Genomic DNA, 65,198 nt, shown 5'->3' on the forward strand with positions numbered 1-65,198 from the left:
GCATCCCGCGTGCCTCAGTTTCCCCCCCGCCGTGACAAGGGGCACCGACACTCCCTACCCCACGGGGACCACGGGAGAGCCAACGCATCCATGTCTCTGAAGTGCTCTGAAAATGGAAAGTACCAAAGTACCGAGTCGTGGTACGCAACTGTCCACCCCGGGAGGAACAAACTGGCCCAGGGCTGCAGGCAGAGGTTTGGAAGATGACTGCGTGGCCGTGGGGCTGAGCCGTAACCCCACGGCTCGGCACCCCGGCTGCCCTCCCAGGCAGGATTCACTCCTCTTGCCGCAGCCCGCGGCCACCTTTGCTCGTGCCGGGTGGGCAGCCGGGTGGGGAGCTGGCGCGGTGTCGTGGAAGGACTTTCCATCACTAACAGAGCCTTGTCCGGTTCCCTTCGGTCTACCGCATACATTTCATTGTCAACTTGAGGTTGTTGTTGTGCAAAAGAAGTGATTATGAAAAAAAAAAAAAGAAAAAAAAAGAAATAAACTTGGTATGAAACCAGATGTGCCCGTCTCTCTCCATAAATGGATTGTTTTAGTTCCAAGGCTTCTCTTTGTATTGTGAGAATACTAATAAAATGCATTAAATGGAAAACTGACCTAGAGAGTTAACAAAGTAGACTTTAAGCCTCTGTATGCTAAATGAGTACCTTGCACCCAGCATAAAAGATGCAGAGACCCACAGTTTATCACCATTCTCAGAGGAAAAAAATAATAAAGTGCTTGAATGAGGGTACTGCTGACATCCCTTGCGGCTGGAAAGGTGAAGGTATGCAAAGTCTTTACAGAGGAAGATCGAAAAAGGTATAAGACAATTACAAATACAATAAATCCAGTTCTGGAAAACACGTGAGCTTCTGTTTTAAAAGAAATCCAGTGCTTGCTTAACGAGCTTTTCCTGAGAAATGGTCCAGCCTCCTCCCTGGGCTGCACAACGCGTGGGGGAGCGGGGCTGCAGTTCCCAAGGAGAGGGGACCTGAATGCTCCAAATCGCATCCCTGGGGCCAGATACACAAAAACGCCCCAAAAAGCTGCAATTGCAAACGCGGAGGTTTGTAATCCACGGGGACACCCGAGGGGAAGGTGCCTGGTTGCTTCTCCCCAGCTGCTGTAGAAGGGATCCCTCCCCCGCCCTGCTGTACGAGAAGCTAAACCGAGGGGAAGGCAGAAGGTGGTAAATTTTAATTCCCAGGGCAGCTCTTTGGTAAGAGCAGGGAGGATAGTGCTGGGGCCAGCGCTGCCATGGTAGGCGAGCAGCCTGCGCCCGATGCTCTTCCCATGTGTGCGCAGGATGCTGCCGCCCACGCAAACAGGAATTCTATTTTTGCAGCGTGACCTTCCTGAATTTAGAGACAAGGACCTAATGGCAAATGCAGCGTTGCTGACTTTTCTTCCAAGGTTTGCTACAGACCACTAACCCAGGCTCTTAAAAAAGTGGATGTATAAAGTAAGCCTCTGCATTTGTCTTAAGAAAATAGGCGCAGTCCTTGGTGCCACAAAATTCAAGATACATTAGAGACCAAGCGTGGTCACCCTCTAACTAGTTAATTCAAGTCAGATCCTTCATCCTCTTAGGATCTGAAGGAGAAAACCGCAGAGGAATGGGATCTGTTGGGGAGAGGGTGGGCGGGAGGAGCAGCGGGCGTTGCAGAGAGGCTCCCACTGCCCTTGAGCCTCTGCCCACACATGCAGCCCTGCGGGGCCGAGTGCTTGCAGGCAGCACCGAGAGGGCTTAAGGACACAATACTGAAGTCTTGGACCAGATTGTATCGCCCTCCAAAATGCTTCTTCCACGATCAAAACCAGGCCAACAAAGCCAAACATCCTAAGTGACTCTTGGAAGGATCCCTACAAAGTGCTCAAGCCACATCTGAGTGAGGGGAAGGGAAGAGAACAGCGACTCTGGCAAGCTAAATGCAAAAGCATACCTGGGCAGGCAAAAAAAAAAAAAAAAAGAGATTTCGCAGAGTAATTTGCTAGAGGTCTGAAAAATTACAGGACGTCCTTCCTCAGTGGCCTCACGGGCACTAAGGCTGAGAGGAGCCTGCCAGCCGATGAAGGAGCAGACCGCAACGCAGCGAGCAGAGAAGGTACCAAGAGGCAAATTCCTCCCGGCCATGGGTGCTGGGGAGGAGGAGCCCAGGGAGGTTCCCGTTGCCCGGGGTCTGACAGCAAGAGCAAGGTTTTGCTTTCCAAGAGGCCACCAGCTGCCAGGAAAACTGGAGCAGGGCAGCATCGCTGTGGGTTTGCCGCCTTCTTACCGTCTTTGTAATGCCTCTGCTGTTGGGCGCTGAAGGGAGCCGGTTACGGTGGCAGAGGGACCTTTTATCTACCCCGTCCAGCCCCACTTCGGTCCCGAGGACACAGCTGCCAGGGCAGGTCCCCAGGGAGCCACTGACAGAGATGTTGGTAGAAATACAGACAGGCTTCCATGGAAAAGGGCGTCACCGTTTCTAGTGGGTGAATTAACATTGCTGGTTACCGTCGGTTATCTTGGAGAAAGAAAAGAAATAGGACTCCTTGTGAAATATCACTTTAATGAGTATTAGCTTGGGCAAACTAGAAAGCGAAAAGGAGCATGAGGGAAATAGAGCTGGCAGCTGGTTATCGGGCAGGGTCGGTTTGGATGGGGAGGATGGAAAAAGAGAAGGAAGAGCCTTGGGAAAAACAAGCATTAAATAAACCACTACAAATCTGTCAGTCAGGTTCATTAGAAATTCATGTAAAAAAATACTGCTAACCAGACCAAACACACATGTGATGGGCCAGCCACGCCACCTGAACCCAAGGCAGAAAAAGCCACTCGCCAAGCAGATGCAAAAAGCCAACAGAACTAAGACACGTCGAGAGTGGTTCAAAAGGGGACTCACAACTTTTAGGGCCTCCGGTCTGGCTCGTCCTTTTTCAGAACGTGTTAACCACCCACTTGCAGAAAAAGTGCGATGTGGTAAGATCGCGCCAAAAGTCCTCCCTGAAAAATCACTGCACGCCTTTCAAACCCCAGACCTCTTGGGCACAGCTTGCAGGGGAAACCCCAAAATGGCAGAATTTACACCAAAACCTGTGAGAGCTCGAGGCCACCGGGGGAAACCCTGGAGAGCAGAGTGGCGGCATGATATTTAGCGCTGATACGCAGCAGCATGTCTTGGGTGCAGCAGCCCGAGGACGGCTCCTGGGCTCTGCAACGGATCAAACAGCAGCACCACAGCGTGGTACAGCACCCAAGCACATCGCACCCCCGGGCACCGTGCGAAGCCCCCTTCCTTCCAGGGACAACGGCACTTTTCAGTCACTAAACAGCCTTTGCACAGGACACCCACCAAAGAGTTTGCAGTGCTCAGGGACGGCTTGCAGACATCTGGGGTAGGAGGGAGGTGACCCCCGCAACGGAGCAAACCTGCAGAGCGTTTCTGAGCTGCATGAAAAACTGCCGCTGAATCTAAACACTTCCACGGCCACGGCCACTTTCTCCTCCAGGTACAAACCACGCCTTTCTATCTCCCCTTTTATAATTCATTGCTGATAAGGACAGTAAAAGAGTCCTCCAAGAACTTCTTTATCTCTTTAGTTTTTATTAGGCCTTTTGAATCGGAAGCAAAGCAGTGTGGTGGAGCTCTCGCAGGGCGGCAGCGTGTGCTGTAAACACAAGTGAAACACGTATTGGAAAGCAGATGCCTGAAGCTCTCCCTTGAGGCCAGTGCCAGCGCAGAGGGAAGAGGCTGGAAGGTCACTGATGACACCTTGATGCCTCCTCTAAATCCTGGCAGCTTCCAGCCCTGCCCAGGAGCGCGGGCAGGCGGCCTGCACAGCCCGGCCACTTGCTTGTGGCCAAACAAACAGAGAGTCTGGGTGAAGAGGAGCACGTGTGTCCTTGCCACCGGGCAGAAATGCCTTGGGCTGTGTGCAGGACACCCCAAAATGCTGTGGGGACTGGTACGCGCTGTGCCTCAACGGCAAAGGCAGGTGCTGAAAGTTCCCCAGCCCCCTATCAAATGTGTGCATGAGCATTGCTCTGCACCCCCAAAGAGCACGCACGCACCTCCCAGCCATACTCGTGCACCCGCAGGGTGGAAGGGAAAAAAAGATACACCCAGCACCCCTGCTGCACTTGGCTTTAGGTGCACACACAGCCTTGGGGGCGAAGGGGGGGGCACGGACGCCCAAGGTGCATACAGATCCCTAGTGCAGCCATGCCCTGGGCTGGAGCGGGGGGGGCATGCAGGAGCCCTGGGCACATTTAGGGGCACGCACAACGATGCATGCAAGGAGAAAGCATCACGCACAGCTGAGACCACGCACGAACCCCTGGAACGCATGTGGGGAGCCAAGGGGAGGGGGGGGGGGGTCCCGCAGGAGACGCGAGGGGCGTGCAGGGCCCGGGGGGGGGGGGACGACACACACGCAGGACTCGGGACACAGAGAGGCAGGTGCCGGCACAGCAACAGTAAAAAAAAAAAAAAATAAATAAAAAATAGAGGAGGAAAAGCGGCAGCGAAGCCCCGGGCGCGGGCAGCCCTCCCCGGGCCCGGCGCGCGCGCGCCCTCGCCCCTCCTCTCCCGCCCGCCCCCTAGCGCGCAGGCGCACTACCGCCGGCCCCCGGCACCTATTTCACAGCCACTTCGGGCCGCGGCGCCCCCGCGAAATAAGTCCCGGGAGCCGGGCCGGGGCCGCTGCGCCTGCGCGAAAGGCCGAGAGCCGCGCGCGGCGGAGCCCCGCTTCCCCCCCCCTCCCCCCCCGAGTTCTCTTCCCCCCCCCCCCCTCCCTCACCCCCCCCCTCCTTTACCCCTCACCCTCCCTCCCCGCACCCGCCCGCCCAAGCCGGAGCGGTCGCCGCCGCCGCCGCCGCCGAGAACCGGAGCTGGGTAGCGGGGGACCCCGGCCTGAGGTAAGCGCCGGGCCCGGCCTCGTTCCTTCCTTCGTTCCCTTCGTTCCTTCAGCTTCTCCCCGCCCGCGGGAGGAGGAGGAGGAGGAGGAGGGGGGGGGGCCCTCCGCACGCGCCGTCCGGCCGCCGGGTCCCTGCGGAGCGTCAGGACGTTACGGCGGCGGCAGGAGGCGACGACGGCGGCGGCAGCGCCCGGCCGCCCGCCCGCCCCGCGCCCCCCCCCCCCTTCCTCCTCCTCCTCCTCCTCCTCCTCCCTCCTTCCCTCCCTCCCGCGCGCCCGGCGTTGCCAGCGTGAGCGCGCCCACGCGCCCCCCCCTCTTTCTCCCCCCCCCCCCCCCCCGCCCCGCACTGTACCGCCGGCGGGAACGCGCGCGCCGCCGCGGGCGGGGTGGAACGAGGGGGGGGGGGGGTTGGCGCGCAGCTTTTGCCCGCCCGCGCGGCGCCACGCGGAGCTGCGCGAGCCGCCCCTGCAGCCCACCACCACCCCACGCGTGTCGTTCCCCCCCCCCCCGGTTTGTGCAGCCACAGCCCCCCTGCGCCCCCCCCCCGCCCTGCAACACCCCCCCCCGCTGCGCACCCCCCCCCGTGCCCCTGCTGAAGCCCCCTCCCCATGCACCCCCACTCTCCCCACGCTCGCATGCAGCCCCCCCCCGCCACACGCACCCCCTCGCTGCACACACGCCTTCAACCCCCCTCGCTTGCTGCCCCCACGCACCCAGTGTTCCCTCCCCATGCAGCCCCCCCCCAGTAGTGCCACCCCCAACCCCTCCCCTGGCAGCGCACCCCCAAAATCTCTCCCTCCTCTCCAAGTGGTGCAATGCTATTTTTTTAAATTTTTTTTTCCTTCTTTCCTTCCACCTCACCCCAAATCTTTCCTGCTTGCTCGGTGCCAGCCAAGCTGCACCACGAGGGATGACGTGCAAGCCCTGGTAGAGCTGGGGTGCTCCCCACCCCCGGCCCTCGTCCCCCTCCCACCACCCCACTGCACCCCACTGCTGATGATTATTTGTCTTTTCAGCCCAATTTTTCTCAGTCCCACACTGGTTCTTCCCCAAAGGTACACGAGCAACACGCGCTCATGCAGTTCAAGCCTTCCCACGGTGCCAGCCCTGCCAGCGCCGGTGGGATGTCTGGAGCATCCCGAAACTGGGCACCAGGGCGCAGACCATCATGGATAACACTAACGCTGCAAGAAGGGTTTTTACCCCAAAACAAAAGACGGGTGTAGGGATAAAGCAACAACAACAAAATTGCAGTAGTTAAACTGAATTCAGCCAAGCATCTGCGCTACATATTGCATCTTCGTTCACCGACGTGTAGCACCCGGGGGCTTTTATCCCGGTAAAAGGCAGCGGCTGCCGTCCCGGTGCAGGAGCAAGGGGGACGGGAAGCAGGGAGCCACTGCAACCCTGCCTGGTTCTGCCATCGTTAAAATGCTGATTTGTAGCAAACCCACCTTGCCCTCGGTCCGGCCGCCCTCCCTCGGTTTGTTCCTTGCTGCCGCAAAAAAAAAACAACCCAAAGCGCTTCTCTTGGTGGCTTTGCGCTGGGCTCCACTGGAGGGACCAGTCCACCTTTAGCTACTGGTCTCGGATAAACCTCGTGGAGGGGGGAATACCCTCCCGTGGGTCAGGCAGGTGTTTCTGCAGGGCCTGAATCGTTTTGCAAAGTCACGTCGGACACATCGGGTCGGAGGACGGCTCCAGTGGTGGCACGGGGAAGGTGGTGGGAGCCGAGCGGTTCTTCCACCGTGGTCCGTGCCGCTGCTCCGAAGGAGCCTGAGCTTGAATGGCCGGAGTTTGGCAAGGGGAGAGCTCCCACGGCTGTACCCTTGCCTGTCTGTGTAGGAGATGCATTGCAGTCCCTTACTTCTCAATACCTCGGCGTTAGTGCGTGAGTGAGCGCTGCTCGGGTGTTAAGGGGAGATGCAGCCGTGGTTCGCTCGTGGGACGGGGCTGAAGATCTCATCAGAAGCCGATTTGCAAAGTTCTGTGGCTCTAAAAAGCGTATACTAATTCTACCGCACTGTCCTCGTAGCATTAACGACCACAGGGGTGTTTGGAGGATGTTTATGCATGCCTGTGTTGGTAAAGGATATTTATTTCCCTTTCTGACCTCTCCTATTGCTTAAGTGGCTTAAAACTGCTTTTAACTCTACAGTTACCTAAAATCCCCGGGAAAGCGGGCGCAGGGCGTGAGCTGGCAGGAGAGGTGGGCCGTGCTGTCCCCAGGGGACCGGGGCTGTCCCCCGTGAGTAACGTTGTGTTCAGGGTTTGGAGGCTGGAGTGGCCGGGGATGTAGCACAACCGTGAGAGCATAAAGACACACGGCTCCTCGTGCCTTTAGTTAACTAGGGCTTGGGTTTTTCCCCCCAGGTTCCTTCTTGCGTATGAAATACTGGCTTTGCAGGGGTGGGCGCTGAAGTCGGTTGTAAACGCAGTCTTAAATCTATTGCTGATTTATTAGAAACACACACTTTGAAATAGTTTTCAGATGTCACTTTGTTTCTGCAGTCTTGAAGTGCTTTTTTTAATTTGATTTCTTGAGTGTGACTTTGGAGGAGGGGAGAGTTCCCGCCGTGGAGGAGACAGTGATGAGCTCCTCCAGCAGCATGCAGTCCTGCTGAGATAGTTTGAAATAGATCTGAAAACGCACCTTCAAACTGAGCCTCTTCATAGAGTTTTTGGTGAATGCCAGGACCATTTTTTTTTTGCTTCCCTTCTGCTCCCGTGCTGTGCCCCTCACCACCTGCATCCCTGTCCCTTCCCGTGCCCATCACCCTCGCCCAGCCTGCAGAGCGTGTCTTGGGTTACGAGCCTCCCCTTATCCCTCCTCTCGGGATGGAGCGGTTCGGGATTTGCTAATCCCCTTCTTAGGAGCATGGATTCCCTGCAGCCCCCCCTCTCCCTTCGTTGCCACCGCACCGATGGTCTTTCCGTGGCCAATTTTACAGCAGGGAGACCTTTTGACGTGGAGCTTCCCCTTGTTTCTCTGTAGGCAGCTGGTGACCGAGGGCTCTCCCGCCTGGCTGCCCGCTCCTGCCTCGGGATGGCGACTCCGGACGTCAGCGTTCACATGGAGGAGGTGGTGGTGGTGACGACGCCGGACGGCGCGGTGGACGGAGGTGGCGTGGAGGAGGTGAAGACGGTGCTGGTCACCACCAACCTGTCCCAGCACGGGTAAGAGACGGGGTCGGCGTATGCCGGGGTGATGTGCCGGAAAACCTTCCACCCGTGGTTGTAGTCAGCTGGGCTGGGAGTATTTAATCACCTACTACTTAGTCCTGTGTCACTTCTCACAGTGGGGACCTCAGCGATGTCTGGGCAATCTCTGGTTCCTCGTTAGGTCCTCACTGCCGCCCCTGGGACCGGACCCAGGGCTGTGGGCTCTGCAGCTCTGGGCTTACAGGGCAGAGCAGGCTCCCCTGTTTTTCTGTTCAAGATGAGTTACCACTGGTGGTTTTAAGCTGGTGTTACCCAGAATAAAAAGCAATGCAACAGTTTGGTTTGGATGTGTTGGAGAAAACAAGAAAAAACAAACCAAAACCAAACCAAAATATCTTTTCTGAGTGGATGTGGATTTTGGAATGGACACAAATCCGGTTGGAACAAGACACCAGTAGCTAAATCAATACTTTTCTGCTATTTATTTCACGATTGCTTCACTAAGCTGTGTACCTCTGAGAGATGAGTCTCCATCCGCAGCACGATGAGTGCGGTGCAGCCCGGCTCCTCTTCCCAAGGGAGGTTCGGGGCTGTGTTTTTTGGCAGAGCTCTGCAGGAACCTCAGCTGCCACTGCTGGCAATAGGAGTGCGAGAGGTGGCCTTGAAACCACGCAGTGTCGAATGGAGAGGCACTGCTCAGAAAACTGGAGTGAATACATCTGATTTTTAAAGCGCTGCTGCTTTGCCCGATTTCTGCCTTTCTTGTTGGCATTTCAGATCCGGGGCTGCTCTTTGTTCAGGTCCGGTCTGGTCTGTTCAGCCGGTTGGTCAAGTCTTGGATTCCACGGCCAAAGTGCCTGGCTGGTACCTTGAAGGCCCGTGTTGCGATGGGCTCTTTGCTTTATTTCTCTACAGTCTTTCGCAGGACGGTGCCCAGAGACATTTTAGTGCTTTGCTCTTGCGGTGGGCAGAAAATCCAACTTGACACCCAGAGCTGGATCCGGGCAGGTGTGTCTGATCCAGAAGTCCCTGCATTTGAAATAAGTGGGTAGCGAGCGGCTGTGTCTTGCTCTCCACAAAACACGTTTGTCTCCTTTCCTCAAATACATCCTGCTGTTTCTGCGTCAGGGGACAGCTTTTACGTTACAATGCAGGTGTCGTTCCCCTCGTTCTGCTGTAACCGGTATAAAATTTATTAACTCCTGGCAGGGGCAGGCAGCAGCGAGCCGCTGCCTTGGTGGGACTCCGTGTCCTGCTCCCCTCTCCCCACCGAGGTGGAAGGGGGTGAGAGCAGGGCAGCAGGAATGCCACAGGCAGGAGCTGCCCCTGCTGCTTCTCCGCATCCCATGTCCGTGAGTGCTTCCCAGAGCCTTTTCCATTCCTGAAAAAGAGTGTTATGGTGGGGAAGGAAGGCTCTGCTCCTCTTGCTTTTGGCCCACAGTGACTTCCTTAGCTCCCTCGGTGGAGAAGCAGCCAGATGTGAAACTTGGGATGTGGCTTTCCTTGGATGCAGAACGGTTTCTGGTTTTAATGTGGCTCCGAGTCTTTGCACACCCACGTGCAGCAGCGCAGCATTGTCCGGGAACGTGGATCGTGGCAGGGGCTGGCTCTGTCAGTTTGTTTTCCTTTTGCTCTTATTTCCCCTCCTATTTTTCTTTGGAAACCTTTTCTCATCCTCCCAGTGTCCCCTGGATGGTCAGGAGCAGGACAGCTCTACACAGCACAGAGAGGATGATTTTTATTTAGCTGCAGCTACAAGCGAAGTGTATCCTAGCAGGCTTTAAGAGATTCCCTGAGGGTTTTCCATGCAGCTCTCTAGAGAAGGGCCGGTGGGCAGGCTCCTCGCTCCCCCCCTGTGCTCTGTGATGGCAGCGGATTGACGGGAAGGACGTGGATCTTGGGCTCGTGGAGCAAAACCCACCCAACTCCTGCTGCGTGTGCTGGCTGCCGGCACTCCACTCGCCGAGCAGGGCTGTGGGGCTGGTGGTGGGTGGCAGCACGAGCCACCCACGGTCTCTCCGTAGACTTGGATGGTTGCCTCCGCCAGGCTCCGCTCCTCCTGGGAAGACGCCGTAGCGGCGCTGGCTCCCTCTCCCTCTGTTTTCCCTTTGCAGCCCCAGCTGGCGTAAGGAAAGCGGCTGCAAGCACGGGCTGGGATTCCTCGGCTTTGGCTCGGTCACCGCTCACACGGGAAGCCGGCTTTGAACTCATCTTATGTGGCACTTAGAAACCAAACTCAGCTTGGGGGTTGATGCCTTTTTCTAGTGCTCCTTTGGGTATGGTTTTGCTATTTAAAAAAGAAAATTATACAACCAATGGTTAAGAGCTTAATTCGTTCATGTGTGTTTAAGATTGAATGGAAAAGGCAGAGGGAAATGGGAAAACAGTAATAATCAGCAAGAAGCTTTGCTCTTTTATCAGCGATCAGAAGGGATCTGTGCTTGATGCTCTGATGAGGTGCTTGTGTTTCTGATCAGCATCCCCAGCGCAGGTTTCTGGTGGAGACTTTCCTCTCTCAAGTTCCGAGGCGAGGCAGGAATGGAGGAGAAAGGAGACGCAAGCCCACTGCTTTATCAGCACGCACTTTCTTCTTTCCCTCCCATCTGGTTTATGGATTCTCCCGGAGAGGAAGATGAGAGCCATCCTCCCCCAGCTTTGTCATGGCAACCAGCAAAGGCAGGACCAGCTTGGTGGGATGCACCGCTGGGGCTTGGAAGGTGTTTGAGTTTCCTCCTGCATCTGCCTCAGTTTGTTCCTCTGGAATGGAATGGGGAAAGCAGTGTGGAGAAACTCACCTTTTTTTTGTGTTTTCTCTTCCCCACCAGTTATGGTTGTTTGCTTTTCCCCGGAGGATGGGGTTTAAGATGGGGGCTGGGTTATTTCTCCCAATCCAGTCATGTTTTTCGGTCCTTTTTTGGAGCGGTGCGAATGCGATGGAGTCCTGGAGGAAGTTGTTTCAGGTGCTGACTTTCTGCTGGGGTGTTTCTTCTAGATAAGTCGGTGGAGGTTTTTGATCTGGTGGCAGGCGGAGGCAGATCAGAGTCAAGGCTGTGGCGTGCTGGGCTTTGTGCATTGGAAGTGCCTGCTGCCTCCTGCAGCCCTGGCACCCTGCTGGAGTGGTATGGCTGGCTTTTCTCCAAATGCATCTGGAGAAATGCGAGAACCGAGCAGCAAACTGGTGAAGGAAAACCAGGTTACAATTCTTCCATTTTTCTCCTGTCAAACTGCCGCTTCTGTAATACTCACCTGTGTGCAAATGCGTTAGCTCTGAGTTTACCTTTTCAAGTCCTTTTGCGTTATGCGTCACCTTTCCCTCCCAGGGGTCTGGGTTGTTGGTCACTGCGAGCTCCAGAGGCAGTGTGATATTCCATGGTGCCTTTCTTCCACAGCTGGGGCTGCCTTCAGCTCTCGCTTCTCTGAAGTAGCATCTCCCAAGTTACTCACCCGGTGAGGCTGAGCTGCCGCCCACGCCGGTTCCCTTATCTCGGTGCTGCTCCCCATCAGGTACCTGCCCTGCAGCTGGCAAGGGGAGGGATGCTTTGAAGCTGCAGTTCCGCCCCGGAGCTGTGTGTTAGGAGGCCAGGATGGAAAAACCAGTTGCTCTTGAATTTGCTTTTCTCTGTGGCACCACAGGTGGGAAATGTGGGTGCCAGTGAGTCACTAGGACCGTTCTTTTAATTCACCCGTGGTACCAAAACGGGGTAGAATTCGGCTTTGTTTTCTCCTTACAGTCTTCCTTAAAAAGTTCATATGCTGAAGTATGTGAAAAGATAACTATTTCCCCCCCCGCCCCCAAACGCACATCTTAAAACCCATTAGGAATGGTCCCTGCTGAGAGCTGGCTGTGATGCACAGGTTGGATCCGTAAGGGTACCAGCGCAGGCTTCCTTGCGTGGGTCCCTTGCAGTCGAGGGGGTGAGGAGCATGTCCTGAATCGCAGCCCTAAATGCCTTTCCCGTCTGAGTGTGCACTGAAGCTCGTTAGAGGGGCTTGGGGCTCTGTACGCCGCAGTGGGAGCTGGAACGGGTGAGCAGTGAGGGTGTGGATGCTGTGCAGGAGCAGCTGTGTGTCTCCATCGGCAGAGCACCAAGAGAAGCTGGAGATTTCTGGGATGGGGAGGATGAAAGCAGTCAGATAGCCAGCTATTAGTTAATATCATGGGTATATTGAGTTGTAAGAGGCTCAGAGATTGGATCGTGAGGGCCTATAGCTCGTGTTGTGTTATCTCTGCTCATGGATCTGCTGTTAGGGTTTGTCAAACTCCTCTATAGCATGTTTGCGGCTCCTTGAGGTCCTGCTGCTGGGAGCATCCCGCGTACCAGGGGATTCAGCCAGTCCATCGCCCAGACAGCGGCAGCATGTTTTGCACATGTTTTTCCTGGGGAAATCTCAGGCAAAGCTGCCAGAGGCTGGCAGCGACTTCTGAGCAAGGGGCCATGCTGACAGCATCCCTCCACGCCAGCTCCCCAGCACGGGCTGTGCCGGAGGCAGCTCCATGGGGCTGGGATTAAAAGGGAGGCGAGGCAGAGCCGGCCAGGCTGCTGGCAGCAGGCCTGCCTGCCTGCTGCGGGGCTCTTCATCTCCGTACAGAAAAATGGAGCCGAGCCTCTCAAAAACAGAGCTGACTTTTAGCTCTTGTGGGAAAAAGTAGTCCGAGTGACTTTTGAAGCAATGTCTCCGTGGGGCGTCGGGCGTGGGGGTGGCACATCCACGTGGCTTAACTCTGCCTCTCCGACTCTCTTACCAGCGGTGATATAAATGAAGACACGCTGGAGACCGAAAATGCAGCTGCTGCGGCTGCCGCTGCCTTTACAGCCTCCACGCATCTGAAGGAAGCGGTCCTAGGTAGGTTCAGCCCGTGCCGTAGCCCCTCGGTTGAGCCACGCCAGCTCCATCACCCCAATGTGGCACAACCCTGCGTTGGTGCTGGCCAAGAGGGTCCGGCCGCTGCTGTGCAGAGCTGCCGGCTGGCCCCGGGGATGCTCTCCCGGGGGTACCAGGGATGCTCTCCTCGGGGGTCCCCAGGGATGCTCTCCCCAGCATCCAGGTTAGCCCAGAGAGCTGCAGGGGCTGGGTGATGAGAAGGGAGCTGGTAGCTGCTGGCTGGGCTGCTGCTGCCCTCTCCTGGTGCAGGATGAGACCCTGTGTCTGGCCACCGCCAGCTTGCAATGGGGATGTCAGTTTTGCAGCGAACTTGCTGGCTTTGGTTACAAGTAAAGGTGAATTTATTTAGTGAGCAAAGACTGTGACCAGCTGAGCTGGAGTTGACTTAACAGTTTTACTCTAAAACCAAGGGTGACTTTATAGTTTCCTGAACAGCATCGTTCCTTTCATTTTTGTCAAGAATTGAATTTTTTTGGCCCTGGCCACTGAATTCTCAGATTTCACACACTTAGCTGCAGCCAGGTGGCCATAAATCTGCCTGTGCTGTTTTGCCTGAGAAATTTGGGTAGTCGGATGTTTTAGTAGCAAAGTGCAAGTGAGTGGTGGCCACAAAGCCCAACACACCCCACCATGCATCGTCTACTTTTTTTTTTTTAATCCTGAGCATCAAAACTGCTTTATCGCTGGATGTGTGCCTCGAGGTGGTGAACTGGGGCTGTGACTCATGTTTCTTTTTGATCTGTCCATTCCTCTGTTCCCTGTGAGAAGTGAAGATGGCTGAAGATGAGGACAGCTTGGAGGCAGAGATTGTCTACCCCATCACCTGTGGGGACAGCAAAGCCAACCTCATCTGGAGAAAGTTTGTGTGCCCCGGGATCAATGTAAAATGTGTGCAGGTGAGAATAAAGACCCCCAATGCTGGACTCATGCCTTCCCATGCCTGTGTTGCAGGCTCACCTGGCTTGTCCTGGTTTTGATGAGCTTTGGTAAGTGGCTTTGCATCAGAACCACTTCATGGTGGGAAAGGAGGAAATTTTCTTGGGACTGTGGTACTTTGTTGTCTTGGCCAAGCTGAGCAGTCTTGGCTGGAGATGTGCTGCCTCAATTTAGCTGCATATTTGGAGAGTTTGAGAAATTTGGGCACTTCCAGGGCTTGCTCAGTTTGAAAGTTCAGAATTTGTTGAGGAGTTTATTGGTAAGAGACCTACTGAAGAGCTTCTACTGTGTCCTGGATAACTCGTGGTTAAAATTTGCATGAACTCAGGAACATACCGTGAGTGATGCTGTCATAAGCCATTGCTGGCATTTGTACACAGACTAAACAATACCCTGCTGAGGGAGTGTCTCCTCTGGGCTCTGTTGCAAGAGAGCTTTCCAAAGGACGGTCCTTGCCCTTCGTAGGAGAGATGGTCTTTTCCATCCCTGAGGCAGAGGACAGGTACTGCTGCAGATAATGCTGCTGCTCCTGCTGCCTAAAATCAGTCCTCTTTGCACCAAAGCCCATGTACTTGTTCAGAGAAGCAGTTTGTCACACAGTGGTGGTGAGTGATGTCTATGTTGGTCAACATGGGCCTTGAAAAGAGGAGGGCTGGACTTGGGAAATCCTTTCTGAGATGGGCTATAAAGCAGTTCTTTAGAGGACTGCCTGATTCTGCAGCTTGCTTGTAGGTCAGCACATGGGTTCAGGCACAGCTGGGCGTGTAGGGCAATAAAAGAAGGGGGAAGAGCTGCCTGCTGATACGGTGTATGCCAACTCCCTAAAGCTGGTTTTCGGTAGAAGTGGGTGTGTGCTGTGAGAGAGGCCAGAGGGTTCACTGATATCGATGGTTGGGCTCGGTAGCAGGAGGTCAAAGACCAAATGGCCTTCTCCTTCCCTCATGTGCGCGGGGCACAGCGTGCCCGTGGACCCAAACGTCACCAGGAGCAGCCTGGCTTTCATTGTGAGTCTGCTCATTAGTGGGAGTGTGAGCGGCTCACTGTTGTTAATGATACTTTGCACAAGCTATGGGGTTTTTGCCTGGCCTTCCTGGCTGAGCTGGGCATTTAGCAAATTCCTCTGTGCTGCACACCCCGCCAAACCCTTGGCTTTGAGCAGCTGTTGACTAACCATCCATGAAAGCAATATTTGACTTGAATTTTTTTAACTCGGTCAATGTTCTCTAGTCTGGGGAAATGTGTGTCAGCCATCTGTTTTGATGGTGTTATTTAAACAGCACGTTGAGGCTGTGATGCAACTGCATTCCACTGCTGGGCACCGGGAAATGCCATCCAGGCAGCCTGGCTCTGCTGCCGAATCATGCTCGCAGGGCATGCTTTCAGTATTTTATGGCCTGTCTCACTGATGTTGCACTTCTGCCTTTTGCAGTTTGACGATCACCTAATCAGTCCCAAGGAGTTTGTCCACTTGGCGGGCAAGTCAACCCTGAAGGACTGGAAACGGGCGATCCGGATGAATGGGATCATGCTCCGGTTAGTACCTTCTGTATCTGTTTGTATCTGCAGAGCAACAGTGGAGACTTCTTCTTTCTAGGTGATAACGGTGGGGTGGAACAAAGCCTTTGGCACAGTTGTTTCACTGCTGAGAGAGCAAATGGGCCACTGAATGTTTGTCTTAATAACAACCTGACCCCAAATGTGGTCTATCCAATGGCTTTGCTTTATCTTTGTTCCTAGGGAGTCATTTGGGGCAAGAAATGTTTCCCCGGTCTTTTTAGGACTTGAACCACACCGAGTTCCCAGCTGGCATAAGGCCATTGAAAATTTTAATGGCCGCTGGTGGTCGGGCTGTGCTATCTACGGGTTCTCAGTGTGACCTACCAAATGGAAGTCAGTCTGGTCGTCAACTAATGCTCCCATTGCAGCATGTCTGCTTTACACCACTTTTGTTTTGCCAAGGACTTATTTAAAGCTTATTTATGCAAGCATTTCTCTTCTCTAGTCTTAACTACAGTAATTTAATTCATCTACAGTCGTCTTGAACACCAGCCTGAGACTGTGATTTAATTAAAGTCTGTCTCTGCCCATAGGCAGGATAAAAAAGCATCACCTCTTTCCCCAGGAATTGACAGTGGTTTTGTACTCTTTTAACAAGGTGACATTGCCTTTGCCTGTATTCTTCTGCTTCAGTGCAGGCATCTCCCATGTTCATTCTAAGCAGCTTTTGCTCCACATAGATTTTGCATAATAGGCTTATGCTTTGGCAAGGCAGGTCTTTCAAGGAAAAAAAAATTTCACGAGGAATGTGTGAAAGCATGCCCAGCAGCCCATGGGAGCAAATCTTGGGAAGCTCAGGTTGTTGTTGGCCAGCAAAGCCTGGGGATGCTCTGGAGAGAACGTGCTTAGACTGGGAAGATCGCATGTGCCAATGTTGCAAGCTCCTTTGCTTAAGTGGAGAGCCCTTTGTTTATAAATAGGGTTATGCCCCTTCTCTTTTTGAGGTGTAGAGTCAAAAAGGGAAGGAAGAGACTTCTGGCTGGCTGACCCTGAACTGAGACTTCAGCTGACCCTTCTGCTGGTAGCTGCAGGCGCGCACGGGGTGGGGGAAGGTGCTGGTGGGACCAGAGTGGGACCCTCCCTTCTCCCTCGATGAACCAGGAGTTCATCAGTCCCAGCAAGGGTTCCTAGTTAAAATTACAGACTGCCACGCAGCAGGGCCTGCTCAGAGAGGTGGGACCCACTCTGAACCAGCTTGTTTGGAGGCCAAGCATTGCCCTGCCGTCAGGAGGTGGGAGAGCAGCACGACAGGGCGGCTCTGCCTCTGCTGTGGGGAGCCCCACGGACACGTGGGCATGCTCGGGGTAGGTGTGTGTTGCTCGTACAAAGGCGCGAGATGTCCTTGGAGCAGGTCAGGAGACCCCAGGGAGGAGGACCCTGTTCAGCATCACAGGCTGGGGATAAAACTGCTGCGTGGGAGCACGGGCTAGGGTGACAGGGAGAAGCTCTCCCCACTTCGCTGCCGTTATAGGAATGGCAGTGTTTGGGCTCTAAACGGTATGTTTTCCCTGAAGGCTTCTAGCCAGCAGAAGATCTGCTGAGAGCAGTGTGGTTTGTCCTGATGCTTCTTAAGGTATGTTTAGTTTTACAGGGATATATCCTTAGGAGAAGCTCATGTGTCTCTTGAGCTTCTCACCCAAGTTGAGTGGTCCGGGGTGAAGAAAAGGACATTCTTTCTTGGACTAAGGAAGTTCATCCTCTCTGGATTGGACTTGGAGAGGAACCTTTTCAGAGGGCTGAAGTCCTGCTCCCCTCCTCCATCCTGCAGGAGGATGTGGGATGTGGCAGGGAAGTGGTCAGAAACTGAATCTGCTCCAGTCCTTTACCACAGCTACAGCACGAAGGGCTTTTTTCTCCCCATCCCAGCCTCCTGAAAGGCTTTACCACCGCTGGCATATTGCGTGGTTGTTGGATTTGTGCACATGGCCAGTACGGAGCAGGCTGTGGACGCTGTTTTAATTAACTCTTAGTTAATGCTGCCTCTAAGGTCAGGACGCGGGGTGACTTGTCAAGGGAAATTCAGACTGTTGCTTCTGCCTGCTCTCCTGGCTTTTGTTTTTTGTCAGGAAACTTTGAGAAGTTTGGGGGTGAAGGCTGCCAGGAGCTGTGTCTCAGAGCTCTCTGTTCCCGCTGACGTGCCTGTCCCTGTGCTTGCTCCCTGCCTTTCAGAAAGATCATGGACTCAGGAGAGCTGGATTTCTACCAGCACACAAAGGTCTGTTCCAACACCTGCCGGAGCACCAAAATCGACCTGACTGGAGCCAGGGTGTCCTTGACCAGCCAGACATCGACAGAGTACATCCCTCTCACTCCCGCTTCTGCGGATGGTACGTCCAGCCGTTCCTCACACCCTGAACAGGGGCTTTGAAGCATTAAAGCACAATGAATGTCGCATGACCAACACCCCTTACAGTTGCCTCTCTTGTTGGCTTTGCGGGTTGTTTTATCCTCTGCTTTCTCTCCCTGCTCTGTTGCAGGATTCCCCATAGCAGAGGTAGGCAGAGTCATTGTTAGACCATCTCGGGAGAGATGCAATAACTCACCTAGTTGCTCTGTAACACTGCATGACCCAAAGAGCTGCCCTTCTGGCCTCCTGCCTTACTCCAAACTGTCACTGAAGCAGAAGACTGCAATTAATCTGTAAGAAAACAGTAGTTGTTGCTCAGTGAAGTTCCCTTCTGTCCTCGCTGCCGGTAGGACACTGTGTCCATAGGGCTCATCCCAGGAGGCAAGGATCAGCCTGGCTTCTGCTCCACAGGGTGCCAGGGTAGGAGTTCCTCCTCCTCCCAGGTCTAACCTGACTTTTCTGGAATAATTTAGGGGTTTTCAATTAAGGCTCCCTGGCTGAATTATTACCAGGTTTGTCTGATGAAAGATTAAAGAGAGCTAGGGGATACAACAGATACTTTTTTTTACCTGCACTCGTGTATGTAGTTCATAAAACTGGATTTAAATGATGTTGCAGCTATATAGCTGTAGCCCAAAACTTAATTTGACTTATAATTACAGGCACCTGTTTTATTGGAAAGCTTTCAAATTTCTGAGTACTTCTCTATTTCTTAACTTCTTTTGCTTCTGAGAGTTAAGAACAGCCCCTGAAGAGCCCCACATCCTGAGCTCCTGCTGGTGTCTGTGGGAGCAGAGCAAGGACAGGGCGAGCCCCTTGGCCGGCTCTGCAGAGCATCTTCGGCACCACAGCCTGGTGTTGTGGTGGGGAAGCTGATGCTGATGCACGGTGCAGCCTGTCTCGAGCCCTCCTGTTAAACATGGACATCAGTTTGCTGACGGGGAGATGCTTCCCGTGCTGCTGGGCTGCACTGGAATAACCAGAGCCCTGAAGGCTGCGGAGTAAAGGAGCAGAGTAATTGGATTTAATGGCAGTGGTCGAGCATTACAAATGCTCTGTGCAGTGCTGCGGGTCTCTGGCCAGATTCCCCTTCATCCCGCTCCTGCGTGTGGCTCGAATGACGCTGGTTTCCCCGGCTCTATGGTAACAAAACTGTTGAGATTTGGCAGAGCTGAAGGGAGGGAGGGAGCCCCCCTGCATCCCTGCACAGCAGGGGGATGCTCTCCCCTTTGAGGCTTTAGAAACCCTCCAGACATCCCAGTCCTACAAAGTGTAAGCTGGGCAAAAAGAGGATTGCCAAAGAAATCAGACTCTAAATCTATTTGACTTTTGCCCTAGGCAGTACTAGTGTGTATGCAGGGGGGAATGGGAGGGGAATGCTGCTCTTGGGCATGTGTTCTTGTGCAAGGGTTGCAGAAGTAATCCCTGGGGTATTGCACTCCAGTGCGGAAAAATAAGTACTGCCGCACAGGAACCATGTGCAGCTTCATCATCCGCTTGGGCTTCTGTCTCCGTTCAGCTTTGAGAGCTACATTCAAGTAAAAGTGGTCCTATGCAATAAAAAGGAGAAGTGGCAGAAATGCAGCAAGGGAGTGCTTTGCTCAGAAACAGCCCATGAAAAATACAGAGGAGAAATCAGGACCTGGGGTTTTTTTTCTTTTCTTTTTTGCTATTGGTTGCAGTGAACGGATCCCCGGCTACAATTACCATAGAAACGTGCGAGGATGCCAGCGATTGGAGCACCAGTGTTGGAGGTATGGCTTGGGATCCCACCGAGCGCATTCCCTGAGGGAAAGAGGGAAATGGCAGGGATGAGGAGCAGGACCCTTCTTGCTGGAGCAGCCCTGCTTGAGCCTCCACTGGGATTATTTGTTTGCTGCTTACCAGCACATAGCACTGCATTATATCCTGCCTCTGTGCGGTCTGACTGCAGCATCGTCTTGGGATGAAATTGTTTCTGAGCACTAGGATGTTAAAGCGTAGCCCGAATGCTCGGTGTGGCTCTAGGAAAAAAAAAAAATATAAAATCAGAGGGGTCCTAAAATCATTTTTGCTCCTTTGGTGTGCTCTGAGCAATGGGCTTTTCTGTAGCATCAGTGTCCTGTTTGTGTGTGACAGAGGATGGGGAAAGCGTGTCCTTTTCCAGCTACCCCTCCTTCGGGTACACGCTCTGGCTGGGCTTTGCCCCAGCACCCTGTACCTCCAGCCTAGCAGGACTTCACCCTTGGAGGGGCCAGAAGGGGAACCCAGAGTGGATCACAAAACCCGCTCTGAGGATTTTGGGGTTCTCCCTTGCTTTCTCTTTCTCCAGATGACACCTTTGCTTTCTGGCGAGGCCTGAAGGACACGGGTCTCCTGGAAGAAGTTATCCATGAGTTCCACCAGGAGCTAGTGGAGACCATGAAGGGCTTGCAGCAGCGAGCACAGGATCCCCCGCTGCAGCTCGGTGGTAAGGACCCGGGCACAGGCATTCAGAGGCATCTCAGGAGAGGGGCTTGTGGATTTTTTTTTTTATTTTTTTTTTTTCCCCTTAGGGATATCTGGATGACACTATAGGGACATAGTTTGTCATAACTCAATCCTGTTTCTGGCTGCTTCCCGAGCAGGCTCTCGGCCATGCTCGGGGATGCTTCAGGTGGCCTCAGTTCTCCAATTCCCTGTGCCTGGGGCTTCCTATCTGCTGGCTTTGGGTCTGGACAAATGCTTGGCTCGGGAACTGAGGTGGAATTTAGGTCATCTTAGGCCATCAGAATAACGATGCAGCAACCAGCTACTGTGCCAGCAGATTTCTTATCACCCCTGCTAAGCAGGAGAGGACTGTTTATACGCTAGTGACCTCTTGCACTTTCTCATGACTTCTCCTGTCTGCTCCTCCTCCCCAGCCTCTTGCGTTACCCTCGCACAGATTTTCACCCTCTCAGCTGAATATGTTGGCTGTCATATGGCTTTTTACCAAGCCACAAATAGTTTTCGTGGGGAATTTTGCTTTCCTCAAAGATCTGTGTCTTGTTTTTAAGATGCTGTTTTACTCAACAACGTAGTCCAGAACTTTGGTATGCTGGATCTGGTCAAGAAGGTCCTGGCCAGCCACAAGTGTCAGATGGATCGCTCAAGGGAGCAGTACACGCGGGATTTGGCAGGTAAGCCCCTGGGACATGCCAATGCTCCGGCACTTCTCACCACCGCCAGCGCGTTTTCTTTCTGGGTAAGAAAGTGGGAATTGTGTTAAAGCTGGTGCATGCTAAACCAGCCGCGGTAGGACTGGCTGCTGCTCCTCCAGGCATTGCCGCGGTCCCTGGGTCCAGGCTGAGCCAACCCTCTTCTCTCTGCAGCTCTGGAGCAGCAGTGTGATGAGCACCGCAAGCGAGCAAAGGAGCTGAAGCACAAATCGCAGCATCTCAACAACGTCCTGATGACCCTCACACCCGTCTCCGTCCCCGCGCCTTTAAAACGTCCCAGGCTGACCAGGGCCACCTCTGGACCAGCTGCCATCACCTCCCAAGTCCTGTCGCAGCCGGCGCAACTCGCCGTCACCCCCGGCGTGCCCGTTTCCCAGCTTGCCAACCTCCCTCTCGGCAAAGTGGTCTCAGCCCTCCCGCCCTCGGTGCTGGGGAAGACCCCGTCCCAGCCTCCCACCGCCAGCTCCCCGGCCTCCCCGTTGCTGGGAGGGTACACGGTACTGGCCTCCGCCGGCACCACCTTCCCCGGTACGGTGGAGATCCACCCGGACGCTTCCAACCTGACGGTGCTGAGCACGGCCGCGGTCCAGGACGGCAGCACTGTCGTGAAGGTGGTGAGCCCCTTCCAGCTGCTGACGCTGCCGGGACTTGGCACGACCATCCAGAACGTGACGCAAATGGCTCCCGGCGGGAGCACGGTCGTGACTGTCCCATCGGGTGCCACCGAGGCCGCCGGGGACGAGCACGCTGCCGCCTCCATCGAGGTGACTGCGGTGGCCGATGAGGCAGAGCAGAAGTGAAAGGGGGGACTTACCTGGAGGGACGCTGGCCGTGCCGCTCTGGGTGGAACTGCCTTTTCTCTGGCTGCGCTGCGGGATGAGGAGCGGTGTAACGAGGGGCGTGGGTTAACGAGGCTCAGAGCGGCTCCTCGGTAATGAGGAGTTTCAGGTCAGAGGGAAGGAGGGGGAGGAAGGATGCCCGGAGAAGGGAAAGGCAAAAATGCTCTGCCTTGTTTGGAGGAGAGAGAAAAAAAAAAAAAGAAAAAAAAAAGCTTATTTTTTTATAAAGCTCTCTTCCCCCGTTCTCTTGGAGTAGTTATTCTGTTCTAGCTTGTCAGCCCTGCCTTGTTGGCAGGCGTAGCTGGAGCAGCATCCGTTGTAGGAGCAGGCAGGAGCAGGGCAGGGAGAAGGTGGTAGCGAAAGGAAAAGCAGGTGAAGCGCTGAGCAGGCACCGATCCGGCTGCCAAGGGGTCCGGCGTGAACTGATGGGAGGTGTCAGGGAGCCGGCTGCTCCCCGTCCCTGGGGGGCTCCAGGGAGGGAGAGGGGATGCTGAGAGCAGGCTGTCCGTGGGATGCGTACGGTCATCGAAACCAGGAGGAGGCTTTATAGCAGTGTGGGCGCAAGCCCCGGGAGCTGCTTCTGCGTGTGATGCTGGCTTTGGGTGGCAGAAACAAGCGGGAGCTCTTGTGACCGTGGTCACGGTGAGTTGCCCAGGTCTCTGGGGGAAGGAGTGGGAGAGAGAAACCCAGAGGGCTTGGCGAGCTGTAACTTCTGAGGATTTAGGGTCTCTTTCTAGTTTTCTCCCCCAAAAAATCCATTCTTTGGGATTTTTTTTAAGCAAACAGCAATTTTTCAAGCAAAGCCCTTTGGTTGTGAAGATCCTGCTGCAAGGCAGAGATGCGCTGTTGAATGTGCAGAGAGATGAGCTGAACGGCCGTGCTCCAAGGAGCCTGCACTTACTAACGAGCTGTGACTCTGGTGCAGGATCAGGCCGGTTCCCGGTCCCCAGCATCTTGCCAGGCACCTCATCCCATGGGAGCCGGAGCTGTTCCCTCCCCACCGGGTTTGAGCAGCCGTTCTGTAACGGGGTGGTTGACCCCCCCAGTACCGTTTGACCATTCAACTCGCTGCGAGTCTCGTCTGGTCCTGTTCTAGGGCACACGCGTGCCGTGCGGCTGCAGCGATGTTCACACTGTCTCCAGCTGGAAGGAGTCGGGTGCTTGAAGTGTTGGGGTTTCTACAAACTTGATCTGGCAGCAGCAGCGGCGACAGGTCACTTTAATGAGCTAATAAATATTTTTTTGAAAGAGTGCTGCTGGTTTATTGTGTTTCTCTCTCTGGTTGTGGCAGCTGGGGTTGCAAAGTGGGGTTAAGTTGGGACAGGAACACACTTCTAATAAATATAAATGCACATTTATGTGTGCTCTGTGCTCGCTGCCATCCTCATGTGTGCAAAGCTGCTCCAAATCCTTTGAGGGTTGTAAGCACGTTGTGATGCTCTCTGACTATCCTGGGTATTTAAGGATTGTCTGGGATGGGATGTAGCCCTGTGTTTGGGGTGTTTATTAACCACAGGGAAGAGAAGGGGGTGTTCTGTCTGTCCGAATCTGCTAGCTGTGTTTGGGGGTGCTGGTCTGGTAAAACACCAGGAGGAGTGAAATGTGGGAAAGAACCCCTAGGGTTTGTTAAAGGAAGACAAGACCAGTTTTGCATTAGGAGAGGGTGATTCTCCTGTTGGAGGGAGGAAGAGAAACCTCTCGGTGCTGGTGCGGACCCTGGCAGACATGTGAGTTTAAGCAATTTTGGCGCAACCTCTGTTGAGTGGGAGCAATTTTATCCCAAATGTGTTCATGGAATAAAAAGATTTATTATTTTTTTTCTTTGCAGATGATGCTTTTAATTTCAGGAACGGGAAAGGCTGGTGCCACCCTGCAAACCTGGCAGAGCAGCAGCCATGGGGAAAATAATCCATCCTGGCTGCAGGATGGGGGTGTCCCGGCTGAATTAGGGGCCGTGGCTGTGTTGGCGTGTCCCGGCACTCCGGGGAGGCACTGCGGGAGCAGGGGATGGAGCGGAGAGCTTGTGTGCATGTGCTGCTCCTGGGGAAGAACCTGGCGCTGAAGCTGCAGCTCTGCTTCAAGTGGACTCTTGGCCCTTTCCCAGGGCAGCAGACAGACAGATGCTGTGTGTCTGAGGGGAGGCAGAGCCTGTTTCTGCAGAGTTCCTCTTTGTTAGCTGCAGGGTCATTATTCAGAAACCTCTAGTTCTGTGTGTCACTGCCCCAGCAAAACCATTAAGTCAACCCAGTATTGGCTAACTCTGCCTCTTCAGCCAGGCTAGCTTTGACTATCGCTTAGGTCCTCCTCGTAAGTAAATTTTAACTCCTTCCTTGTCCCGGGGAGGGGGATAGCTGGCCCTTCTACGGGGACGGAGGTGAGGTGCGTGGGGATGGGGGGCGTTGCTCTAAGGCGGTGTTTGCTCTGCAGCTGGTTCAGCCGTGGTCACTGGGGTGGGTGGGCGAGGACACGGCTCAGCGGTGCCCGGTGCTCCGGCAGCCCCCGGCCCCTGCGGTGGGCACGGAGGTCCCTGGTGCTCCTGGAGGACGGAGAGGAGGTTGCAAGGGGGTTCTTCTCCGTGATCCCGTGGTTGGGTGAAGGTTCCTGCATCCTCTCTTGAGGGCAGGAGCTGCTGTAGCTTCAGCAACTTGGTATTTTTAGGGGTATTCAGCAATTTTTGTGTGCAATGAGTTTTGTTTTCAAACCCAGTCCTGGTGAGATGGACGTGGCTGTCAGGAGGGCGGGTGTTGCAAAGGGAGCGCTTTGCTTTGAAACAGGAAGGTGTGGGGAGGCAGAATTGCCCCGAAAGGCTTTTTGAGTTTGAGAGGGTGCTGGGCTGAGGTGGGCAAAGCAGGAGAGGGGTGTCTGTCTGTCCTGCCTGGGTGCCCACCGGTGGGTGAGGGAGCCCTCAAACACTCCCCGATCTGGCCTGTGTGTCCCCAAGTCACAGTGGATGCTGTGAGCAGCGGCATCATGCTGGATGTAGTTTAGGTGTCTTAAAAAGTTGGCTTTTACAGACTCTGTGCATCTGCTCTTGTTCAGGGATGCTCGGATCACTTTGTGTTGTTTTATTTTTCCACCCTTTGCCTGGGATTTGAATGTGGGTGGATGCGGCATCATCCCAGAAAAAAAATCTCCCTGCAGCCATGCCTACGCCAAAATCTGCATCCTGAAATGGCGCAGGGAGGGTGGTGGGGCCGTCACTGGATGCCTGGGCTTTGCTCGTGGCACTCGATGCCGTCTCCATCTCCAATGTCAGCAGCAATCTCAGCACCAGGCACTGCCACGCTGTCCGTAATGTCCTGCCTGCAAAGTACCAGTTTTAACTTAGAAAAACACCTGGAGGTTATGAAGCTGAGCCAAGTGCTTTTTGGGGTGCCTTGCAGGGCTGGGCTGTCCCCAGGGTGTCCCCAGTGTGGGCAGGGTGTGCACGGGGCTGGTGAGCCCGAAATGTGGCTCCCAAGTCTGGTTGTCCGTGGTGTGGCTGGGGCTGACCCGGCTGCACCCAGCACTGATAACCACCAGTTCCTCAAGCTGTCTTTAGAAGAGTTACGACACGCAGTCAGGAGGAAAAATTATTTATTCCTCTAAGGCATTAGATCCTGTTTCGTTTTGGCTGAGCCTGAACCCGGGGCCGTGGTTGATTAGGAGGAGTCCTGCCTAATCAGAGGCTTTTCCCTCCCAGGCTTCCTGCCCTTAAGATATTACGGTCGCTTATTCCTTGCTAGCTTTGTACTTGGGACAGCATTAGTATGTCAGACTAAGGAAACACGAAGGGTTGTGATCACCATGAGCTGCCTCTTGCCTCTCCAGCGTGAGCAGCGGTGCTGAGCCTGACCCAGGGGCGCGTTTCTAGCCCAAAGCCCCCTGTTCCCATGCTGTGACAGTGAGTGAAGGTCCCTCTGTAGCCATGGGGACACCTTCTCCTGGCAGTGCCGGGGACTGGAAAGCGTTGGTGCATTTGCCCAGCCCTCGAGAGCTGCAGGCTGAGCATCCTGCACCAGCCGTCTCCGCTTGGACAAACCCATCCAGGTTATCCAGGGGCTGCAGGTTGAGAGGGGATGGCCAGGTTGAAGGGGAATGGCTGGAGGGACCTCCTGCTCATCTTTAGGGGGATGTGAGAGGTGGCATCTGAGCGTGGGATGGGGCAGGGTTTGTGGCATCTCCACGCTGATGTTAGCAGCGGTGGGGACACGGCAGTGTGGGCAGTGAGTGCCAGGGCACTTTACCTGCCCCGGAGACTATAGATGGCTTTGCTGGCAAGGCATTCCCAGTGAGGGTGTACTTTGCCCTGCAAGGCAACGCTTCCTAGGGATGCAAACAGCTCTCCAAGCAATAAAAGCTCTGCAGGCAGATTTTGGCTGGTGCAATCCTCCCCTCCCTTTGCAGCAGCTTTCAGGGCAGCCCTGTCTCCCTGGAGAGACCGGCTGGGATGCTCTGGGATGCCTCGGTGGTGTGATCAGCTTCTACAGCGGCTTAGCGTGCCGCGGTGCTTCCCCGCTCTGTGGAGAGCAGCTGGGGACTTGCAGGGCTGTCGGTAACTCGCGGTAGGGTTGGGGCTGAGGCTTGAGAAGGAAAAGCAAGGGGAAGTCATCTACAGCAAGCTGTAAACAGGGATTATCAGCTAGCATGTAGATAGCTGGCCTCGGCCTGGATGCAGCAAGGATGTGGCCACTGGGGCTGGAGCAAGGCGCCACGGGACTTTCCCCCCGGGCAGGGTGTGCGTGGTTGGTTTGGCTCCTGGTTCTTCAGCCCTGGTTTGGGCAGTGGTGGTAAAGCATCGCTCGTGGGGAGCACGTCCCACCTGCAGATCAGGGGCAGGCTCTCCCCACGGCACCAACAGCACCACCGAGACCCAGGGTTCTGCGTTGGGGACCCCCCCCCCCCGAGCCCTGCCCTCCCCAGCGATGCTGCGTCCACGGGCCGAGTGCCGCTGCGGAGCCGGGGTGGGCTCCCAGGGCTGCGGTGGGTGTCGTGCACCCCCACAACTGGAGGATCAGAGTGAATCCCAGTGGGTCAGTCCGCCACGTGAGTCTGGGGTCCCTGCAGGAGGACCGGGGCTCCCACATGCCCACCGGTGCCCACTTTGCCAGCCTGGTGCTGCTGGCAGCTGCCTTCCCAGGACCCTCGTGGGTGCTCCGCCGTGGTCCCCTTTCCTTCCCAGCACGGAGCCGGGCAGAGTCCCGTGGGGAGCCCAGGGCTGCTCCGCTCACAGCCGGGGCGTGGAGGACTCGAATCCAGAGACAAATTACATAAAGGGCTGCAGATGACTCATGCGAGTCCCTGTTTTCCTCCGGGTTTGTGTGGTAATGGAGGCACAGCCGCTTGCGTTTTCTCCTCCAGGCATCCGCGGGAGAAGCCTGCAGCATTTGGGAAAGATCCGCAGAGGCTCCTGCTGCCGGGGCATCCAAGTGGCAGCGTTGCAAGCAGAGCTGTGCCGTGGTCCTGCTGCCCACGGGCTGCCAGGGAACGGGAGGCTGTGAGAAATTGTCAGTTCCTCTGTCGCTGGTTTTCTCTGGGCTGGTTAGGGATGTTACTGGGGCAGGAGATGCTCTAGCATCTTTGCAGGGAGGCCCTCCTGGGTCCCAGCTCGTCCTCGGACCGTCGTGCAGCGCACGAACGCAGCGTACCCAGGGCTGGGGGGGGGCTGCAGCCAAGGCCCCCCCCGGAGAAGAAGCGGTGACTTTGTGGGGAAATCCCTCCGTGGCTGTCGGTCACATCACCGCAGGAATGGAAACCGAAACTCAAGGCTTTCAGCTGGGTGGTGTTTGTCTAAAATCAGCAAATACTGGGTTTCGGCTCTCCCCCACCCTGACGCTGGTGATTCGGTGACGCAGCTTTGCCTCCTCCCTGCTCCGGCTGCGGCTGCCTGGCCCGGGCAGAGGCTTCCTCCGCTCTGCCGGCCAGAGATTAAGTAACAGCAGAGCCTGGCTTCTCCCCTGGGTTTCTTCTCCGTTTCTGTTGCCTTTTTATGCGTGCCGAGCCGGGCCAGAAGCTTTATATACGATAGTGAAAGCTATTTTCTCCTGGCTCCTGGAGCTGGGGCTCTAGGGAAAATATCCCATCTTGAAAATCAGAGTGAAACCTCCAAATATTTCACCTGTAAGATCATAGTGAAGCCTTAGTGCCCAGGCTGCTCTGCCTGGGTGAGGCTGGCACTGTCCGTCCTGGCTCTGGCATCTTCTGGGGGTTGTGGGAGGGTATTTTGTTTCTGTTTTTTTACTGCTGTCTGATGATGTCTGGGCTATTACAGAGACATTTGCTGTGGTTTAGAGTCAGTGCTGTAGAAAGGACAATTTCTGCCCACAGGCAACACAACCCAGGGACAGGCTCCATCGCTGTTGCACGTCCCGGTGCCTGTGCTCGCTCTGTGGACCGGAGCCGACTCCTTCCCCATCTCTTTGGCTTCACTTGGCTGCGGGGCTGCATCTTCGCAGGGGAAGGGACCGCTCCTTTCCTGGGCAGGGATGGGCCCCCCCCGCACTGTCCCAACAGATAATGGTTCTCCTGGCAGTTGCAAGGAAGAGGCCGGGAAGCTCCTTCCCGGGCAGGAAAGCCGAGCGTGGGGGCTTTGCAGGGTCAGACAAAGGCTGACGAAAGCCAGAGAGGAGCAGAAGGCAGCCCTGCAGCCGTGGCCCTGTGGCGGGCAGCCAGCACGGCCGCCGGTCTGGCAGCAACTGGGGCTTTGGTGCATGGACCAGGCGGCTTTGCTGCCCGGGGATGGCCGGTTCTCACGACCACCCATTACTCTGGTGGGGTCCCATCCAGCACCCACAGGGCTGGGCTGCCCCGCACCCCTCCCTGGTGTGAAAGCCCCTTTCCCTCGGGGCTCCGTGGGGTGCTGCTGGATGGGAGCAGGGTAGGGGGGTTCCCTCCGAGGCAGCCGGTGGCTACAACCGCACAAAACTGAAAGGTAAAAAACCTCTTCCTCCTTGTTTCGGTGTTGACAAACATGCCAGAAACGTCCCTGCTCCTCCTTCCCCCCTGCTCCCGCTGCCGGCGTGCCCCGCGGGCTGGCTCTCGGCTCCTCGGCGTTTCCTCCTCCTGCTTGTTTTGCGGAAGAACTTTTATGTCCCTCAGCAACGCTGACTTTGTGCCGCGGCCCCTGCATGGCATCACCAAGCACGATGTGCCCATTCCTCGACGGAGGGATTTAACAATATTGCTGTCAGCAGAGAAACTTTGCCTCCGGTGCTCGCAATCTTTTAGAGTCGCTTGTAGTTGGAGGTGTGTTGGTTTTGCCTGGTTGTTTTCTAGGGCTTGCAGCTGGCTGCTGGCATTAAGATAATTTTATTTATCTTAATACTGGTACATTTCCAGGCTGGGGCCCGGCTGCACCGCTGTGTGAAGCACAGCATCCTCTCTGCAGGTCGGTACTTTCTGAAGCCGCGTGTCCGAGCTGGTGAGATGATGCGCTGCCGCAGCCCCTGCGCTGTGGTGTGGTGCTGGGGCCGGGGGGGGAGTTAGAGGAACCTCCTGGGCCTTTTGCTTGGATGCATGTGTTTTGGGGGGGGGGTTCTCAGGCTGCAGCATTAGGGGGGCTGTCCGAGCTTACCAGTTTTCCGTGCGTGCTGCCCTCAATATATGGCAGCACCAAACGGCACAGGAGGAGGACGCTGCCTTATGCCGTGCTGGACCGCTGCGGGTTTGGCTTGGCGAGCTGGGAAGGGGCAACGCTGGAGGGGGGCTGAGGACCCCCGCCCTGGGTGCTGAGTGTCAGGCGAAGGTGCTTGTGCGATGGCATGTGCCTGCAAAGTGGGGTGCGGGCTTTTGCCACCCAGGGCGTGGGTGCTGCCACCCTGCACGAAGCCCGATGCAATGGGGGCTCTGCTGCTGGGGGGGGGGGGGGTGTGCATTTGGGTTTTATTTATTTTTTTAGCCCGAGGTTGAACTTTGTGCAGCTAGGTGCACCTCGTCAGCCAGGGAAAGAAACGGAAAACGAAAGTGATGCTGATGAACAGAAAGGAAACCGGCGCGCCCGGCCCCTCCCGGGAGCCCTTTTTAAGCGGAGGCTGGCGGGGACGGGGAGGGGGGGGACCCCAGCCGGGTTGGGCACCGCTGCTCCCGCCCGTTACCGCTTCAGCTTCGCTTGATGATTCCGGTACCGCCGCTCCCGGGCGCTGGACCGAGGCTGAACGCGGGAGGACCGCGACCCTCCGCGGGTGAGCAGCGCCCGGGAGCATCCCCGCCGTGCCGGGGGGGGGCAATTATGTTGGGGGGGGTAATTATGGTCGGGGGGGGGCAATTATGTTGAGGGGGGAGGGTGCCTGTGCTGTTGGCTGGGGGAGGCGGGCAGCTCCCCGGGCCCGGTGCCGGTGCCCCCCCGTCCCCGGTGCCGGTGCCGGTGCCGGCTCCCCCCGGTGCCGGCGGGGAGGAGCGGGGCGGAGCTGCCGTGATGCAATTTCCGCGAAATCCGGCCCCGGTTTGAATGCGGGGAGGCCCCAGAAACGAAACTGCCGGCGGCGACGAGTCCCCGGGTACCCCCCCAAACCCACCCCCCTACACCCCAGCCCGGCGGCGGTGAGAGCGGTGCGGGGGGCTCCGGGTTGGGGGGGGCGGGGGGTGCAGGGTGCTTCGGTTCGTTGGGTGCTGCAGGGCTCAGGGTGGTCCCGGTTAGCCCTGCAGAGTGGTTTTGGGGTGCTGCAGGGTGTGGGATGCTCCAGGGTGTTCAGCCCCCCCCCCGCCTCTGCTCCCAATCCCGGCTCGCAGCATCCCTGCCCGGGCTGGAGCCCTTTCGGGGGTGGGGGGGGGTCAGGATGCAGGTCTTGGGGTGCAAAGCCCCCGGGGTGACAGGGGTGCACGGTTTTGCCTCCGGTGAGCGATCGCCGGCTGTTCTCCCCTCTCTGCTGCCGTTTCCGAGCTTGGGGGTTGTGGTGTGGGAGCTCCCGGTGAACTTTTTGTAGTTGGGTAAGAAGGCGAATGCTGGAACTGGGGGTGCCGGTGCCTGGGGGCTGTGCACAAACCAAGGGGGGGTTCGTGCATGCCCACCGACTCGGGCCAAAGCGTGACGGGTGTCACTTTGCGGCAGCCAGGTTGGCAGGACCGCGCCAGCTCTCTGGGTGGGACGTGGAGTGAACCTTCTTGTAAGGCTGGGGAAAGGAGGGGCCCCAAGAACTTTTGGGGGTGGTTTTGCCCAGGAGGGAAATATCAGAAGGGCTATGGGTTTGGTGCAGCCAGGAGGGTTAGCTGCAGGCGATGGGGTGGCACGGGGCGGCATCTGTGGCGCAGCTCTTCTTCCACCGGTACCAAACCCCTCCGAGCCAGCCCGGCCGCACCGTTTGCTCGCGGGGTGCTGGGGGATGCTGTGCTGGTTTCGCGCCACTGCTCCGAGCGCTCGCGGTTGAGAGAGGAAAAACTCCCTGGGTGCCCAGGTCTGGTGCTCAGCTGGGACCGATAACCGGGGTGCGGGGCTGCGGTCCCCTGAGGTGCGCGGTTGGCCTGTCCCCATCCCCGCAGGGGGCTGTCCCGGTACTCTGACCCACGTCGCTTGCTCTGATCGAGGGGCACTTGGCTTGCTCCGTTGTAGCACGTTGCCTAACCTCCTGTCAATAATTAATCAAGGCAAGACCTAATGAGAAGGCCACTTTCCTCCCAGCGGGCTGGGATGGCAGAGGGGTGTGGAGCGGCAGGACTCGGCCGCGGATGCATGATAAGCGTTTCTCTGCGAAAGGCCGTGCTTCGACTCCTCATTTCCAGGGAAATGTGATTATCCCTGGCATCAGCGCAGCCCTGCGAGGCGCTTGCCAGGGGACGATGCTTGGACATAACACGGCTTGGCCCTGACCTGAAGCGTCTTCCCCAGCGCGGAGCAAATGCTGTCAGCGAGGCGATGGCATGGTTCGGTTCGGTTTGGTTTGCAGCGAGGTTGGACCGGTGCTGGGTAGCGGGTGTGTGTGTCCCTGTCCCACCCTGGGGAGGGTACGTGTGATCAGGAGAGAGGCAGATACTCGCCCTGATGGGGCCGTGAGCCTCTGTGAGAGGATGCAGAGCTGGGCGTACAATAAACCAGCCTCTCCGTCTGCCTGAGTGACTTGTTTCACCCGTCAGCAGGATGCAAATGGCTTTAAACACCAGGCTGGGCTTTTCAGGACTACTGTTTTTCTTAAAATGTATGTAATACAGCTTGCAAATCACAGTCTGTAGCTTGCTGGTAAATATTGCTCTTGATCAGCTCCTACCTTCCTCGGGGCACTTGGCTTTTGCCCTGTTAACATCAGTTTTATTGTCGGTTGGACAGCTATCTTACGATGTGCCTCCCTAAGCTTGCTCATGCTCTGCATCTTTCCTCCACCGAGGCTTGGATTGCAAAAGTTCTGTAGCTTCTTCCTTTTTTTTTTTTTTAACTTTTTTTGCTGGTATAAGATGGTCGTAGAAAGAAAAAGGCTTTAGTTTGGCTTCGGTGCTGGTGCTGCGCAGGGTTTGCATTTCCCCTTCCTCTTCCCTCCCACCTCCAGACCCAGAGCATGTTCTGGCAGCTTACTCAAAATCAAACGCTTGCTTAAAAAAATAAACAGCAAGGGAATTGACCCTTTAAAGGTGGAATATTCCCTCTTAGCTTTCTCAGACTGGGATGCCCTGCCTAGACATGACTACCAGTAACAGCCCAGCTTTATGGGTAGTTCTTAAAGCGTTTAACCGAGCAGGTCGGTGTCGTCGCTGCTGCAGGACCGCGTCTCCTCTGGGCTCTGCGGCTGTGGACGTGCTGGGACCAGGAATCTCAGCTCCTGCTCCGTGGAGCCGAGTGCCAGCGATCAGATTTCATCCTCTCTCACGTGTATTACTGAGGTATTTTGGAGTTTTCACCAGTGACAGTGTTGCACAGATGTTGCACAAATCCTGAACACGACTGCCTTTCCCAGGAGGGCTCATCCTGAGGAGGAGACTTCCAGAGGAAGGAAGGTGAAACTCCTGTCGGAGGGAAACCGAAGCGTTCCCAAAGCCACAGATGTTAGCCTCGAAATAAGCCCCGGTTCCGCCGGGAGTGTGCTGCTCACCCCTGCCAGCTTCAAAGGAGCTGAAAAGGCTCTTGAAGGCTGACCGTGACCCGGGGTCCCTCTCCGGGCGTTCCTGCTGGCTGCGGTTCGGCAGCAGCCTGGTCCCACCGGCCCCTCGCTGCCGCCGTCTCCCCCTGCCCTCCCTCCTGCCCTGCCCGCTGCCAGCCCCCCGTCTTGCCAGCCCCTGTGCGGAGTTACCGCGGCAAACTGAGCCTGCGGGTCCGGGTTAGCTCCAGCGGATTCCTGACCTCCTGGGGAAAGAGGAGTGGGAACGCTCCCTCTTAGCATCACGCTTTGGACAAGGACAGTCTCGCCAGGCTGGCGCAGGAGGGATACCTGGCCCCCTAAAAGGTGCAGGGGTTTCCCCTCCTGCAGCTCGGCACAGGGTCCTGCAGAGCCGTGCTCGGGGAAGAGTGTGTCTCCCCAAACTGCTGCCACGGTTCCCAGCGGCTGGGGTTTTTTTTAGGCGTTCGTGACCCTGGGGGCGTTCAGTAGGAGCAGCCCCTGGGTGCAGGGTCTGCAGCCCCATGCCAGCGCTGCTTTGCCTTCGTTGTCTTGCTGGGGATCAGCGGAGCATCCCCAGGTGCCCTTGGGCAGCAGACACAGTGTCCCATTCCCCTTCCTGCCTTTTTATTGTTTATAGGTGCTCTCCTATATTTTGATTGTTTCCTGAGTTATTTCATTTCAGTGCAAAGCATTTTCTCTGCATCAGTCAGCAATCAGGCAGCACCTCTACTGTGGCCCCAACTGTTTTTGGTTTTTTTGTGGTAGAACCAGAGCAAAGAAAGAGCTCTTGACCCCTGTGCAGTGTCTGGGCTGCAGAAATGGTTTTCTTACGATGACTGTGACTTTGTTACAGGCAGAGGATGGGGATACCCTGGCTCTCTGCTGGCCCCAGCCCTGCTCCGGCTCAGGGATGCTTTTCCTTAGCACTTGTGCTGCGTTCACATCCAGCAGCTCTGCTGAGGCTTTGAGCCTGGGTACCCCCAGGAAGCAGCAAGCGGGTGATGCTGCCTGAGCAGGACCACGGTGGTCCCTGCAGATGCTGTAGGTTTGGACAATTTATAGATAAGAGCCGTGGCAGGGCCGTGCTGCCCATCCGGCTATAAGTTCACGCTGCAAGTGAGGGCTGCCAGCCTGCACGGGAGTGCTGCAAGTAAAGGCTTGGAAATGAAGGCACAGAGATGAGTCAGGGTGATTTAGTTCTTGGTGCGGAGAGCCGGCGGCGTGGCACAGTGACCCGAATCATGGCAGGGGAAGAGCCAGCCCTGCCGTGGGACTCCACCGTGGAGTCTTGCAGCTTACCGAAAGAGAAACTTAGCAGTTCTGCCCAACGCTAGGCTCGCTGCCAGACCTTGGGAGATAAATAGGGCTGGTGTTTACCCGCTGAGCACGTGTCCAACCCGACGCACGGCAGAGAAGTACGATTAGGTGATTTCTTCCTAGAGTGGCAGCGGGCGGCTGCTGTGGCACTGGGACGGGATACGAGGAGCTCGCTAACGGTGAGCTGGGAGGGTGAGTGATGCTCCGGCCGCTTTCCCCCTGCAGTTCTGGCTCCGTGTTTGCTGCCTGGAGCTTCAGCCAGAGCAGCAGCTTCAGCACCCCCCTACCTGCCTCCCCCAGCATCAAGCACCCCGTTTATCCCAGAGGTGGGGAAAGGAGTCTTAATTAAAAGTGAAAAGTATTTTTGCGGAAGCAGCGCAAAGTCTGTCCTTCTGCTCCATTGTCTGCTGGACTGCAGCCGTAAATATCGCTCTTCCCCGGTATCATAGAGGAGAGCCGGTCCTTCGTGGCTGTGGGTCAGGAGCCCGAGGCTGATGCTCGGCACAAGGCTTGGCGGCTTTCCTTGGCAGCACACCCTGCCCGCAGATCTGCCCCGGCGTGTTCCCTTTGCCTTGAGCCGCCTGGCCCAGCCACGAAACCCTGTAGCATCATTCCCAGGGATGCTCCTGGCCTCTGGTTACCCAGGAAACTGCTGGCAAATGCCGGAGCCGGTGGCCCAGGAGAGCAGGGAGCAGTGAGTCACCTTCCTTGCCACCGGAGCCAGAGCTCTCCCAGACGGATGTTTATGGAGCTGTCGGCCGGAGGAGATGCCGGCAGATCCGTGTTTCAGTATGCCCGTCTCCCGGCCTTGGGTGTTGCATCCGAGGAGCAAAGAGGGTGGTTGCTTTGTTCATTAATTCCAATTAATCTTTCGTGCCACAGAGGGAGATGGGCTGGGGGGTTGGAGCTGGGTTTCTCCCGCTTGGCGTGGGGCTGTCCCGCCAGACCCAGGGGAGAAAGCAGGAAAAAGAAAAAGTTGGCAGGAGCGAACCGAGGCGGGGGAGGCACTGGCAGTGGGAAGAGGAAGTCAGATCATCCGGCCACGGTCCGGGAGGAGGTCGGTGGCCGCCGTGGGGACCATGCCGGGTCCTCCAGGGCAGCCGCTGCCGCCGGCTCTCCCGTGTTGGGCGGTAAATGCCGACGGTGTGCAGGCTGTGGGACGCTGGAGACCGAGCTGAGCCCTGCCAGGAGCCCTCGCCGCTCGGCAGCCTGGTCCCTGCGGGACGCTGTCCCCTTGGATCCGGGCTGGCGGATGAACAGAGCTGGGGGAGCAGGGGCTTGGGTGCCGAGGGCAAGGGTATCCGGTGGGTTTGGGCGCTGGGTGAGGTTCCCGGCTGCTCGCTGGTAAGCGAGGCCAGGCTGTGCCGGTGCCTCGGCACGCATCCAGCCAGGGACCGGCTGATGTTTCCTGCTAAGTCGCTTGTTCCTCGTTTCTTTGTCAGGCTTTGTGAACTCGCACCAATGGCCGGCAGGTACGTAGCGAGCTAGGACGCGGGCGCTCCATGGCACCTCCTCCTCCCAGCGTTGCCTCGTAGGAACTTCCCGCCGTTAATTTTGCTCCGCTCCAGCCACCGCTGAGGATGCCGACGGCGAACGGCCCGGCGGTGCCGCTGGGCAAACTCCAGCAGCAGCTGGAGCTGCTCCTGGTCTGCTCCAAGTGCAGCGTGAAGGAGAACGAGATCACTTACCAACTGCGAAAGGTGGAGCACAAGTGCATGTACGAGATCCTCCTGGCTCGCTGCCGCAGCCGCCGGAGCACAGCCTGGAGGAAGGTGTCCAGGCGGCCGGGCTTCCCCAACCCGGCCCGCTACGCCGTCTGCAGGTACTTTGCGGTGGGGCTGGGCTGCAGAAAGCACAAGAGCCAGTGCACCTTTGCCTGGAGCCCGGAGGAGGCCGTGGTCTGGAACTTTGAGCGGGAGCAGCAGCTGGAGCGGCGCCAGCTGAAGGCAGCGGTGCTGCAGGCGCAGCTGGGGGGTCACCCCGCCGACACCCCCCAGTCGCCGGCCGGCGGCACCGCCGCCGCCGCCGAGATCGCCAGCGAGTTCGGGGGGCGATTCCAGGAGATCTGCAAGCGTTGCTTCTTCGGCTGCCCCCAGCGCATCTCGGTGGGCGGCCAGGGGCGGCTCTGCGAGTCCCACTGGACCTGGGACCCCCTCCTGGTGCACGTGGTGTCGGACAGCCGGAGGAAGCAGCAGTACACCGCCGTCCGGCCCTGCCCGGAGTTCATGCCGACCCTCAGCTACTGCAGGTTCGTCTCCAGGGGCCAGCCCTGCAAGCACAGCCCGCAGCGCTGCCAGTACGCCCACAGCGACGTGGAGATGGCCGTCTGGGAAGCCGAGCGGGAGCACGGCTTGGTTCGCTCCGACCTGCTGCCGGCCGCGGGGAACTGCGGCGTCAACGGCGAGCCGGCGGCACCCGCGCCGGTGCACTTCTACTGCCGGCTCTGCCTGGTGACCTTCAGCTCGCAGGAGAGTTTCGAGAGCCACTGCTCCTCGGTCGAGCATATGCAGATGCTCTCGGTTGACGCCTCCGTCCAGTGGGTCCACCGTGCGCCGCCGCTCGGGCTGACCAAGTTCTCGCTGTGTAGCAGGTAAGGCATCCACCCGGTGCAGCGGGGGAAGAGGGCAGGGGCAGCGGGCAGCTGCCGGCTCGCTGCGGACACCCCGTGCCGCCGGCCACGGGTGGCACCTGGGACGCCTCTCTCCCGACAGAGCGGAGGTGTGCGAAATGGGCAACAGCTGCACCAAGGCTCATTCCGCCGAGGAGCTGCAGGAGTGGATCCAGAGGGTGAAGGTCGCCGTGAAGAAAAAGAAGCAAGCGCTGAAGGAAGGGCTCTTGTCTTACCAGGACCGGCTCATCGCCGAGTATCGGACGTGCTCCAACGAGGTGTTGATTGTGAGTCACGGGCGGCAGGGTGGGAACGCGTTGCTCTGGCGCATGGCGAGAAGCCTCTTGTGTAAGAGTTTGGGAACGGAGCCCGCTGCTCACCTTCCTAACGGGGATGCAGAAAGGGGTGTCGCATCCTCCTTCCTTCATCCCTTCCGAGACGGCAACCCAAGAGCCTGCTCGGGGTACCCGACTGCACCGCTATGCCGCGGGTCCCTCCGTTTGCCAAGGCTGCTGCGTGGGGACGCTGAGCAGCAGTGGGTGAGGACTGAGCGTGAGGATTTACTGACGGTCCCCTCTCGGGAGGACGTAGCGTAAAAGCGAAGGACGAAGATGGCCCCGCAGAGGGTTCTGCAGCGTGTCCCCGGGATGTTGCCTTCAGTCCCGCTCCTCTCCTGCCTCCCCCACAGATGGCTGAGCATGTCGAGGGCGTCAGAGTTGTGTGTGAGCAGCCCCTGCACCTGCAGCTGGAGGACAGGAGGATGAAATACCAGTGGAAATTCAGGGTACACTCCCAGGTAAGCCCAGCTCTGCGCAGCAAGAGGCTGTGAGCCGCTGGCAGCGCCTGCTGCTGTGCACAGTCCTTGTCCTTCTGGGTTCTTTGGTTTTTTTAATTATTGTTTCTGCAAGAGGCAGGAGGATAGGGGTTTTGGGATGCCTGGATGAGGATGTGCGTTGGGTACTCAGGAGCAGCTCGGGCCCACGTGGTGCCTGAGCTGGGGCCGTGCATGAGGGGTGCAGCCACCGTGTCTCCTGTCTCGTCTCATGCAGTGGGGCTGGGGCGGCCCCAGCTGCTCTCAGCACCTCCCACGTATCATCAGAAATAACAAGATTCAGCTGCTTCCCTGCCCAGGATTTCATGGGCGCTGGGGGCAAGAGCCTGCGTCTAATTGCCCTCTCCAACATAGGACATTTCCCATTTACAGCAGACCAGCTCAATTGCTATAGAACTGAAACCTGAGGTTCTTTAAGACCTTAAAAAATTGCTGTGGGGTTGCATGAGGAATAAGCTCCTTCGAGGAGAATTTCTGGTTTGCTGTAGGTCCGGCATGGCGTTCGGTTCTTGCAGCAGCTTTCGGTAGGAAATGCTGCTGGGAGGACCTCATCAGCCGCCGGGCTCTTCCCATGGGCTGCCCTCACCGTGTCCCTGTCTTCTCCTCACCCGGCAGATGCCTCTGCAGCACGTGGCGCTACTCAAGCGGGAACCCGGAGTCAACTTCTACTTCTCGGGAAACGGACTTTCCCGGGGCCTCCACTACATTCGGGGGGAGCACGTGGCCACCCTGCCTTCCTCCCCAGCCACCGCGCTGGTGGAGGTCTGCATGGAGTGCTGCACGCTGGGCGTCTTCGAGCAGTGGGTGGTGTTTGATTTCGGCAAACGCCCCGTCCTCATGCAGAAGATCAAGGTGAAGGTGGGCCGGCGGGATAACCCCCAGCACGTCCCCAGCAGCAGGGAGAGCAGCCGCCCCGTCAACTTCGTGCGATGGCATAGAGGTAACCGGATCATCGTTCCCAGCGTGCCGAGGACCAGCGAAGATGTGGATCTGCTGGCCAAGTACAAACCTCCCGCTCTCGCGCTGGACTACCAGCGCGAGGGTGGTACGACCGTTCCCATCACCCGTCTCAACTATCGTGAGAGGATGCACAGCTTCCTCTTCCGCGAGGAAGAAGCTGAACAGGCTCTGATTGCCAAGTAAGTGCCAGGCGTGGATCCTCCTTGCTGTGGACCACGGGTCCATTGCTAACCCTTGGGGCCACGCTGTTACCGAAGTCTCTGTCCCTTCTGGGTTGGGGCCTGGAACGCCTGCCCAGAAAAATGGAAACCTGCCGAGAAAGGTGGCTTGCTGGGTAGCGATAGAAGGGGACGGGCTGGGTCTTGTCCTGCGGCCGTGGAGTAGCTACAAGCACGGTTTCTGCCTCTGTGTTCGCAGGGGGCTGGCAGAGCCTCTGTGGGTGTAGGTGGCAATCCCCGCTCTGCAGCGGGGAGGGCAGTTGCGGATGAACCGATGGGCCAGTTCTCTGCTGTTCATTCGGGTGTTTCTTCCTTTCAGACTCAACCTGCGGGTCCTTATCTTGCTGACCCCCATGCTGCAAAGCCTCTCCATGGGGATGAAGTTTGCCCTCTCTGGTGAGCTGTTCGCTGAAGTGCCTACCCCTTATAACCTCTCGCCGGACACAGACGAGGGGTATCTGCTGAGCAGGTCTGTGCCCACTGCTTTCCTGGCGCTTGACCCACCTGTGGACAATCGGGTTTACGAGGTTAGCGTGGAGCATAAAGCCACCACGGAGAAGACCATCTGGCTACAGATACCAAAGAGATGCTGCTCGGAGCTGAACTTTGCACCAAACACGTCCCACAAGGTGGAGATCCAGTTCCAAATCGACCAGCTGCTGTTCCGGCAGTGGCACCAGGCTGTGGACCGCCTGTTGGATGAGAAGCTGGTCCTACCAGATGTCGCCAGTTGCTCTGTCCCCTACTCTCTTGGGTCACCACAGAAAGGGAATAGCAAGCAGAAACTAGCCATCTCCTTCATCACCGGCCAGGCAACCAGCAGCCGGCAGGTCCCACCTCTTCTCATCTATGGGCCTTTCGGCACAGGCAAGACGTTCACGTTGGCCATGGCCACCATGGAGATCCTCAGGCAGCCCAACACACGGGTGCTGATCTGCACTCACACTAACAGGTTAGCAGGGCGTGAGGGAAGAGGCACCCAGAGTTGTGGGGCTGGATCCAAGCAAGCTAGTCCATTGCTTGCCTGGTGGGTTGAGAGGGAGCCGGGGTGTGTGAGATTGAGCTGAGCTGCCCTTTTCTTAGTACGCATTTCAATTACTTGCTTAAATAAACTAATTTTTATTTAATATGTCTTTAACTGCTCTAGCACTTCCTGCTGGGAAGAAGCCCGGCATGGCTGGAAGTGTTTGCGGAAGAGGCAGCATATTCCTGCCCTGTTATAAAATGGGGATGGGGTTGGAGAGACAGTTAGTTCTTTCTAGCCTTTACTGTGTACTGGAAGAAGTAGAAAACTGTTGCCTGACCTTGCTGGGATAATTTTGTGCTCTACTTGCCCTTGAAGACTATTGTGCTCTGTGCACATTGCCAGTTTTTTTTACTTTTCCAGGAAGAGTTTGGGGAAGAGGAAATGCAGATCTGGTCTGACTGCCATCGTATCTGCCTTCAGAGAAACCAGGCCAAGATTGTTAAAATTAGAGCAGTTATGCTGAAAAGAGTGTCCACATCCGATCCTGCAGGCTGTTACTGCCTTAGTTTTTAATGTATAATAGATGGATGACTGCTAATCTTAGCCTGAAACAGGCTGTCTGCTTGCACTGAAGCTTCTTCTGCAGATCTCGTATCACCCGCCTGGGCTGGGGATGGTTAGCTGTCGGAGGAGAGGTCTGTGTGACTTGTCCCTAGAGAGCAGCAGGGCTACAGATTTTGTTGGGCACATCATTGCATTTTTCCCTATGAGCATCGAGAGATGCCCTAGTCTCGAGTATCAACTCCTATTTTAAACCATACTCTCAAAATAGGCTTGGAATTGGTGGCTGAGTAAGCATCGGCTTCTTTGCACATATGTGAATATCTCCTGTGACAAGTGGGTTGTCAGCCAAAGCTGGGGGAGAGTTTGGGTGCGTGTTGTTGAATAATCAGATAGTGCGTTGGGATGCATTGGGAACAGCACTTACAATTCCTTGTGGTTCCCCCCTTTTTTCCCCCCCCAGTGCTGCTGACATCTACATCCGGGAGTACTTCCATAACTACGTGACCAACGGGCACCCGTGGGCTGTTCCCTTGAGGATTATATCCACTGACCGTCCCATCAACCTGACAGACCCCATCACTCAAATGTACTGCTGCCTCTCGCCAGACCAGCGCTCCTTCCGACACCCCACGCGGGAGGAGATCGACAGGCACCACATCATTATTACCACCTCCATGTTATCCAAGAACTTGAAGGTTGCCCCAGGCTATTTCACGCACATCATGATCGACGAGGCTGCTCAGATGCTGGAGTGCGAAGCTTTGGTTCCACTCTCCTACGCCACTTTTGAGACCCGCATCGTCCTCGCTGGGGATCACATGCAGATAACCCCAAAGCTGTTCTGTGTTGGGGATGAACAATCTGCTGATCACACCCTGTTAAACCGTCTCTTTCAGTTTTACCAGAAAGAGAGGCATGAAGTGGCTGTGAAGAGCAGGATCATCTTCAATGAGAATTACCGTTCCACTGCAGGCATCATTGAGTTTGTCTCCAAGCACTTCTACGTTGGCAAAGGCAATGCTATCCAAGCCAGTGGGAACATCCCAGCCCATCCCGAAATCTACCCACTCGTGTTCTGCCACGTGTGTGGCGTGGCTGAAAGGGACATGTCCATGATTTCTTGGCACAACGCCTCCGAGATAATGCAAGTGATTGAGAAAGTGAAGGAGATCTATCAGAGATGGCCGGATGAGTGGGGTGTCCGAGACCTGAAGAGGATCTGTGTGGTCTCCCATGGGATGCAGGTGTGTAGGAGAACCATGTGTTCCCCACCTGAAGGGGCTACGCATGCGCTGCTGACTGCTCCCTAAACGCTCCCTAATAAATGCTGGACTCTATTCATGGTAAACCTGTCCTTTGGGCTTGCAAAAATAGGGAATCTGGGGTCTTGCGTGGCATCAGTGTTTTTTCGAGGCGCTCTCCATTTGGGGAGTGTGTCATGGGTGGTCGGAGCAGAGGTGCCCCATGGTGGGATGGTTTAGCTGAAGATTTCTTTCAGCAGCTTCTAGGCAGGTTAACTCCAGGGGGGACCGGGAGCACTGACTGAAGTCAGCCCAGGCTGCGTAGCTGCTGTCGAGTAACTTTCTGGGGAACCCGCAGCTGAGAAGGGTGAGGGACCTTGGTGCTGGGTGGGGGGCCGTTTCTGAGCTGAAACTGTATTCAGTTGCGCCTACTGCTTTCTTACCAGGTTTCTGCAACAAGACAAGAGCTGAGGAAGAAGCAGCTACAAGATGTGGTGGTAGAAAACTATGAAAACTTGCCAGGTTTGTGTCTTGTGCAATAGTTAGTCATGCCTGGCTGCGTTTTGAGATCTTCTGTGTGCTAGGGAGAACTTTCGCACTCATGCTGGTGGACAGGAGAGTCTACTGCAGCTACAGCCACTGTGTAATGAGCAGGGGGAAGAGATACTGGGTCGTTAGCAGAGGTGTTTCTGGCATCTCAACGTTGTCCTGCTTGCTAAAATGCAAAATACTGGCTGATCTCATGGCAAAACACCTCTCTGGGAGGGTGCATGCGGTGCTGTTGGGCAGAGCTCCCCTGCCCTTCCCCGTGGCTCTGCCACTGCTGCGGCCGCCACAGCTCACGTAGTGCTGATTAGGAGAGGGAGTGCCTGGAAATCCTTTGGCTGATTTCCATCCCCTTCTGGTTGCTAATTCTTTGATTTCATTTTTTCCTTAGTGAATAAGATTTCACACTGAATTAAATCTGCACCCAACTGTCAACTCATTTCAAATATATGGACGTTGCTTTGTAGGAGGGTGAAAACCCTGTAAGTGTGATCCCGGGGACTTGAGTGTGTGTGAATCGTGTGAAGCCCTAAGTACCAGCGGGGGAGGCTAGTAATAGAAGGGAATTGAAACCAGGATGGCCTGTGGGTACCAGTTGCAGCAAAAATCACAGAACAGCTCACTAAAAGAGGAGTCCGCTGCTCTAGATGATGATAGAGGGATAGGGCTGGTTTTGTCCTGAAGGATTTAGTTTATGACTCATCCATGTTTTTTTTTTTGTTTTTTTTTTTTATTGTGCAGCTGGGACTCCTCATGGTGAGAATAACTGACCCCTGGGGTGTGTTTCTGATCTCCACACCCTTTCTTTGCAGTCTCTTCCCAGCTCTGAAATCACCAGGGTGCCTCTTGCTGTTTGTTATTTGTTGTGCGATCAGCAGAGCTGTCCTTGAGGGGACAGGGATTCTTGTGAACGGTCACCGCTCTCGTTCCTGCCAGGCCCTGGGTTCCCCCAGGAATTTGGGATTCACAGAAAACTCTACCCGCGTTTGCGAGGAGTGGCTGGCGGGGGCTGCCGGTGGCACAGAGCACGCGGGGCTGATCCACGGGTGCTCGTGGCTGCGCCGGTTCAGTGCCTTGCCTTCCTCCCCTCTCCACGCTGCCCTTCCCTCCCTGGTGCGTGGGTGGTGGTGGCCTCATGGTGTCCACCCTGGTTCGTGCCCGGAGGCCCTCACGATCCCCAAGAGCTGCTTTATTCGCATCAGGAGACTGCCGTGACTCGGCCGAGCGAGGTTACGTCAACCCACGGCCACGTAACACAGCGTGGATGGGCAGAGCGCCGGGTGGCAGCCAGGCAGGGTCTTCCCCGTTGGGTTCCTGTGAATGAGATCTCCCTTGTCTCCTCTGGTGCAGGGCGGGAGTTCCGAGTCATCATCATCAGCACGGTCCACACCAGCGAGAGCCTCCGCGTCTCGGCCTCCCACCACCTCGAGTTCTTCAACGAAGCCAGAGTGCTCAACACAATCATGACCCGGGCTCAGTCCCAGGTTGTTGCGGTGGGGGATGCCGTGGCCTTGTGCTCCCACGGCCAGTGCAGCAAGGTGTGGAAGCGTTTCATCCAGCAGTGCATCGAGAAGGGAAGCGTCTTCCCGGAGAACCTGACGATGGCCCAGATCAAACAGGCTGCGTGCGACAAGGAGAGCTGGAGCAGGAGGAGCCCGGAGGGGGATGAGGACGACAGCGACACGGATTCCTGGAGCTCTGAGGGTGAAAGCGTGAATCCCGACGATCCCATCCTCCAGGAGCTCTTAGACGAGAGCAAGAACGTGCTGGTGACGGTGTCCGAAGAAGGGCTGCTGAACGTGAAGTCTGAGGCTTCAAACCTGTGGGAAGACAGGCAAGAATACGTCAGCTTCTCTTCTCAGATGATGCAAGAGTATCTGCACATGCACCCCAAAATGTACAAGAGGTGCGAGCTGGTCAAAGAAGGGTTTGACAGAGCTTCTGCCTTCACCCTCAACGACTCCCCTGCCATGACCATTCAGATCAGAGGCAGAGTTCACTGCGGGACGGCCTTCACCGGAGACGAGGTGCTCGTGGAAATCCTGCAGAGCAGCACGGCTGACAGCAGCAGCCATCGCCCTCAGGGGAAGGTGGTGGGCATCTTCAAGCGCGCGGAGAGGGAGCGGACCTTCATCTGCATGATGGATGAATTTGATCCCCGGGTGATGATACCCATCGATCCCACTGTCACCAAAATATTCGTCCCAGGGCTGAAAGAGAAACCCAACGTCATTCCCATCCGCAGGCTCGTCAACGGGAAGTACAGAGTGGTCAGCTGCGAGAAGATCAGCCAGGAGACAAGGAGATGCCAGTTCTTCTGCGTCCAGGTTATCTCCTGGCGGGAAGGGTTTTACTACCCTTTGGGGATAATAACGGAGATTCTGCACGCAGCATTGACTTTGGAAGAAGGCTTAAAGATCCTCAACTTGGAGTATGGTTTGGAGAAGAAATACCCAATTGCTGTCACCCAGGAGTCAGCCAAACACACCTCCAGCAGCAAACTAAACCTCACCAAGGAAAAGCTGAAGGACTGTCGGAGTTACCTGACCTTCACTGTCGACCCCCAGGGTGCCAGGGATTTGGACGATGCTGTCAGCATTAGGGATCTTGGGCATCACTATGAGATTGGGATCCACATTGCAGACGTGGCTGGCGTTATTCCCAAAGGCAGTGCCTTGGACCTGGAAGCAAAGAAGCGGGGCGTCACCTACTACGCTCCCAACCAGGAGCCTCTGTGCATGTTCCCACCCCACATTAGCCAAGACGTCTGCAGCCTCCTGCCACAGAAAGATCGTCGGGTGATCTCCTTGTTTGTCACCGTAGAAAAGGAGACTGATGAGATGCTAAAGGGAGTCTTCACCACCTCTGTGATCCGCTCGGACAGGCAGCTGTCCTATGAAGAGGCAGAGCTGTTCATCAAGGACCACTACAGGGGAGCGGCAGGGACCCTTCGTTTCGATACCCTGGAGGACTGCATAGCTGTGGCTTATCACTTCTCCAGGATCCATCGGAAGTTTCGGCTGCAGGAGGACTGTTTCTATGACCGGCTGGACGAGGAAAGCTCCCCAGGTAACAGGGGGTCCCATCAGATGATAGAGGAGTTAATGATCATGTTCAACAGTTTCGTGGCTGAGTTCCTCACCAGCCAGGAGGACACCAGAAATGTCACTCCGCTCCGGTGTCAGTGCGAGCCAAGCCCTCAACAGCTATCACACATGAAAAACAAGTACAGGCACATCCTTCCTTTGTCCATCCATCTCTCGCACCACCTGGGAGAGGTGCCTCCTGGCCAAGACTCCTCTAAAAACGTGGAATTCAGTCTCCTGGCCCCAATCTGGGAGCACCTGCAGGCAGCCGCTAACGTCCGTGACTTCCACAAAATGCTAGACCTTATCGTTACTGATGACATTCACCCAAGGCTGGCTCCCGTGGCCCTGGAGTTCAGGAGACTGCTCAGCCGTTCCTATTTCAGTCGCTCCAACTCCACTGTCCAGTCGAAAGCGGGCCATTACTCCCTGCACGTTGACTCGTACACCTGGGCTTCCTCTCCCATCCGCCGGTACGTGGATGTCGTGGTCCAGCGGCACCTTCATTCCGTGCTCCACAAGAAGCCCATCGTCTATTCTTCGGACGACATTGAGTTTCTCTGTCATGACTTCAACAGGAAGAATTCCCAGGCGATGATGTACGAGAAGAGAGCCCACTGCCTGCAGATGGCCACCCAGCTGAAGGGCCAAGTCCTGCAGAAGATCGCCTTCGTAGTGGATATCGAAGGGATGAACAAGTATTTTAAAGTCCTGTTTCCCCTGAACAAAGAGAGTCTTCCAGATCCCCAGATAATTAACTACAGGTCTCTTCAGCTGATAGAGCAGCCCACATTCATCCAGGAGCGCAGCAGCATCAAGCTGACGTGGAAGAGGAGGGTGTACTCCGTGGAGACGATGAAGGAGCACAGCCTGAAGGAGGGACCTCTCCGCAACCGCAGCGTCACCCTCTTCGGCACCCAGACTTGGCAAGACGTGCTGGCAGCCATCCGGAGCGAGAAGTTTGAGACCGCCGCCTCCCTCCTTCAGAAGAGCAAGGAGCTCGACCAGCGGCACATGGGCTGGGTGAGGAAGAGCCAGTGCTCGCACTACAGAGAGCTCTCCCTGGAGCTGAGCGCCGGCGACCCGCTCCAGTTCCAGCTCACCACAGACATCTGCCGAGGCTTCCTGGTGCCCTTCGTGCAGCTGTGGTGCGTGACGCCGGGTTTCGACATCTGCCTGCAGCACACGGAAAAGCCTATCGATTGCTTCTCTGCCTACGCCACCCTGCTGTCCAAAGACAAGTACAAGCACGCAGCGGAGTATAACAAGATATGGATGCCGATGACCGCCATGGAGTCCGCTTTGTGCGCGGTGGCCAAAAACGACTCGATTGTCCTCCACGATGTCGAAATAAGCTGGGCAAAGCAAAGGACAAGCAAAGGACAGCTGCAAGGGAGTTTTGTCCTAAACAAAAGCTTTATGGAGGAGTGCTCCATTGAAGTGGACTTCAACCACTGTTACTTGTGCATTCGCTTAGGTGGGCTGAAGCTTGGGAGCCTTCAAAGCGATGAGGAATGCCTTAGCCACAGTCTCCAGAATCTGACTTTTCTTAACAAGGGCAGGTCAGAAAGCAATTTTGTGGTTGATCCAGATACCTACACCTGGGTGGCTCACGGGGTCACTGAAGAGTTCAGCGAAGAGAAATCAGAGAGGACTGCTCAGCATACTATGAGCTTTTACATCCACTATATGTCTATGGAGAACATCCCCGTGGAAATCTCACATGCCTCTGCCAGGTTCACGGTGGAGCTCATACCAAAGATGCTGCCAGACGTGTAAGTGGGCTTAGCGGTCGGGCTCTGCTTAACCTGTCCACGCAGAGCAACGGCTTTCCACGGGACTCCTCTGCTGCACCCAAATACGCTTTGCTTGCTGGTGCGACTGATCCCCTGAAAAGTCTGTCTTTGCCCGGCTCTGACCGGCCATGCTGTTGGGCTGTTGATGTTCGGTGGGGGTGGCAGCACTTCTCAGATCCGTTCTCCAGATTGCCTCTTGCTGTTCTGGTTGACCTTGAGAATGGGGAGATAGGGGAAGGTGCCGTGCTGAAATTTCCCTGGGCATCTGTTTCTTATGTTACTGGATTGCTGCAATATGTGTCACAAAAGGCAGTGTGAAGCACTGGATCGGGGCTTGCTTCGCAGAAGTGCTCCCTGATTTCCCAATCATTCCCCTTTGTTGTTGCTGTGAAGCAAGATCTGCTCTTATTAGAGCAGAGCTGATGTCTAGTTTGCCCTTCTTTGTACACAGCATGGACTGCTACGCACCCACAACTGCTGTAGCTTTTTCAGGGCAGAATGTGCTTCCTTTCGGATTGTGAATTTTAGGAAAAAATTGGAAGCTAATCCAATAAAATGGCATAGGCCTTAATAAAATGGAGTTGGGACAGAAGTTGTGCTCCTTGCTCTCAACATCTTTGCAGGCTCAGCTCTTTCAGACAGTTGAGAAATAGTCCCAGATGCAAAAGAGCAGAATAAAAGTTGTTTTGGTTTAAGTCCTTTGTCGAAGGACTTAATGCAACACCAAAGCAGAGAGAAAGAATAAACAAGACAGTTGTACAAAGCTGTCTTACAATTTTTGCTATTTTATGCTACATTCCATTCATTCTTATTTTTCCCTGTCTGACAGACGGAAAGAAAAGGCACTTTGGAGGCTCAGCCGTGCCTCTGATCTTGCTAAAAGCATCACCCTCGGCCACGAACCTCCTAAAAAAGGTAGGTGCAAATATTCACCTTTCTTACCTTGTGGCTACTTGCTTCTGGCCAGGCAGGTGCCCTGGCAGGTTCTATGGGCCCTTGCTGTAGGGGTTACGCTCCCAGACCAGGAGGTTCCCCTGCCAAGGGGAGGAGAGGAGCTGCTAGCCTGGCAGAGGGAAGGTAATATGGGATGCCCTGCTGCAGAGTGGCACGGGTGACGTTTTAATCCCCAAGACTCACAGAGAAGGCTCATGGGCAGAACATCCTGGCACGGGACAAGGAGTACTTTTAGGTGGTCTTGTAAATGGGCCACGATTGCTTGGTACCTGCTGCATCCTCCTGTTGAATCGCTTGTGTGCTGTCTTCAGTAACCTTCTTTAAACTTGTTTTCTTGGCTCTGCCATAACAGTGATAACGTCCAAAATCCTGCAGCAAAAATCCTTTGATCTCCCTGGCAGCTGCAGGAGGCTTAACCAGAGTCAGAACCAGGCTATTCTAAATGCCCTGAGAAAATCCTTCACGGTCATCCAAGGCCCACCAGGTAAGGCTGGGGGGATGGCAGGAGTACATGCCTACTTTGTTATGAAAGGCAGGTTAGAGCTAATCTCTTGTTTTCCATAGGACCCTTGGTGAGACAGGGGAAGGCAGCGTGGGTTGGCATCACCCACAGCTCTTCAAGACAGTCCTCTCAGTTTTTGATTTTATTTCATGGCTGATCATCCGGATGCTGATCTAGAGCATGGGTGTCATGGTTAAAGTGTTCTCAGCAACCTCCTTCTTTTTCTAGGCACGGGGAAAACGGTTGTTGGAACTCACATTGTCTACTGGTTCCATAAGCTGAATGAGGAGACCGTCGAGAAGGACCAAATACCAGCCTCTGAAAAAGAAAAGCCCAAGGGGAGAAAGTGCATCTTGTACTGTGGCCCATCCCACAAGTCTGTTGATGTTGTTGCTGGTAACTATCGGTTTTAAGCCCCTGAAGCGGCTTGTACTGGTGGAGGGGGAGAACATGTGGCTGTGAGCAGGAGGGGCAGAAAGCAGGACCGGTCCTTCCAGAAGACACCTCACTGCTGGGCAAGGACCGGTGAAGGTGGGGTTGGCGAGAGAGGGCTGGGGAGAAGAGGCGAGTGCACGGCAAACACTGGGCGCCTCGCAGCCTGCGAGCGTTCTCAGCATCGCCAGTGCCTGCTGCTGTCTGAGCAGACCTGTTCTCCTTCCCCAGAGATGCTGCTGAAGATGAAAAACCTGAAACCACTGAGGGTTTACGGGGAGGCCATTGAGACAATGGAATTCCCGTACCCAGGGAGCAACCGGAACCTCTACCGCAGAGCCTTGCGGGACACGACACCGAAGCAGGAGCTCAGGTAGGACCGCATGGCCCCGCAAGCTCTGAGAGCGCTGGGGAGCGATGTTTTCTGCGCTAGTAAAGCTGAACGAGTTAGACCGAATGTGCCTTCCACTCTGCTAGCGTGGAGCAGCACTATGAACCTGCATGGTAATTAATTTTTTCAAGTGAAGGTGTATAGTCTAATGTAGCACCTAGTCAGGAAACCCAGGTTGTTGAAAAGATGCTAGATGTTTTCATCTCTCTTTTGAAAAGCTCTGAAAGTCTCTGACTTCATTCCCGCTTGCAAGTGCTAAAGAAAAGTGGTTGTATTTTGTGTCCTCAAGGGTGAACTAAGTGTTAGGTCTATAAAGATGGAACAGCCTGGCTGTGAATTCTTTAGCTAATGGGGTTTCTCCACATAGGGAGGTGTGGTACGCTTCACTGTGGAAGATATCAGTTGGGTCTGTGTTGGGGGAAAATATTTATATATTGACTCTTTATTCAGCGACATAATCCTGCATTATCGCATCCGGCGGCCGCCCAATCCTTACTGGAAGGAGATTGTTAACTTTGATGCTCGGATGAGGAAAAGAGAGCAGATAACAGAAGAAGAAACAAAGAAGTGAGTAGAAAGAGAGCCTGGTGAGGCTGACTTTGGCTGTGTGCCACCTCTGAGGCACTGCCCAAAGGAACGCAGTGCAGCAATTGCCTCCCCCTGTGAGAAGAGGTTTTGGGCTATACTTGCTAGGTCTCAGCTGACACAAACTCGTAGACTGCGTGAAAGTCAGTGAATTGGTCCTGGCTCATGCAAGCTAAGGAACTCAGTGAAAACATCAAGACAGATTAATGAGCTGTGTGTTTTGAAAAAGTGATAAAAAGTGATTAGCTCAGGGTTACTGGTACAGTGCAGAGCCTCAGCATCACTTCTGCTCTGGTGCTGTTATCCATCTGGACCAAAAGTCTTATGATGCATGTGTGACACTTGCATCCTCCACCCTGAGCCCCTGCCCTGTTGAGTTCAGGACAAAGTACATTTCCCAGAGTGTCCACCCAAAGCCCTTTTCTGGGAACACCAGCTCATCCTGGGGAGGGAGATGGAGCCATAAGTGTTTGGGAAAGTATAGCCTCTGCCTGGTTCCTGCATGAGGAACCTGGGGGTGTTTCCCTTATGCATAACCTGGTGTCTTCTGCATTGACCACCAGGTACAAAAATCAGTTGTCGGCTGCTCGTACATATGAACTGTCAGGCCACGATATCATCCTGTGCACGTGCTCCGCTGCATCTGCCACCTCCCTGGAGCAGCTCAATGTCAGGCAGATAATCATCGATGAGTGTGCCATGTCCATAGAGCCTGAGACCCTCATCCCCTTGGTCAGCCACCACTATGCTGAGAAGGTAAGTCCCTTCCAAAGATGAGTCTCTAGGACAGCTGCTTAGGGCTCTCGAACCTCTGCATGTCTTCCACCCCTTACCATGCTGCTCTTCCAAGTTTAACCAGGATCTATGATGGTGTATCAACGTTTCAGTCTTCTGGGAGTTGTTTCCTTTGAGGGGTAAGTCTACTAACTGTAATTAAAATCTTGAGGCATGGAGAGGTACGTGCAGTACAGAAGTATTCTCACTAGATGCATGAGCTGTGCATTATCTGTTCATATCGCATAAAGCAGACCTGCTGTAGGCCTGAAAGCTGTGGTGGAGAACTATTGCATCTGCTCGCCTCTGCTGTGTGTATCAGCTCAGCTCCTTGTCTTCAGACAGTTACACCCATACTATCTCCTCTAAACTTGCTCTTGGCTTTCTGCAAGAGAGAACAAGTGGTGGTGTGGCTGTATTTTTGGTGCTTCTTTACAGGGTGGGTATCACTGCCACCAAAAAATGTGCTGACCCAGGTACAAAGTATTAACGTGACACGAAGCATAGAGCGGATCTCAGCAGACTTACTACATGATGTCTTTTTCCCGTCAGATGGGATCAAGGCTCTGCGTTATCTGGGTCGGGATCTTTATATAATGCCCAACATGAACTTTGATTGAGGTTGCTGTAAGCGTAACATAAATAAGTAGTGACAAATGTCTGTGTACAAATAGCCTTTCAAAGTGCTGATTGCCTTCAGCAGTGCCACCACCATCACAGCCAAGGTGTCTGCTCTTCGTTCCAGGTTGTTTTGCTTGGGGATCACAAACAGCTGCAGCCTGTGGTCAACAACGACTCCTGCAAGAGTCTTGGCATGGAGGTGTCTCTTTTTGAGCGCTATCGGAATCAGGCGTGGATGCTGGATACGCAGTACCGCATGGTGAGGCCCTCAAGTGCATTGTCTTTTCTCTATTACAGAAAATGCCACTATCAGGGCTTGCCTCAAGCCCACTGGGAAACAGATATTCTCCATTAGTGCTTTCCCTTCCTAGAGTAATGAATAATGCAGTCACCCGGTGCCAGCTATAGCACGACGGCATCGCAGGTGAAGCCTGCCCAAAAAGTCGCTGCAGGTTGAAAAGTTCCTTGGTTTTTGTTTACCTCAGTTTCTCCCCTTTTGTCTGCCAGCACAAAGGCATTTGCGAGTTCCCATCCCAGGAGTTTTATGAAACGCGGCTGAAAACGTGTCCCCAGCTTTGCCGTAAACCCAGCGTCTTCCAGCACAAAGATAACAACTGCTGCCCTATCATCTTCGGGCACGTGGAGGGGAAGGAGCAGAGCCTCATGGTTTCTACTGAGGAAGAAAATGAGAACTCCAAATCTAACCTAGAAGAAGTGGAGCAGGCGGTGAGGAGGGTCCTGGGGAATCGCTGGAGATGCGAAAGGGAGGAGGGTGTTGCGCAGGGTGACCCCGGGGATCGTGGAGGGACAATGAGTAGTGACGGAAGATAAAGTTCAGCGGGGTGCAGGATCTGCCTGGCGTCTTCTCGGGTCTGGAGCACGTCGCGATGCCCCTGGCTAGAGGCAGCTGTAGGGAAGCGTGACCCAGAGCAGGGGGAGCAGCACAGCCAGGCACCATCGCTGCCCTGGGGACAAGGGTGCCGGAGGGCTGGTTCCCATCCTGCCACCGCTCCCAGGTGAGCAGGACCCTGGTGTGTCCCCCCCCAGGTGAGGCTGGCGAAGCAGCTGACACTAGATGGCACCATCCAGCCAGAGAGCATCGCCATCCTGAGCCCCTACAGCACCCAGGTGTCCGAGATCAACAAGAGCCTCCTGAAAGAGGGCATCAGCAAAATAACCGTCTGCACCATCAGGAAAAGTCAAGGTGAGGCTGGCAGGAGGCGGATTTGGGGCCGTTCTGTTCTCTCCTGCCTTCCCGAGGACTGAAGAACTTCTCACAGAGACGGTCTTTGAGCAAATCCTACAGCAGGGTCGTTTCAGCCATGGAGGAAGCATCCCTGGGCCAGATTTCTGGGTTATTTGTGCTTATAATAAATCCTTTGGAAACCTCTGGAGTGGCCAGGCAGGGCGAGACTGCTGAAGACGGGAAGGTGGAGGATGTCTGAAGGGGGGTTAAAGACCTGCCGTAACACGTGCTCTTTGGAGAGCAATGACCAGGCACCCGATGGCCTCCGAGAGCTGGAGAAACCCAAATGGTGCCTGCAGTTTTGTGGGTCTTGCTGTAGAGAAATGAGTGTCTTGTGGGGTGGAGGGGTGGCCAGATGCTTCGTTCTAAAAAAAAAATCTGGTTCAATTCTGCCGTCTAGGAAGTGAGTGGAGATACGTGATCCTGTCGACTGTACGCTCCTGCCCCCGGTCAGAGATTGATAGGAAGCCCACAAAGAGCTGGCAGAAGAAGTACCTGGGGTTCGTTACCGACCCAAACCAGATCAATGTTGGTATCACGCGAGCTCAGGAAGGACTCTGCATTATAGGTGGGTCTTCTGGGAGTGTGCACAGGCCTGCCGGGGAACAGGATGCTTGGATAAAGGGGTGGAGATCCAAACTAGTGCAACCGATGTTCCTGCTTTATTCTTCTGCCCTTTAGACTGTCTGTGGTTTTGAAACTGGGCTATCTGGGCAATCTGGGCAAAGCAGAGATCGTGCATGGCTTGTATGCAGCATGTATAATTAGTTTTTCTCACCCTCTGGTTCGGACCACGTTGTTTCTGTCACTTGCATGCTAGAGCTCTCTCCTAACAGAATTTGGCTGCTTATTTTCCTCCTAATCACGCAGGCGTGGGCTGTGATGTGTAGGGAAAGCTGCTCGCAGATATGACAGCACTGAAAGGGGAGCTGGGATTTCACAGAGCTCTGGCTAAAGGGAATGTCCCTGCAAGTTATCCAGCACCCTTAGGCTAGAAATGTTAGCTAAAAGTTTGTGTGACAGTGTTGTCCGAGCCCCTTCTGGCCACTAACCCGCTGCCCCCATCCCTGCGCCAACAGGGAACCGGTACCTCCTGGAGTGCAACCCTTTGTGGAGGAGACTGCTGCAGCATTACAGACAGCGCAACTGCTATACTGCAGCCCAGGGGATTTCTGTCAGGAAGACTCCAGCCTCGTGCCGATGAGGATGGGCTGTACCTCGATGAGCTCGTCCCTCTCTACCTGAACCACGTTACGTGTGCCTTGGGAAGGACACCATCTTTCCGTTATTTAGTGACCTATGGAGCCAAATGCATTGGGGGAGCCAGGATCTTCCCCTGCACAGCGACAGCTCCGCTTCAGTGCGTGCTTTGGCATCTTGGGGGTTTTTTTTAATCAGTGCAACCTTGGATGGGAACTTTCAGCTCTAGCAAACCAAAAAAGCATTGGAAGTGGATGAGTGTGTGACTTTATTAATGTGATGATACTATTTTTTTAACTGTAAGATGCTCAGCGGAGCCGCCATCCTATCTGCCGGTGCAGCTGCGCTTTGGGGACCAAATACTCAGTCCATTCGTCGAGGGTGGAATGACTGCACACAACGGAGCTGCGCGACAAGCTGCTATTTGCCATAGAGGACCAAAGCTTCTGAGTACTACTACTCATTTTAAAACTAAGGCCAGGGAATTTTTAAGGGTTCTTATTTCTCAAAACAGAAAAACTTTTTTGTTGTTCTTGTTTTGTGGGGTTTTTTAAGTGAAGGAAGAAAGCAAAGAGAGAACCATGTACTGCTCTTTGTCTAGCCAAAACGCTGCTCTCTGAGCATGTAAATATCACAGAGCCAAGGCCGAGTTGATTCTGTAAATAGATTTACTTATTCTTTGTACAAAGGAGGTTGTCCTCACCAATATAAAGTTAATGAAAAGCAAGGACTGCTCCTACCAGGAAACGTTGGAATTTGTCAGCATATTTTAAACTGTTATGAGTTTTATTATTTGAAATCTCCTCCTGTAAGAGCCCTCCTTTCCTACCACATATTTTTTTAAAGCTGCTTCTAATTTATTAACTTTTAACTCTGTGAATTTGTTTCACAGTCTTATGGCCTGAGTTTTTAAGAGCAGTGATGGAAATTTCATAAATGTACCACAGCATATATGTGTATAATCTATTTTTTTATTTTATGTAGCCAAACTGCTATGAACTGGAAGCTGTGATTCACTAGAGAAGGCTGCTTTTGCCCGGTAATGTATGGCTGATACAGATGTATAGCGGTGAAGTGGTGCTCTCTGCTGAATCACGTAGCTGCTTTTTGAAGCATGGTAGTTTTGAAGGAGGGTGTCTTTTATCTCATTTCAATTCTGAATGTATATAAGTGCCTGCCTCAGCTCTCCCCAAGACCACACGCTTGGCTGTCTCTAAATGTTCACGTGGGATGGAGCCAAGATGCAATCACAGTGGTTTTGCACCAAGTATATACTGTGCTGGGACACCAGTCCTCCTTGGCGTAAGTGAGGGGTCCCCGTGACTTCACAGCGCTCTGGCAGGGATGAATTTTGTCCTGTGTTTGCAACTGAAAATGCAGCATGGCTCTTTCCAGTGTGGAGGAATGTGCAATAAGAAAGCGTTGTGTCTGGAAAAGTCCTTATTTAATGCTGTGTTTCTTCTCATGACTCTGTGTTAGACTTGACTCAAGAACCTATGGAGAAATTTTGTTGTTCTCTTCCTTATTTTAAACTACCTTCCTGCACTTCTGCATTTGGTGGGTTTGATCTGTACGCTAGAGACCACCCAGGCTTGCTCTTGTCTTACTGAAGCATAATAACAGGCATACGGCTGGCGATTCCCTGAGAGACAAAAGCCCGTAGGAAGTAACTCCTGCTGGTTCTAAAGATACTTGATAAAAGCTGGTAAGATGTAAAGTTCATTGCTCCTTTTTAAAATCCAATCCAGGATGACTTCAAAGATTCTGCAGCAGCCTGATTTTGCAAATAATATTGCAATTCCAAAATAAGCTTGTATGGGAATCATTTTGGGGACTACTTGAAAGGCAATCATGTATCTCCAAGATGATGTGGAGAATTGCAAAAGATACTGGAATTGTTGGGATAAATACTTTAGCATGGTGCCACCATCATTCTAGTAAAGTCACTTTGGTCCCTTTAGAACCAGTGGGTGTCATTTTCATGATCTAATGTAAGTGAAAAGTCTCTCCCCTGGTTTTTTTGCTGTTTATTTCATTACATGTAACACAAATGAGGAGACTCACCTTGAGTGTAGTGGCTTAGTCCAATGCTCTTGTGTGGGATTTGGCCATGTGTTTGTACAGACCAAGAAAGAGACCTCACAAAGCATCTCCCTTTGCACTCAGCAGGGAAAATGTGTTTACTTTTTGGATGGTAAAGCCTAGACTGAAATGCTTTGCTTGGTCACCTTTGTGTTGCAAGACCATATACATAATTTTTTTCCTTTGAACATGCATTTTGTAACTGGTGTTTAGAAAAGGCTGCCCTAGACCACCCAAGCAGCAGTAACAGCCAGGCTGGACTCTTGGGCTGTTTGGGCTGTGAGCAAGTACCTGTAGAGTTGGTCATGCAGCGGCAATAGTCAGGGATAGCAGAAAGTGCAATTAATCAAACTTTTTATAGACTGTTAGTGACAGCTGAATATTGTGTTCTTGTCCTTATGCTCATGGATAGAAAGAATCATAGAAATTAATAGAGGAAAGAAGTTCAAAGTAGTCCGTTTTCATTTGCACACAGAGCTTTGAGTTTACTTTTGAAAGAATTTTATGTTCAAGCACATATTCTTAACATACTTATAAAAAAACAAAATGACCAAACCTTTGGTAATTCCAATAGGAAACCACTGGCAGCACGGTGCACATGGTATCTGTCTGAACACAGGCACTATGTTTTCCACAGCTCACAGACAAAAGAATGTTGTCGCAGGACACAAATATCGGTTCGTCCACCAGGATAACTTAATTTCCTCGGCACTAGCTAGAGCTTGAGCCCAAGTTGAACAACGGGAACCTGTGCGCGCAGCAAGCGGTGTGCCAGGTGTCAGCCTGTGACGGTCCGTGCAGTTGCAGCCATCGCCCTGCATCCTGCATGGCCTGGCAGTGAAATTACAGATGTCCAGAACTAGGAAACCTCTCCTTGGCTCCAGCTGGCAAAGGAGAAGCCCAGTGGACTGTTTGTGAGGATTTGGACAGATCTGTGTAGGACAATCAATTTACTGCAATAAACTGTTGGTTTTTTTTAAAATAGAAATGAAATGTTAAGTGTCATGAAGTGTAAATTAAGGAACTTTAAATGTGGCAGGTTTTTATCTTTTGTATGTCTGTGACTTGCAGCAAACCTCAAATGACATTTTGGATACAAATATTTTTAACTGCTTCTACCGTTTATAAGAATGAACCTCAACATTCCTTTTTTGATATTTAAGCCATAATTGTAAAAATTATTTGAATTTATTTAAATAATAGATTTTATTACTAAAAGGTCTGTTTATGCGATGCTTTGACTAGAATCTGTGTGGGGACAGCTATGTTTGGACTGAACCAAATGGTAAAAAAGAAAATGAGCATTGACTGCAGTACGTGGCAAAAAAGATTGTTTTCTACTTATTAGTTGTGTGGATGTATTACCCTTCCCTGTTTCTTGGGGGGGCTTGGGGCGGTGGTTGGTTTGGGGTTTTTTTTTTGTTGTGGTGGTTTTTGTTGGTTTGGGTTTTTTTTAATCAGAGTGATCTTTTCACACACTGTAGAGGGGATGAGCATGAAATCATGCTTAGGTACCGATAAGGCACAGGGTGTAGAGGGTGAGAGGAACCAGAAATAGAAATAAGCCAGGGTGCGTGATTTGAAGAGCTTGGGATTCAGTTCAGGCGTTTTGGAGGAAGGACGTGGGGTAAAAAATAACTTTGGGTAACAAAACCAAAACAACATCATTGCAAAAAGCTGGCACTGGGCATCTTGCAGTGGATGGAAAGCACTGTATGATGGAGATGCTTCTATCTCCTGTGCTTTGCATCCAAGGTGTCCTGCAAGACCGCTTGCTCTAGCTGCTCCCACCTGAGTTCCAGCAGTGGGAAGTGAGTGTTGAGTCCCGAATGCTGCCTAAGGATGTTGTTTTGTGTGAGAAGTTTAAAATGGGTTACTGTTAACCTGGAAAGATTTGGGGAAGGCGCTTGTAAAATTGTTGTTGAAAACAGAATGAGTTCAGTTTTACACAAAATGTTTGAAAATAAGGTTTACCTTTAATTTTTCTCATTCATCTTTTTCAAATGCATAAATTGAGAAAAATGTTCTTGTGTGCCACCTCATCATTCTAGTGCACAAGAGCTGCCATCTGTGTTTTCAACAGCGTTAGTTTTTGTCTTCAGTGTAATGCTGTCGTACCATCTCTCACAGACAAGTGTGTCAGTGTGTGATCTTCTAATTGTGAATTCGTATGATCTGCCAGGGTGCAGGTCCTGGACTACACATGTGTTGGAAGTGACTGCCTGAGTCCTACCGTATCCCACTTCTGTCTGTCTCCCATTTGTCAGTAACTTAACATGCAGTTCATATTGTTCGAGGTGTGGCTCTTGATTTTCGGTAAACCACTTGAGCTTGGCCCAGTTCTTGTGTGCAAATGATTCTTCTCGATCAAAAATCAGTGGTATCTTTGTACAGAGAGAAAGCCTAATGTTGGGAAGTCTAGTACGTCTAAGATCTGCATGTGACACCAAACGATGCTTGACATAGAGCTTTCCTGGCACTTGCAAGGAAAGGAGAGTTTTCATAAACTCGGAGAGCTTGGACAGTCTCTGCATAATAAAGTCCCACAAGGAGAGGAAAGTTATCATGTCAGAGGTCTCTACGTAACAACTCAGCTCCTTCTGACCTCGTTCCAGCTGTTCTAACAGCGCAGTTAAAAGTGACAGCTGGATTTCAGTCTGGGTTTTTCCCACCTTCTTCATCCTCTGGAATTGGTAGGTGTCTATTAGTTGCAAGATGTCAGTGCGATGCATCACGTGGTTCTGGTCTCTCACGTTCACGTGTTTGGGCTCAATCTCCAAGTAAAAGTAACACTTCTTCAGAAGCTCAACTTTGCTCTGGTGGTGCTGAAGGTGGTGGAGGCTCAGGTTGGAGTTCAGGAACTGCAGCACAAGGCTTTTCCTTTTCAAGTACCACTCCCAGCTGGCACTGTCTTGTTCTTCACTGTGCGCAGTACCCTCCGAACTGGTTTCAAACTCATTCAAAATCACAGCCATGATTCCGAAGCTCAGTTGCTGTGAAGAAAGCAGCAATAATAACATTAAGAACCAAAGGAAAAGCAGCTGTGAGGGAGTATTATCATGGCTGTGACTCTTCTCTCTTAATTAAAACTTAGCTTATAAATTTATAGATGGGAAAGAACTGTTAGAGTAGATATAGTTCCAGAGGCATTTTCCTTTATAGTTGTATGGTTTCTAATGTTTTGTATAGTCTACTTTTATATATTCCAACCAACTGGTCTTCTGCTACCCCCCCACCCCCACCCCCTTGTGAGGTTCTACCTCTGCTTAATAGATTCACGGTCAGGAATTATTCTCTGATATACTCTGCCAAAATTTCTCCCTATCTTATTATCTTCTGTTTCATTCTAATTAGATGCCTTTGTACTCCTGTAAGCAATTTCTTTCCATTCTTCTACATCTCTGGAGATGTCTATTTTTCTCTCTTTGTAATCTGCCAGGCTGTTGAGGTTTGAGACCCATCTTCTAAGCCAATTCCTACAGCTACATAATCACCTTGGTGATTCAGATTAACCCTCTGCCCCCCAAGCACGCTGGTATGCAGCAGGCAGAACCCTGCAATATGCCGAGTGCCACCTCACAACAGCTTTTAAGAGGAGTGCTAGCGTTTTTCCTTGCACCTCTACCTTCAACAGCGGATTGACAATCATAACCTGACGTTTTCAGTGAGGTATTGCTTTCCCTTTCTTTGGTTTTAGTTTACATAATAACCTTCGTCCATGATATCTACTTGCTTTCTTGTAGAAGAATGCTGTTAGTCTATGAACAATGTACAGTAAGAGAAGAAAACATGTGTAAAGCACCTGTGAACAGATAATGGTTTGCTGTTAAGAAGGTGTTTAGGTAGTAGTCCTTTGCAACGCCATACCTGCTGTCTTAGTCTTAGCCGTTTCATTTACTGGCAAAGACATGCCCTGGTTGGTGGTGCCTGCTGAGCCAAGACAGAAGGTGTTTGTCTGTTGTGCTTTAGCTGAAATACCTGTGGCTCACACAACTTAAGTGTCATAAACAGACATTAGCTCAATAAATGCCTGTGTCCCTGTTGTCAGTAGTATTATAATGAGAAACCAGCTTGACGTGGAGAACGTGGCTTTCACAAGCTGAGCACGCTCAATTTGAAAAATAAATAAATACGGAATTCTGAAAGTAAGATCTTGTGACCCCAGTCAGACTGTGATGATACATGCAAGCAACAGGTAACTTTCCTCATTCTGTGTAATTTTCTGGGTATAATTATTTAAGTTCTTATAGTATCTAAGTGGGATATTTTAATTCTTACATGTCTTGTAGAAGCTAGATGGTGATACCTAGTTGACAAAGCAATTTTTCTTGGCCTCATTTTCCCAAAATACATCAACAGAACTAATAACACTTCCTCGCAGGAATTTCAAGCGTTTCAAGATATCTGGCCCCTAGCTGCACTACAATTTATACTAATTCACTCATTTGCAGCAACTTTTTTTCCAAGAGAGCTGTCAACTTAAAAAACAAGCACTATTTCCTTTTCACTTTTTTCTTTCCACAAAAAAAAAAAAAACCAAACCCTCAACCAAAGCAGTGCCAGTTCCTGGCATCCCCGTATGGAGCGCAACAGGGACAGCACATGCACCAGGTTACGTTACCCCGCTTTCAGAGCGATTTGGCTCTCTAGTGCAGTCTGTTTGCCCACAGACAGAGCTGTGATTGTGCTTGTTTTCCCTTTCTGTTTTTATATCCCTTTTTCTTCTTGCCAGAAACGGCTGTTTTTTCCAGTAACGCTGCTACGTTTGCAGCCTGGGAGGCTGCAGTCGCCCATGCTTGGGGGGGGCTGCGTGGCCCTGGGCTCACCCAAGCCAGGGCTTGGAGAGGGTGCAAGGGGGCACCCACGGGAGCCGGGGGCACCCCAAAACCTTCCCCGCCACCCAAACCCAGGTCCCTCATCCCAGGGCTGCAGCCTCCTCAGGTTGTCCCCGCTCCGGGGTTGAGGGACAAGCCCTGGCCCCTCAAGCCTGTGACCCCTCCGGCAGGCTCAAGCCTGCCTTACCCAGCCCCATCGAGCCCTGACCCACCTCGTCAGGCCCCGGGGGAGCTCCGTCCAGCGGCCCCCGGTCCCGGTCCAGCCCGGTTCTACCTGCGGCCTGGTCCGGCCACCCTGCAGGCCGCCGCGGTTGCCGTGGCGATGCATTGTGGCATAACGGGACCGGGACCGCGGCCTGTGGTGGGACCGGGACCGCGGCCTGTGGTGGGACCGGGACCGGGGTCTGGCGGGTCCCTGCCTGCCCTCGCCACTGCCCAGGCCCCGGGAGCCACGGGCAAACCACCCAAGGACCAGGCTCCGGCGTCTCGGGTGGACGCGGTTGCCGTTCCCTCTCCCTGCGGTCGGTTTCCACCACCCCATCATGGCCCCGCTGGCAGAGACGAGCCCCCGGCACCCACCACCTTCTCCCCCGAGCCCCTGCTTTTCGCCGTCATGCTTTTTGCTCTTAGCGGCAGTGGCGTGTGGGGAAATACCCCCATTGCCTACGGGACTGCAGGCCCCAAAATGGCTTGTACTTTCCCTTCCATAAATCTCACTAATCCACTTCTCAGCCGCCTGCCCCCTCCACCTTTCGCCCTCCAGTCCCTGGGGAAATGTGGTACCTTGGGTCCCTGAGGATCCCGTGACACCGAGGGGAGATGGCCGCCTGCATGGGGATGGGAGCGCGGTCGCGCTCGCTTCTGCCTCCTTAATTAGCGGCATCTGGTTTTATACCAAAAACGGTGACTTGGGTCACTTACAGCGAGCCGGCACACAACGCCTGCTTGTTGGAATCACGGTGTGATGCATCTGCCGGTGGTGGGCACGGGGTGAGGGGTCGGTGCGACTTTTGGGCTGGGCATCGTGTGCGTTGAGGTGTGAGAAGGCTCTATCTCCCAACCCGGGGCTGTTCCCCAGGCAGTTTCCCATCGTACCGGAGGGCATGGAGGAGGAGAGCAGAAGGGCTGAGGGCTCTGTGCTCCCCTCTTAGCAGGCACGATGTGTTTCACTCCCATCTTGTGCCCCTTGCTGTTGCGATGGGGCTGTGGGGAGGCTAAGCCGATGAAGAGACCACGTTCTGAGGACTGCAGGGTTTGTGATCATTTGCATCCCAAATACAATTTCCAAAGCTTTGCTTCCCTGTGCAGGATGTTCCCATTGCTCCTCCAGCATGTTTCACCTCTGCTCCACGGAGCTAGGCAGTGGCCTCAGTGGTTTATGGGCCCTAGCTCCAAGACCAAGGAGTCTAAAATTGAGCCACTTTGCTGTGGGTTGCTTTAAAGATCTCTTATCCTTGCAGAGCTCAGACCTCAGCGGCAAACTGCGGGGACATGGCCTCGAGCCAAGGGTCCCTGCAGACAGAGATGAAGTAGCTAAGGCAGGACAGCCAGAAAATGGTGACTGCTAGCTCAGGGCAAGGTGTAGTGAGCGCAGCACAGAGCAGAAAAGCTGGCTCCATCCTGGGAAGCCTTAAGGTCATGCTAGTGGCATCCTGCACCCTGCGAGGGGGCCGCGGTGAAGGACCGTGCCGGCACGCGGCTGCCCTGTTTCTTACACCACAGGCACCTTGCTGGGATTTTGAGTCGCCTGGTGTAGGTACGTCTCTGCCTCTGGGGCTGGTGAATCCTCACAGCCCTGCCAGGCTGCTCCAGACAACTTTGCTGTTTGTAGCATTTCTGGGAGAAAGACTGTGAATGACCCTGCCCTGAATTCCTGAGCATTAGGACATTATTGGCAGCACCCCACTGCTGCTCTGCCTGGGACCTGCGCTGAGCCCAGGGTGGGTCAGATCTGGGATGCCCACAGATAGGTTTCAGCTTTGCTCTTTGCTGCTTTGCAGATGTTACTATTCACCCAGGATAGCACAGGTGGTTCTGGGGTACTGGCCTTTACGGTATGCTGTTGGGATGGGGGTATTTTCGCTTTTCAAGGGTGAATCACGCAGTCTTTACATCTGATGCCAGACACACTTGGTGCTTTGCTCTCCACAGTGAGACTGAGGCTGTTTGACAAAGTGTCAGGAGTTTTGTTAACTTAAACACATGGTCCTTATTAAAGAGATGTGTTGAAATAGAATATAAACTGCTCCATTAAGAAGTGCAGCAAACTTCCTTTTGGGTAGGAAGGGATTTTCCTGCTCTGCTTTGCTGTGGGACCTGACTGGCCAGTCAGCTGTTTTATTGTGGAGAAGAGACTGGCTTGTCTGGTTCACAGTGGCAAGCTCAATGCCATGACCAGTGTGTTCATCAGCAAACCGGGCAGGCGTCCTGTATCTGAAGGTGCCTTCATACTCCCTGCGATTAAATCTTTGGGTCAGGGCTTAGCCTTAATGCTGTCTTGTACGCTTAGCTGGGGCATCTCTGCTAAGCTTTTTTAATTGAATGATAGGCAAGATCCATAACACCAGCCCTAAGCTTCTGCTTGAACATCAAAGGAGGAGGCAATCTGTCATTTTAAGAAATCAATGCATCTTCTCAAGGCAGCCGGAGCTTACCATTTCATTTCATAGCTGCCAAGAGATTAACTATACAATTGTCAGGTGTGATTCTCTAACAGACAAGGAAGATAACAAATATGAGTGAAAGAAGGTTGATAGCCTTGCTCGGGGGGAAGGGCTAGCAGAGATCAGTATTTGGTAATAATGCCAAGTTTCTGCAGGAAATGAATGTTGATGCTCATGTCAGGGATCCCAATCCTGTCATTCAGGCTGTGTGTGCTGGGAACTGGACTTGTCCTTTTCCCTCGGCCTTGGTGAGCTGACAGCTTAAGGACATACAAAATGTCCTGTGAAGGTCCAGCTAACCTTGCCACCTGTTCCAACCATGGCCTGTGCCAGGTGCCCAGGGACGAGTTTAAAACAAGGCTTGAAATTTGTGTCCATTTCCCTTGGCACCCTCCCATCCCATGGTTTCTGAAGATGCGATGGTGTCTTTGTATTTAATAGCTCTCGGTGGAGAGCATGTGTGCCTTCAGGCTGGTGAGGTCCAGGCTATTCAGGGTGTTCCTGTACCCCAGAACTGACCTGGAAAAGGTGGAGGTAGAAGATGAAAGTATTGCACAGCTGAGCTGAGTGCAGAGGCTGAGCTTCTCGCACAGCAAAGGTGAAGTCCTGGGCTTAGCAAGCTTTGCTCCTCATTTTGGCAGGGCTAGGATGTCACCTGAGCACTTTCTGTGAGCACAGCATGGTGCACATTTGAAACAGGGTTTATTGCTGGAGTAGGGCAGAGACTTTTGCACTAAGCTTGCTTGTACTTCTCATCGTCATAAATGCTAACCTTCATCCCAAATTTAGCATGGAAAAATGGAATCCCTTTGGCTGCCCCTATCCTGAACAGCTGGTCAAGCTGCTTTCTTGATTTTAGGACTATGAGGATAAACCTGCTTATAGTCTGCAGCTGAAATGTTACCATTTTCAGTAGCTTTGCATCAGGGATCAATTCAACCATAGGATTTTATAGCACTCTATGAATCTCTTTGAATTAATACAAATACAAATGTGTTTGAAGCATTCAAACACCATGTACCCCTTTCCCCCCCCCATCAGCTGAGCTGCCTCTGTAGCAGACAGCTGTTGTCTGCCACGTTTGTCATTCTGCCCTGGCCTCCTGCCCACAGCATCAAAATAAAGAACTTGTTAGTCCTGTCTTTGAGATCAAGATATAAGCAGACAATTGATTTTCCTCCCTCTTCTCATTAGTGAGCTCTGACACTTAATAAAACATATATTTCCACTCTCAGGGTAAGCAAAACACCCAGATAGTGCCTGTCAGAGAGAGCTGGGAGCGGGGATTCATCTTTATGGAAAATCAATAGCTGGAACAGAGAAATTGGCAGAACCCAAATTAAAAGTCGCTGGCAATTTCTGTCTTCATATGTCATGTCTACTGCATTTCTGAAACACTAATTTGTTGCAAAGGAAACCACCACAGGGACAGGGAGGAGGATGGACTTTGTGCCTGGTTCTTCCTCTGCTGCTTCCAGCTGGGTCCTGGTGGGTGAAGGTGGGTGTCAGGCAGAGTTTGGAGCAGCTCTTTGGGCAGTGCCTGGTTCAGGGTGATTCCTGTCGTGGGGACAGAGGGCTGTTCAACACAGGCCTTTCTGCTAGAGGTTGTATCGCTGTGGCCATTGCTGGCAGTGCTGTCATAAAAGTCTCCCAACGTCACCACCTCCTCCAGGATTCCTGACTGTGTCCCTGTGCCCCTGGATGGTACCCATAACTCATCGTGTTTGCCTGGCCCCATGGGAGCAGGACTTTCAGAGCGGGGATACCCGTCAGCTGGCTGCACTCAGCTGCTTCAAACCCCGTTATCACACGGGTGTGGCTGATTTACTCACTGCTTGCTCCCAGTTTCACTGGTGCCTCATATACCTGAAATAAATTATACATTCCAGCTATATCCCAAATCATTGCCACACATCAGTGAACTTGCTTTGCTCCTCAGGCTGTGATTCAGAAGGCTTACTTGGAGAAGGACGAGGGGTGTAAGTTTTCT

The 65,198-nt window shown here is 53.9% G+C and overlaps 3 protein-coding genes across 16 annotated transcripts; 2 read left to right on the plus strand and 1 right to left on the minus strand.

Annotated features, from left to right (window-relative positions):
- Positions 1 to 4,759: 4,759 nt before the first annotated feature.
- GMEB2 (glucocorticoid modulatory element binding protein 2) lies at positions 4,760 to 23,618 on the plus strand. 5 transcript variants are annotated; one of them, XM_075021676.1, is made up of 10 exons: positions 4,760 to 4,888; positions 7,883 to 8,064; positions 12,797 to 12,894; positions 13,702 to 13,829; positions 15,299 to 15,402; positions 17,596 to 17,753; positions 19,456 to 19,527; positions 20,085 to 20,222; positions 20,791 to 20,913; positions 21,106 to 23,618. In XM_075021676.1, exons 2-10 carry the CDS (start codon positions 7,934 to 7,936, stop codon positions 21,750 to 21,752), a joined length of 1,599 nt encoding a protein of 532 aa, XP_074877777.1. In that variant the 5' UTR covers positions 4,760 to 4,888; positions 7,883 to 7,933; the 3' UTR covers positions 21,753 to 23,618. The 5 variants fall into 5 exon arrangements, with proteins under 5 accessions (XP_074877777.1, XP_074877802.1, XP_074877812.1 ...); XM_075021701.1 differs by lacking the exon at positions 4,760 to 4,888 and having other exon boundaries at positions 8,018 to 8,064; positions 13,707 to 13,829; XM_075021711.1 differs by lacking the exons at positions 4,760 to 4,888; positions 7,883 to 8,064 and adding an exon at positions 10,229 to 10,325 and having other exon boundaries at positions 13,707 to 13,829.
- A 6,198-nt stretch (positions 23,619 to 29,816) lies between these two features.
- HELZ2 (helicase with zinc finger 2) lies at positions 29,817 to 57,605 on the plus strand. Of its 10 annotated transcripts, none has more exons than XM_075021748.1 (20): positions 29,817 to 29,950; positions 35,548 to 36,695; positions 36,817 to 37,000; positions 37,402 to 37,509; positions 38,161 to 38,684; positions 39,043 to 39,675; positions 40,715 to 41,498; positions 41,942 to 42,017; positions 43,392 to 46,902; positions 47,753 to 47,838; positions 48,230 to 48,361; positions 48,608 to 48,775; positions 49,043 to 49,184; positions 49,653 to 49,769; positions 50,351 to 50,543; positions 51,307 to 51,441; positions 51,690 to 51,908; positions 52,230 to 52,386; positions 52,829 to 52,996; positions 53,508 to 57,604. In XM_075021748.1, the coding sequence occupies exons 2-20, from the start codon at positions 35,686 to 35,688 to the stop codon at positions 53,630 to 53,632; spliced, it is 8,472 nt and encodes a 2,823-aa protein (XP_074877849.1). In that variant the 5' UTR covers positions 29,817 to 29,950; positions 35,548 to 35,685; the 3' UTR covers positions 53,633 to 57,604. The 10 variants fall into 10 exon arrangements, 9 of the variants coding, with proteins under 9 accessions (XP_074877849.1, XP_074877868.1, XP_074877825.1 ...); XM_075021767.1 differs by lacking the exon at positions 29,817 to 29,950 and adding an exon at positions 30,211 to 30,265; XM_075021724.1 differs by lacking the exon at positions 29,817 to 29,950 and adding an exon at positions 30,230 to 30,308.
- A 146-nt stretch (positions 57,606 to 57,751) lies between these two features.
- Positions 57,752 to 58,828, minus strand: FNDC11 (fibronectin type III domain containing 11). Its single transcript, XM_075021813.1, has one exon. It carries the CDS (start codon positions 58,728 to 58,730, stop codon positions 57,753 to 57,755), a length of 978 nt encoding a protein of 325 aa, XP_074877914.1. The 5' UTR covers positions 58,731 to 58,828; the 3' UTR covers position 57,752.
- Between the last annotated feature and the right edge of the window lie 6,370 nt (positions 58,829 to 65,198).

Source organism: Buteo buteo, chromosome 2 (assembly GCF_964188355.1).
Source record: "Buteo buteo chromosome 2, bButBut1.hap1.1, whole genome shotgun sequence".
NCBI lineage: Eukaryota > Metazoa > Chordata > Aves > Accipitriformes > Accipitridae > Buteo > Buteo buteo.

Excerpts from the sequence above, each read along its gene's own strand:
- HELZ2 (XM_075021748.1), top strand. The coding sequence starts at position 35,686 with ATGCCGACGGCGAACGGCCCGGCGGTGCCGCTGGGCAAACTCCAGCAG. Across the intron at positions 37,001-37,401 it reads GCTCCAACGAGGTGTTGATT|ATGGCTGAGCATGTCGAGGG; the intron begins GTGAGTCACGGG and ends CCTCCCCCACAG. Across the intron at positions 51,442-51,689 it reads TGGATACGCAGTACCGCATG|CACAAAGGCATTTGCGAGTT; the intron begins GTGAGGCCCTCA and ends TTTGTCTGCCAG.
- FNDC11 (XM_075021813.1), bottom strand. The coding sequence starts at position 58,730 with ATGTTATTATTGCTGCTTTCTTCACAGCAACTGAGCTTCGGAATCATG.
- GMEB2 (XM_075021676.1), top strand. The coding sequence starts at position 7,934 with ATGGCGACTCCGGACGTCAGCGTTCACATGGAGGAGGTGGTGGTGGTG. Across the intron at positions 12,895-13,701 it reads TCTGAAGGAAGCGGTCCTAG|TGAAGATGGCTGAAGATGAG; the intron begins GTAGGTTCAGCC and ends CCCTGTGAGAAG. Across the intron at positions 15,403-17,595 it reads ATGAATGGGATCATGCTCCG|AAAGATCATGGACTCAGGAG; the intron begins GTTAGTACCTTC and ends CCTGCCTTTCAG.